This window comes from Amia ocellicauda, chromosome 23 (assembly GCF_036373705.1).
Source record: "Amia ocellicauda isolate fAmiCal2 chromosome 23, fAmiCal2.hap1, whole genome shotgun sequence".
Taxonomy (NCBI): Eukaryota; Metazoa; Chordata; class Actinopteri; order Amiiformes; family Amiidae; genus Amia; species Amia ocellicauda.
Genome location: NC_089872.1, coordinates 6,543,375 through 6,604,322, shown reverse-complemented (window position 1 = coordinate 6,604,322; position 60,948 = coordinate 6,543,375). Strand labels below are relative to the sequence as shown.

The window sequence follows — 60,948 nt, the reverse complement described above, 5'->3', positions numbered from 1 at the left end:
CACTGGGGACCAGGCTCTGTAACCCCGTCTCCACAGGGACCGCGGCTGCAGCCTGGGATCCTGGTGTTTTCATCCCCCCAGGCCATAGCAGTGCTGGCTATACCAAATCTAGTGACTGTTGTATGAAAGGGGAACAAATAAATACAATTAAATCTTAAATAACATATTCCTTAATTTGTGCAACCTTTTCCTTTGGGTGTCCTTCTGAAAATATGTATTTAAGTTGAAATATCCAAAGAACACACTGCACAGTAAGCTTTTGCAAAGTCCTGTTAGGTTACTATGAACCTAGAGAGACGAGATGTAAATGTTTGATGACAGTCGGCAGCTAGAGCCGGCCGTAGTGACCTGTTTGTGTGTCCCTGGAGGGTGACGACGGCATGGCTCTGCAGGACAGGAAGTTCTTTGTGTTTGGCGTTCGAACGGATGGTAAAACTCTCTGTGTACATGCATGTGAAATTCTGTTATTACTGGATCAAAGGCCACGTAGAATGACATGCTCCACACCCACCCTCGCCACTTCTAGGCTAATCTGAAACACACCCTGTACCCGAGACATGAACACAGACACCTGACTCAGCTCATCCAATAAAGTGTTGTTGTTGCTGTTTTTTGTTTTTAATTATGCCAACAGCTCCTGTCATTCAGTCTGTGGGAATGGGCTCTGGAAAGCAGTAGCATCTCTCATAAACTGGATCAGGGACATACAAACACACACAAGTGTGGCCTCACATTACAGCAGAGATCTGAGCACTGCAGTGTTGATGGGGTTGGCTGGGTTAAAGTGCAGGGGGAGAGAGTTGACAGGAGTGTAAATACAGGCATCACTGTGGAGTCTCTTCCACTTGCAGTGCTGGAAACACACAGCTGTTGTGTGAGCCGCAGTACATAACCTGGGACACAGCTACCTCACCAATTCACAGATTCTCAACGCTTTTGTGTGTGTGTGAAAGTGAGTGTGTGGAGTTGCTGTGTAATTACCTTTTAAGACTAACAGACCGTGCAGGTGGAAGTCAGGGTTGTCAGATTGGGGGGAGATCTTTTCCTATTCCTATTCTTACAATTGGACGGGCTTTATCAATTGTATGTAATTTTTTTAAAGCAATCGAAGTTAGCTTTATGCAAGGCTAGTTTGATAGGACAAACAAAACGATGTGACCTTATGCTTAAAATTACATTTTGACGAGTTGAGTTTTGAAAAGCATATTGACCCTCACTGTAAACACTTTATGGAAATTATCTAAGTATAAGTATAAGGCTAATATCATATCCCAAACCAGACCTACTTGTTAATATAGAATGCAAACATGTCAGCCATTGTGCCAAATCATTTCTGACATCAGAAATAAACACTATGCAAACAGATAATACGTTTGAATTGTATACTGTATGACAGATAGCTAGTTTTATAGGTTATAAACCAAAAATAGCCGAATTTAAGTGTTTCTTAAAGCAATTACTATGCACGGTGCGTTGCTCGGTTAATAGAACAATAACTAATGTAAATATAGAAAATAGTTTTTGCAAACTGTAAACCCAAATGGTCAATGTTAACACAGAAATAGTTCACATAGTAATGTATGTGTAAAGTGAGTATGAGCTAAACTTAATACGTTCACGTATATTAACCTGAAGGTTTAATTTGGAATAGAAAATGTACCTATAACCCAGCGAACACAACGTTGCCAATGTAAATTATGTTGCTACAACTTTGTGTGTTAGCACGGAACATATGTAATGAGGTGCATTTACATGATGTATTTCCACTCATCAAAGTAACGTTAACAAGTTAACAAGGTTAGTTACAGATCATCATATGCATCCCGACTTAAGACAGTTAACTTGTTCTGTCTTATCAAAGCTAATGCTATTTAATAATAATAATAATAATAATAATAATAATAATAATAATAATAATGCAAAATAAATTAAAAAAGCGAGTGTCATGTAATGTGCATCTTTATCGTAATCGTATATCATATTACATTATATATTAAACAAATATTGTCAAGTTACGTACATCACTGGCAACTGACATTCAACTCCACAGAGTGTAAACGTCATTTGATGGGATACAAGGAAGATTGTTTATTGAAGATTGTTTATTTATGTCCGCATAGAAAATGACTGACAGGTATCTTCTGCAGGTGATTGTCCGCATAAAAAGTGATTGACAAGCATTTTCTTGCGAAGAGATTGGCTGCATACAAAAAGATGGTCAGTTACTCCTCCCATATTCCAATGTCTCCGGGTCTGCAGCAGTACCCTACTCCAGAAAAGCGCAGCCCAGCGCAGCTCTGCGAAGTTGCGAGCTGTGACTGTGAGACAGAAGAGACGATGCAGTGATCAAGAGGAACTTGATAAGAATGAAAACTACTGCCGCCCTTTGTTTGCGGAGGTGAACGTCAACTGATCATTATCAGTGAAGCCGTGAACAGCATTGTGAACGTCATAGATATAGAATTCTAGATATGCTTTATGAAATAATTATATCAATAATGTTAACACATAATGTAAATCTCACAATGAAGCTGTAACTTAAATGATTGTAAATTACAAATGTAAAAATAAAAAGCAAAATAATATTTAAAATAATAATAATCAAGTCATTCAATTACATCGATTTCTGCGGGGATTGTAAAGAAAGGCGTTATTTGATCAGATGCGTGTGACGTCAGACAGCGCAGCCACAAGCAGTCGGCGCAGCAAGCTGTCGGAAACGCCACCGTTTATTAAATTCGGAAGCAGCAGCTGGAACACACGCACCTTACGTTCGTTGTGGGGAAATTCGGGCAGTTTCTAGAAATTAGCCTATACTACCTCGCCTGCGTACCGCCACACAGTTAGCATGGCTTCAAACATCCCACCTCCATCTCCAATGAGTCTGACTGGCGACTGGAATACAAACTGGGAAATCTTTAAGGCAGAGTTCGAGGATTACGCTTTAGTTACCGGGCTGAAGGACAAAGACACCGCAATCCAAGCAGCAACTCTTAGAAGTCTGATGGGGGGAGAGTGCAGATATATATATCGACAAAACCTTAGCCTTACAGCTGCACAACAGAATGACGTTAATGCTATAATGGCTGCATTGGACACGTATTTCAAACCTGCCAGAAATGAGTTTCTTGAGAGACGTGTATGTTGCAAACAAGAGGAGGGAGAATCCATAGACACGCTCCTGACCAGACTGAGGGAAAAGGCAGCTTCCTGTGAGTATGCACAATCTAATCTGCGCTGAGATGGTTCGTGACAAAATTGTACTGTGGGTTATTACAGATTGTTGAAAGGAGGCAAGATGGCGTTCGTGAAGCGCAGTTCTGCGCAGAAATTCAGAGATGCGCGTTCTTGGGGTGTTTCTGCGTGACGTCACTAAGCCCCACCCGCAGGAACCTGCGCAGAATCGCGCAGCCCAGCGCAGCTCTGAGACGCTGCTGCGGAAGGTGCGCTGTGGCTGTGAGACAGAAGAGACGATGTAAAGATCAAGAGGAACGTGTTAAGTTGAATGAAAACTCCTGCTGCCCCCTAGTTAGTGGAAGTGAACGACTTATATATATGCTATATAAATGGGTGATATACATACATACATACATGCATACATACATATAACTGTCCCAATCAGCTGTAAGTGATAATGTTCTATCCCAGCTGGCACAGTTAGTTGAAATAGCGTTGCATTGATGTCAGAATCCGACATCAGATTTTGGTCTTATGATGGTTGTATATGAAAGTTGGATTGACGTTAGAATAATGTCGTTATTACAACGTCAGAATCTGACGTCATTCCAACTTTCACATACAACCAGTATATGACTACAATCTAACGTCGGATTCTGACTTCTGTATAGCATTATTATATCAGTCATATCAATGTTACAAGTGTGACTTTAAGTTCCTAAATTAAACAATGCTATTAGTACATCACTTGCAGTATATAATTGAAATAATTCAAGGCTTTTGTAGAAATAAACTGAATTCAAGTCATACTTTAATACAATTTTGTATCAACAGTAAAATTAACAATAAAAACATGTCATTAGGCCAGTGGTTCTCAACCCTGATCCTAGAGGACCCCCTACCCATTCTGTTTCTTATTCCAACTGAGCTCTCGATTACTTATTTTAACTAATAATATGCTTAATCTGAGCCTTCCAATAATTTTAAACGGGGTCTCAAGTTAAGCATAATATGTTATACAATACTTTAATTGGAACATTTTATTTGTACATATTACAAATTTCTGTAAATTAAGAGACCACTTAACATTGATTTCTGAACTTGGAGTGGTCTCTTAATTTTTTTCAGAGCTGTATACATTTGTCACAACTATATTTAATTTAACCCAGTGAACCAAATACAGATTTTGCCTCGTGAACGCCCCGTTCTTTCCAGTTTAAATACATCTATCTAACAATCCCGTTTCGGTCTGCATTGGCTGTTTTCGTGTCAATGAATCAGTGAACCGAACTGATCAAATTAATCGGGTCGAACTGCCCGTCACTACTGTATTGTCTAAGACACGTTCTCACTATCTGCTGAGTCTGTCCAATCAGCGCTCTCAAGCTGTTGACCAATGACGCGGATCTATTAGGCGAGAACACGCCCCCAATGTAAACAGGGCGTGGTTTTGGCATAAATACATAAAATAACGGGTCCCAGCAAGCATTGCCAACATGCAGCGCGCTGAACACCAGGGGCTGGTTGCACTAAGAAGGTCTTACTTTAAGTCTTATTATCAATGTATTTGACTTTTATGTTGGTTAGCAGTTTTGCTTTAATCACGTTTGTTTTGTCGTTTTGTGCACTTGTTTATTTAAAGTTAAGTTTTTTTTGTTTATGTTAAATCACAAAGACTTTAAAAATTTTAAGTGATTTTAAGAATTGATTTTAAAAAAGTTTTTAATCATAAGTATTAAAAATTTGAATTGTTTTTATTTGTTAAATGTAAAATACTCCAAACAATAAAACAGTATTTAAGTCTTAGCCTTAGTCTAAGTCCTGTGAAATTGGATTGCGTAAGAGCTCACGATAAGACCGTTGCACGAAACAAAACCCCGCGGGTCTTACGTTAGCCCTGGCTTACCTGATGTTGCTAAGCAGCAAAGTCTGGTCTTATTATTTTTGTTAAGAACTGGAAAAAAAATGGCTGTGTGTAAATTAAAAAATATAAATTTCACCGAAGATGGAAAACGAGCGATAGTTGAGCAACTGATCATAAGAAAACGGGTATATTTGGGGAAAATGCTGACAAAAATAAAAGCCTGGAATGAAATAACACAAAACGCAAATGCCATCAACTGCGCCGTAGTGCGCACTGTAAATGTATTTTTAAATTCGTTTTTAAAAGTACGTTGTTTTACTTCACGGTTTATTGTATGTTTAAATACAGTACAATCAATAATAATGCAGTTTTTATTAATTAAATTAAACATTTCAGTGTCAAATTAGTTGCAACTATTATTAGTTAAACTTCCATTACTTTGTATGTATGCCCTTTCATATAAAAAAAATCTAAATTACCTGGCACGTGTGTTGCCATGTTGGTTTCATGTCAGTTTCTATAGCAAGAGATACTTTTTTCCCATTTAAGCCTGGTGTAGGGTAGGCTTAAAAAATGACTTAAATTTAAGACCAAAATGATTTTAATTTTTTGTGTGCAATAGGCCTATTTATTTTGAGCTTAAATTTAAGTCTAAGACCTACAAATTGGTCTTAAAAGCATTTAAGGCCTTTTGTGCAACCGGCCCCAGGTTACCACCATCCCTCCTCCTCTCACCAACACGCACAAGACAGCTGTGATCCAGCGCACTGTCTGGCTGTCAACATCAGTAACGGTTGTAGCAGCAGCCTTGTTTCCTATCAACAAAAATGTATTAGCTAGCTAGCAACCAATCAGCCAGAAAATGGCAATAAGAAGCATACTTTTTTTTTCTAAAAAAAATAAATGTAAAGCCATAACTGGCCCGCGGATTGGTCTGTTTTTTTTAATATGGCTCCTAAGTTGATTGAGTTTGACACCCCTGTTCTAGTGGGACATATTTCCAGGCAAGAATGGATTTTTAAAGAAATAAACCCTGCCTGGCTAATACACCTCACACTATATCTTAAAAATGGGTTTTGTGTGAGTGGACTTAGGCGGGTACGTGACTGATGACCAATCTCACTGTTTGCGGAAATCAGTGTAAACGGATGTGAAATCACACTGTAAAAAGAAGTATCTCACTGTATGCATTTCAGTATGTAGTGTATGCATTTCAATAGGTATTGTATGCATTTCAGTATATACTGTATACGTCTCAGTATGTAGCGTATACGCATCTTAGTATGTATTTCAGAATAGTGTATGTACCACGGCGTGAATTATGTCCTTAACGGGGCCTCATATTTTTGCATAATGGCTTTGCTTCGGATTGTCCCCGGAAGAATGCACGCTGATAATGTCAGGATATGAGCAGTTTAAAGAAAGGTTAACGGCTAAATCTAACACCGTGGCAGCCAACAAAGCCAGGGATAAGGCTTGTTGGGAGCGTATTGCCAACAGAGTAAATTCGTAATAACAGCGTTCTTGTCATATGTTCTCTATTTTGTCTTATGCACTCTTCTTTTATTTGTAATATGATTGCGAAGTAAGGACACGTAAAATAGTCTAAATATGTGAAAACAATTCGGATAACTTATAGCCTACACATGGGCTACATCTCTGAAATTGACCTGTTATTCACTGTTAATGAATTAAGATCTACTCCCTAAAGCACCTAGGCTGTATGAATTTAATGCTATTATGTTCAGAATAACTTCATTCTAACAATCATTTCAGCTGCAACTCCAGTGGAAAGTGCACCTGGCAACAAGTCAGGATGAAATATAAAAATATATTATCAAGTGGTGTGTATTAATACTTCTCATCATTAATACACAGTACAGATGTGGTGTGTAGCCTACACTTATAATAGACTATTCATGTGTTCACAGCAAACAGAAAAAAGGCAGAGATAGTGAAAACTGGAGGAGGGCCACCTCCTGCTACATTTTCACAGGCAGAGGATTTGGCACTGGCGAACAACAGAGGAAGGCCCATAATGGAGGGGGTCTAGGGGGCAGTCAGTTCTGACCCTGGTGGCAGCTCGATGTCCACCCTTTATGTACAGGGTAATATAATATCAATTGTTTTGATTGCCCAGTTTAAAATAATTGTATGTAGTTCACATGCCTGTCTTATGTTCAGTTGAGGGGGATACTATTGATCTGCTCCAGTTTTTCCTTTGCAATTAAAAGTTTTATTCAAACTGACAATATGTAACACTAATGATGCTGAATCCTGCATCCCATGTTTGTTCTCTCAATGTATTTTGCTGTGCAGGCTGGATGTGCGGTCGCTCTATAAGCATATGCTTGAGCTCAACTGCCAGAAAAAAGGCTACAAATAAAGAAACTTAAATTGGAAATCGAAACACTGACTGACAAAAAGGTATTACTATACACTGACCATCCTTTGATCAATATGTCTCTACCATCTGTAACTTTTTTTTTCCTTTAATTTTTTAGGAAAGGGAGAATGCCAATAAATAAATACACAAATCAAAAAATAATAATTTCATGTATCTTTTCTTATTGGTGGAAAAATTGATTTGTGATGGCCTCTCTGATGGCACTTCCTGTTATCCAACGTCACTGGGTCCACTACATCTGGTGGCATCGGCATCTTTTTTGCTGAGTATATATAAATTGTATAAAGCCTAAAATTAAGTAAAATGTAGGACTTCATTTAACACCTCCCTTTATCTACAGATACCGTGTGAGTAAGTAGATGTGTCTTTGTACATTTTCCCGAATAACAACAAACACATTATAATATGGAAACTTCAGTTTTAACTTCCATTGAAACACGTCGGTCCACCATTGCTCTGCGTTTACATTTCTGAATTCCGACCAGTTTCTATGACAACATTGTAAAAGTGGACAGTATGCATCTTCATGTTAATAATCATGTTCTTCATAATCCTCTTTATAATCATCTTCATGTTCATCTTCATAATCACGTTCATTTTAATTTTGGCACTGATCACCCTCCATACAAATGTGCCAGCATTTTTCCTGACAAGACTGTGGGCGGAGGGGTGGTGCTTATAGACGGTAACATCGAGTTAACCACGAAGATAATCTGCTCGGAGCAGTTTAGAGATGCGCATATATTGCCAACTCCCAAGCAGGACTTAAAATCGACTTCAAAATGACATTTCCCCATCATGCTTTAACTGGAATCTACTTTTGAAGTGAGTAGATTTCAAATCGTGCTTGGGAGTTAAGTATGCAACCGGCTCCTAGCTGGTTATCTTGTTTATAAAAGGGATAAAAATGCATTGAAAAAAAAACAAATCCTTTATTATTATTATTATTATTATTTTCTTGTATTATATTCTTCAGCTTTGGAGAAAAAAAGTGTGCACTTAACAATGTGAAACTGGAGGTTTTCAACACAACAAAAAATCCAATATGCTACAATTTGTATGTCGGTTTGGATTACATATAATTAGCCTATACATGCCGTGAGTATTGTTATTGTGATGAGCCAGACCATCTTTAACTTTGTAGCAATAGCAGGGCGCTGTTATTGTGAAAGGATGGGATAAAAGTAATGCTCAAGAGGTATATGGGGACTGTTTCTGAATGTTATTTGTGCTTGGGGTTGGCTTGAGTGTAGAGGCTGCGGAGCTGCCTGTATTGATCTGAACTGTGCGCCACCTCCGTGAAGTTGGCACCGCATATAATTAATCACCAAAACTATTCCATTCGTTTGTGCTATGTTTGTGCTGATTTGTGCCGCAAAAATGAACATTTGTGCTGGTTTGGTGTTTGAGATATTAAGCATTCTTGTTTGGGCTGTGTGACGTCACTCTCCATCCCATGTTGTCCAAATCGGTCCAAACCGGTGCCATTCGTTTGTGCTCGATTTGTGCCGGTTTGTGCCATTAAAATGAACACTTTATCCATTTCCATTCCTTAGAAATAACAAATAAGATTCTGGACTGTGACGTCACTCTCCACCCCATATTGTCCGAATCGGTCCAAACCGGTGTCATTCGTTTGTGCTGTTGAAAGAAACAATCTAACTAATTCCCTTACATAGAAATAACACAATTATCTCCCGGATCAGTCATGCATTTACCCCATCTCGTCCAATGCACTCATTTTCTGACTCGTTCGTTCGTGCTGTCGGTGCAGGTTTCTTACTGTAGCGGTCTTTTTTTTTTTTTTTAATATTGGCAGTTTGATCATTGGCAATAACTTCAAGCTTCAAATCTAAATCACATATGCCCTGCATTTGTGCCGCAGATTGTCGTTTGTAATGATTGATGTTTAAGATATTCGACATAATACACTGATCTAATTTACCTGTAAAAATGTACTGTAATTACTGTAACTGTACTGATACTGCTGTAGTAGAAGTAACACTTGAACTTTTACAATAAATAATTAAACAATTTCAGTGTGTGGTGTCTTAAGTTATGTGAACACTTAACAGTTTATAGATGTTTGTAGCCTCTGCTCCCTTAAAAACTTTTATTTACCCTACGCACTGCATCGCGGGAAATAACAGGAAATAACGTCTGGCTGTGGGTAAAGGTAAGCATTAACATGTGCTTGAGTTACAAAACTCAAAAATAAATTAATACAAAATAGAATATTTTCAAAAACTCAGAGCATGTGTTTAGGAAAATATATAGCACACTTAAAAAATTACAACTACTTGTTAAGCACATATTTCAGAGAGATTACGTTTTATATTAGTATTTGGCATTCAATAGAAACTCACATGAACATCCTCATGAATATTATCCTGCATTGCTCACACCAATAAGGTTAGGACATCTTTGTTCCATGCCATAAAACACATTAAGATTTGATGTGCACAATGATGCACATTTTGTGAAAGTAAAAAAAAATAGTTCAGACATAAACCCATCCCCCTTTTCCTCATGAGGTTTCAAACTTGAACCACTTTCTTTCTGAGATCACAAAAGGTACATTTTTGAAAAACATCCTGGCCACATATTTCCATAAAGTATTTTACATAATGTAAATGTGGACTAGTGCTGGAAAGCTTCAAAATGACAAAACAATATATAAAAGTACCATAAATGTGGTACATACCACTCGTGCAGTATATTTCAAGTCACATTATAGTTTTGAGGAACAGACTGAAATTTAAAAATTTCAAAAAAATATTTTTTTTGATAATCTTCCCTTCCCTGAAAGCCACCATTTACTTAACATTGATTTGAAAAAGATGCAGTGTAAGTGAACGGTAACTGAGGCTGTTATTCTCAACAAATAATTTCCTTGTGTTCCAAGGAGGAAAGAGTTACATTAAAAAAAAAAAAATGTATATTACCTTTTAAGAATAAGCATGCAACCTCAGCATTTGCTATGTGGGCTGTTAGAAATTAGTTAGTGCCCTTGACCTAGGGATTACATTAAAAATAATTATTGTTTTTATTAGATGCCAAGAAGGCCAGCTTGTGGAAGTGATGACATCAAAGTCAACAGTGCTTCAAGAGATCAGATTATTACAGGGCAGAAAATAGCAGTTCCCTCAGAAAAGGTGTGGGTAGATTTAAGTCAGAAACTCAACAAAAATGTTTCACCAAAAAACCTTTACACTTTTGTCAAGACAAACAGGCACAATATATGGCAAGTACTTGGCCTTTGCAAAAATGACAAATAAAATGAAAGATGAACATCCAAACAGTGACGGCTCAGAAGACAGCTCAGAAGATCATTTATCCATGTCAAACTCAGTCACAAATCAGCAATGTCAATGCTATGACATTCAGTTTGAGATTAGTCTCGTATCAGAGATGGGTAGAAATGTGGCCTGATAAAGTTGTTTACAATTACAAATCACTCAACACAAGAGAATACACCATCTTGAAACGTGCTGCATGGACTCATATTTTGTATGAAGAGATATGGAAAAATATCAAGACCTCATGCACTCTTAGATTTAGGAGAGCAAAAATCTATCCAACTATTACATCTCACTATACAGACATAATTGGGAAATGCACTGAGTGTGATGCAAGATATGCCAGTGGCTAACGAACCAGTAGTGCTTAAGTGTGTTATCCGGAATGTTGATGACAGTCTCCATACTGGGAAAGCAAAACGCAAGTTATCTGGAGATCTCAGAACACAAGTGTCTAAAGAACTCTGGGAAGGACGAAAACCAGCACGTGTATGGCGAGCAGCTGAGGCTTACAAAATGATGGATGTTGGTGACCCAAAGCCTAGCCACCTACCAAATCTGGCAACACTAAGAAAAGCCAAACAGGAGATGGGTGACTAAGAGCTTGGTGACAGGGACCCAATAATGTCATTGCATCTGCTGAAATACAGTGTGCCCCACAATGGAAGCATTCATGACATAGGCCTTGATAAGTTTTTTTGCCATTACTGGATTCCATCTCAGATGCAAGTTTATAAAAAAAAATCCAAGGATTCAGGCTCCATTGTGAGATTTGATGCAACAGGTACAGTCGTTAAAAAAACTGAGAAGACCCTGTGGCAGTTCTGGACATGTGTTTCTGTACCAAGGAGTTTTGTGTTTACAGGGAGATCATGTCCCAGTAGTGCAAATGCTTTCTGAGAACCACACCATCAATTCCATTGCATACTGACTCACAGAATGGCAATGAGCAGGTGCTGTGCCCAAAGAGGCAGTCTGTGATTTCTCTCTGGCTTTGCTTGGAGCATTAGTTAAGGCCTTCACTCCTTACCCAGACTTGAAAACCTACATCAATGAGTGTTTGGATTGTTGATGAGGAATGACTCAAAGCTACCACCTTGCTTCATCAGGGTTGATGTTGCACACTGCATCAAGCTCATTAGCCGGTGGGAATGCTTAAGACAAAGAGGAAACAGAGTTAGAGAATTCTACCTCAGAGCAATGGCACAACTTTTACAATCTGATTCACTGGAAGATGCAAGGGAGCTCATTCACTCAATTACAGTTGTTGCCTTCAGTGAAACAGAAGGCAATGATGAAAATGGCATACCTGTTGTTTCTGAAACATGCAAAGCACAACTGAAGAGACGAATTGCAGAGGGGTTACTGCCATGTGTCACTGAAGGTGACAATTTCACAGAGGTGACGGAGCATGAGGAGACACTCAACACAGATCTGAAAACATGGGTAAAAGAAATCTGTGCAGAGAGTCAGATGACTGCAGCACATAATGGCGACAGAGACAATCTACATTTCCTCCCAGAGCTTGTCCCAAATATCATAAGAATGGCATGCTACCTACCTCTCTGGACAGCTGTGATGGTTCCACACTTCAAACGTGTACACAATACAGCAAGCTCTGCAAATGTTGAGGCTGAATTTAAAAACATAAAACATGGTCTCTTCAAACATGAAAGCCTCCCTATCCGAATTGACTGCTTAGTCATCCGTCACCTTGAATTCCTCGAGGGCAACATGAGGCTTTCTTCTGCTCCAGTGAAGCCATGTGAGCACACCAAGACAAAGACTGAGCCCAAAACTGACTGTATTGAGCAGGATACAGAGATTAAACCACAATCAGTGGAAGAAGATCCTGTTGAAAACTGGAAAGGCCTCAGTGTTCCTCCCAAAAAGCATCTGTCCTACCTGACCCCTTGCACAGAGTGGCTGCATGCGGACACAAACCTGAAAAGAAAATATACCAAAATTAATCTCTTAAAAAATGGAAACTACCAGGCTAAAACGCCTATTAGAGTAGACAAAATGCTTGTAAGTGTCAACAATACTTTTGACTCCTTTTGCCAGTGCCTTTGCTCTGCATTCTGTGATAGTGGATCATTCTGCAATTATCTAAACAAAGAGCACACAAAAACTGAAATGTTTGATTTGGTGAAGACCATTGTCACAAAAGGAGTTGGAAAAGATGCTTATGCAAAGAGGGCAAAAATGCTGTTGGGAATGTTTCAATGTGTTCACCTTAAATCAGGTGTGAGGCAGGTCGATGCTGAGTGCAATGTTGCTACCATAGTAACATCAACAATGAAACAAATACCAAGTGCAACAATTACGACTGAGTGCTCTTCTCCATACTGCAGTCGAAATACAAAATCTTCAAGGACCATCTCTCTCCTACCAGTCAATGTAGTTATTCTCCAAACTGATGGACTCCAAGCAGCAGTGGAAGATGGACTACACCTCAATAGGTCCAAGTGCTTGAAGCCGCTGAAGTCTCCTCAAGAGTGCCCAGATAACTTGAAAATAAAGGATGTTTCATCAATGAAATTCCTCTGCAATGGATCACACAAAGCTGCATCACTGGACAACTACTTTGTGTTGAAACAAGTGCTGATACAAACCATCCACTGTGTGAAATCCCTGTGAACATGGACCTGGACAATAATTTGTTCACATTGCGAAGCGTTGTCGCATTCATTCCAGGACCCACAAGGCATTCTCTCGGACATTATGTGGCTTACTGCAGGAGAACATCTGTTGGCTGGGAGAAATATGATGACCTGTGTGACCGCGTCACAACAGTATCAGCAAAAACCAAAATACAACCCCATGTCATATTGTTCACTAAAGAGGACTAAAACATTGTGTTAATCAATATATTGTTCTGGCCTCTGCAAAAATAAGTTAGTCAATAACAGAAATAGTCCGTAGACCATTTAATTCACATTTGATTTCTATTAGCCTACTGACATACTAATTTAAACAGTTCCATGTTTTTTGAACAGCGATTCTTATCAGTAATTGTTCTGTGCTGTTATTTATACATAGATCTCTTCGTTTTCACAGTTCTGTTCTGTCCTTTGTAAATTTTTTCATCTTTGCATTTGAAAGTACACAAGCATTGGGTGTTGTCTGTTCTTTGTTCCATATTTAAATAGCAATGCTGTAAACTGTTGAAATTAAAACGAATTACTAAATTTGACATTAATGATATTTCAGATGATACTGTGCTGCAAAAAAAAAAAAAAAAAAAGAAACTTACAACAGCATAAGATGTTTTTTTGGTCTTAACTGGTCTACCAGCCTTGTCTTTGGCTGAGTTTAAAGGGGTTTGTGCACTTTTCAAGTGGTCAGACTGGGTTAAACCAGGTGAGACTAGAAAACCAGCATAGGTTGGTTTCATATGGCTGGCGTTTTTTCCTCAAACGAATTATTACTATTACTTTTGGCAGGTAACTAAAACAGGTTCCCAACCAATTGCTTTAAAATATTTTAAACATAATAAAATACACACCTCACCTGTCCTTGCTTCACTGTTTATGTAGCTTTCTCTGAGAACTGCAAGAAGAGACGACCCAAACTATCTCAATTTCTTATGAAACTGTTAATCCTATCCAATCATTCCATCATCGTTGTTGCATAATGCAATAACCATTTTGAACATAAGCTGCACTTGTATCAAGTTACACACTAATTAATCGAGCAAATGGTTATTATAACGCAGTGGCCTTAACGATATATTCACTGAGGTAAAGTTAGTCTACTTTTTACTTTTAATAAACTCCTAAAACATAATGGTAATAAACGAGATGTAATACTTGGTTCAGCGATGAACCAGAACACAAACAACATTATATTAAGTAACAATATACACGAGGTGAATTCAAACATGTGCTACACGAGCACAAATGCAGGGCATATGTGATTTGGATTTGAAGCTTGAAGTTATTGCCAATGATCAAACTGCCAATATTAAAAAAAACAATGACCGCTACAGTAAGAAACCTGCACCGACAGCACGAACGAACGAGTCAGAAAATGAGTGCATTGGACGAGATGGGGTAAATGCATGACTGATCCGGGAGATAATTGTGTTATTTCTATGTAAGGGAATTAGTTAGATTGTTTCTTTCAACAGCACAAAACAGCACAAACGAATGACACCGGTTTGGACCGATTCGGACGATATGGGGTGGAGAGTGACGTCACAGCCCAGAATCTTATTTGTTATTTCTAAGGAATGGAAATGGATAAAGTGTTAATTTAAATGGCACAAACCGGCACAAATCGAGCACAAACGACCAGCACCGGTTTGGAGCGATTTGAGCGAGATGGGGTGGAGTGACGTCACACAGCCCAAATAAAAATGCTTAGTATCTCAAACACCAAACCAGCACAAATGTTCATTTTTGCGGCACAAATCAGCACAAACGAATGGAATAGTTTTGGTGATTATTTAATTATATGGGGTACCAACTTCAAGGAGGTCTGTGCGCCTGCGCTGTGTGTGAGACCCGGGGAAGAGTAAACCTCACTCACCCGTACTAATTCAAGATCACACAGTATGGAACACAAACAGGCAGTACAATCTAAAATCACCGACTTCTAATAGTCAACATTATTAAATGTCACCCGTGTGAACTCTACATTGCTTCTATATTTACTATTTATATGTTGCCGTCTTAATATTTATTGCAATACTTTCCTCCTAATCACACACTTTTCATGTTAATAACAAATTAGATACAACGTAAATGTCAATAATAAAATTCCTGTCACTAATTTGAATATTCCAGTGTTTTATTTTGCACTTTTGTACGTTTCGATCAGGTGTTTACCGACCTTTTCTCTTCTTTGCTTCTGTGACGAGTTCACCGTCACCAGCTTACAGCAGCCGTGGCTCCATCGCCTGAAACCGCCGAGCTCTGATTGGCTAAACTGGCAGTTTATTATTGGACAATTAGCCAATCAAAAACTTGAACAGTCAGCCGTTTCGGGTTAAAGTATTAGCAAATGGTAAATTTTAACACTTCGGGTGTAAAACTGCGAAATAATATGCCAGAATATATTTTATTCCCCTTAAGCCTGTGGCTTACAGCTGTGCTGTCCGACAGTAATGCGCGATGAGTGCGGGGTGTCCTAACACACAGACACCTCCAAGAGTGTGTATGGGTTATTTCATCTAAAGTATCGACTAAAATATAACCAATAAATTACGTCTAACAGACGTTGACTCGGCGTCGTCAATAAGACGTTGTGGGTTGGTTATATTTTGGTTGCCTGACGTCACGAATCAAATACAACCAAAAAACGACGTCATTATAACGTTGTGTGCTCAGTGGATGGCTCTACGTGCACGCTGCCCGCTCGCTCAGTCTCCGGCGCGCTGTGCTGAGCCTGCATTGCGTCACTCTGTCCGCAGCGGGGGCGTGTCTTGCTCATTTATGCCGGCAACAACCAGAAAGTTGAGCGTTTTATTTTAGGTCAACAGTAAAATGACGGCAAACCTAAACGCCCAAATGGGGTGCAGTCCCGCAAAAAATAAAGTCCTGGAGCTATCTTCAGCCCTGGCCCTCTCTCTCCTATACATTGTGCAATAACGTGCAATAATTTGTGCAATAACAGGTAGGGATGTACTGTTCATGGTTATAGTTTCCAATGCTACCTGAAAATATAGGATAAACATCAATCTCCGCAATATAAGTATTTATTATTTGTGTGACTCCACTACTAAAAATATATGAAAAATGTGATCCAAACGATCTCTGAAACATTCTTCCATGCATCCATTTTTAGAATTATATCTCTAACATAAATAATAAGGAAAGCGGACAGCGAGATAAAAAGTTTCTCGTCCATGTTTTCAGCTAGCCAGTAGAAAAGAGAAGGCACTTCCAGATGCAGAGCACATCTGTCTGCCACTGCCGCTCGCTGGACATTAGCACACAGTTGAACATGCTCACCTCTCCACTGTCGCTGCCGCCGGGAGTCGCGGCTCTCATTGGAAATGAATGGGAGCGAGTGGCTCTGTAGCGCCAGCGAGCGGGCAGTGTGCAGCACCCTGATGCACTCTGGGTTTGAAATGTTCTGTGCAGCGCGCATGATGGGCGATGGGCAAAGTTAGTACATCATCGATCCACGTCTTGTCCCGCCCTCCGAGAATGATTGACACTAGGAGGAAATACAAGGTTGAAAAGATTGTGCCAAAACTAAAAATGGAAGTTAAAAACGAAATAGCGATATAAATAAATACAATGCTAAATATATATATATATTTGGATGTATTTCACTTTTTATTAATCTATGTATGTATTTATTTATTTATGTATCTATTTATTAATTTTGCCACGGATTACCCTCCATAGTGAACAGCATTGGCAAAGCTGTATTACACAATTACAGAATTAATTTTAACAGTAATGAAATCCATAATGTTGTAACCTAAATTATTGGCGATGCCAAATCAGTTTAACAAATTATCTGAAAAGCACAATGTTTAATTCAACATAAAATAATAACATGTCATGTCAATGAATTACATCAGTGTGACAGTATAGGTTGATAATCCACATGAATGTAAAATGTGTAAAATTGATTTGAAGTAATAACGTATTTCTCATTAAGTCGCTAAATGATCAATAACAATAATGTAGACGCCCATCAAAGGTGGTTGAGTGTCATTTCAATACAGTATTGTACAACATTACACAGAGACAATGAACACTAAATGAAACATTAGGGAACAAGTTAAGGGTAGATGTTTATTATATAATGCAATCCCCATGTGTGATACATTGTGTAAAAATTAAATGTAATTACATTACATTATATGTATTAAACAGTTCCAATTAGGCAACTAGTGTATAAATAGGTGAGGTTGCTGGTTAGTTTGTTTACCACCATCGAACTGAAATAAAATTCAATGATGCTCCACCACCATTAATTTGTAGTGACTCCAGAGGAGAAACAAAATATAACTTCAGGCAGGCAATGATGTTATAAACCTTGGGTTTGAGGAAATGTAAGTGTATAATGTTTGTAACTATTAACTGTAAACAGATTATAATACTGGACACTATAATGCAACCCATGTAAAAATAATTGTTCCTGGCTTACCATAAGGCCTTTGTCCAAATTAATGTGTATTTGTTTGATTAAATCTGTCTTGGCAAACCTGTACTTCCCACTGATAAGGCATGTAGAAATGTGCAGAACTCATCACCCTAATGCAATAATCATGTCCCCACAACTGTCTGAACCCTTACAGACTGAAGAGGGTTTAATACTTATGGCACCACTGAATGACTGTTTTTAATTTCAGATCCCCTGTATGCCAGCAGTTTGTTTGCTACAACACTCAAGGCATCCCCTGGGGAGGGTAAGTTGATATTTGCTATTAATCAGAGTTCAGACATGAATGCTGTTTATTACAATGGGTGTACATATTACAGGGAGTGAACAGCCTGCTGCAGATGAGGCAGGGTCAAGGGTCCAGGGACCACATGCACAACCTGGTAATATTTGTTTTGCAATATTGTACTTTTTAACTGAATGTTTACAACTTGCCCTATGATTTTTAAGAACTGTCATGAATGGCACGTGTGAATGGTTAATTTTTATATACAGCGTTTGAACAGATCGCCATTGATGTGCAACCTTCTACACCTGCATCCCCACAGTCCCTTAAGAAAACAGGTAAGATGTATTCATGTGTTCACTCGATCCTACAAAAGGCAGCTACAGTACCATCAGAGGTATACATCTCTTAAACCATTTACTCTATTAACACGTGGTAACCTGTACACACATGACATGGACAGTTACAATGTATGTCTGTGGATGCCTCATAGAGAGGTCCTAGTTGTTAAGAAATACGTGCAATTACATTAACACAATTTTGTGACCGTCTTTTTGTTTCCAGATCCTGGGGGTGATAGTTCAGATAAATGTTCAATTTAGTACTGACAACTTGGCTGGATCACAAATCAGAAGACATAGGGATGCTCTAGGACCACAGTTGAAAACCATTGCTTTAAAAATGTCAACTTGTTTCACTGTCCCTCTTACAGGAACCCATGAAACCACTCTGTTACTTTTAGAGTCAGCAAGACGTCACTGGGACCTTTACAATCATCAACGCACCCAAATGTTTATAAACATCCTGCAGGACTTCCAGCTGTGTGGACATGACACCACAGTGGAGAAGCTAAAGAAGAAATGGAACAATCTCCTTGTGACATACAAGAGGGCAAAGGACAGAATCAGGGAGTCTGGACAGACCCAGATTACATGGGTGTTCTTTGAGGTAAGTACTGTTTATCTTGGCATGGGTTAAGGAAGAGAAGCAATTGAATGTTATGATGGCTATATTATAATTGATTAGAAGTACAAAGTTATAACACTAAAATACAACGGTTTACATTACTAGCAGATCATGCAACTGCTCTCTACCATATTTGTCACTGTAGAGTGATACTGTTATTTTACTGATGCATTGTATAGTGTGTGTGTGTATAGATTATATTAACATTTGTATAACCCTGCAATTCAGGGTTGGATAAGAGGGTCAAATACCTGCCAATTATAACAATTGCCCAAATGACAATTTCAATTGTGTCACCTATTCTCCTTCCAGGCAATGGATAGTCTGCTCAGCAAGGCACAGGGGGCTTTACCCGCAAAAGACACCATTATGACAACAAACCTGTTCCCTGATGCGTCTGTGCCACAATGTGCCCCTTCAACGGTCTCTTCCCAACCACTGCCATCAATGTCAGGACTGACTGTGTCTACTGCCATTGAGACGCCAGCCTCCCTCCCACAACACATCCCAGAAAAAAGAAAAGCAAAGACACCTGGTGTAAATACAGCTGGGGAGTTTCTGACTGAAGAGGCAGATCAGTCTGCAAAAAGAACCAAGATGCTGGAAACCTTCATAGAAACCAATGAATGGCTACAGCAAAAGAGGGAAGAAAGCTGCCGGAAAGCCGGGCAGAGGGACAGGAGGAGAGAACGTAGGGAAATTGAACTGTTAAAAGAAATTAAAGCCGTCTCTGCAAAACAGAACAAAATTATTGAACTGTTAGAAATTTTTTTGGAAAAGCAGTGATATTTATTTTTATTGGCTATGGAGGATTGTTATTTTTCTTTCTAACTCAATGTTTCATTTTGCATGCATTGTTCCATGAATAAAACAATAATATTACAATGTCTGTCAGTTTAATTTATGGTCACAGAAGGCAGTGAGGGTAATTGAATAGAACTGTTTCCTGTAGTGTATCTGTGAATTGTCTACAGACTGGAATGTGACATCAATCAACAAAGTGTGTTGGGGAAGCCAGCTCTTCGAAAGCCAACTTCATTGTCATAAATGGCTTCATCTGTTGGCCAGTGTATCTTGTATGAGAGGTGATGAGATACTAATGTACATAATTCATGTAGATGGGGCAAATTATGGATTTGCTGGTATCAAACCTGTCTGCAATGCCTCTGTATGTCTCAGGAGTCCATAGACTGGCCAGCACAACATTTTGGAAAGGCCATTTTGTCCCATGTGGATTGTCATACTATGGTAGCAATTCCAAATTGAGTTACTGAAACAGACAATTAAATGTTAATTTAAACATTACATTCAAAGCACAACAGTTCAAACACTTGGCCTGATTATGTAACATGGAATGCATTAAGGTAAAATATACCATCCTCTACTTGTCCTTGACGTAGTCGGAAGTGACTTTGGAAATCACTATATAGTGGCACCACTTCTTGTACATATTCAGATATTTTTGGTACATATCTGTAATTCAAACCATACATAAGGACTACAGATACAGGTACTTGTCAGGAGGACATGGACATTGGACAAATTGGACATGGTCCTCCTACCTTTTTTTGAGTTGGTTGTTTCACAATGTTCTTATCACACTTTTTTAATGGTATATATCTGTACCTTCCTTTAATGTGAAATTTAGCACTATCACACACTGGGACCCATGAGTACTTTCCTCTGTTTAGGGCATCGGCTATTTATGGCTGTTCAATATCGTTGATCTCCTCCGCAACGGCAATTGCAATGATAAATTCCATGTTGTTTCACATGTCACGGTGCGTCATTGTGCAGCAGGGTTTGTGGAAGGCGTTCTCCAATCAGATCCGTATGACATCAGACATCCAGGGCAGCAAGCTATGGGATACTCGAACACGACCTAACTTTGATTGATGCTGTTGAAATGTGCAGCGCTGCTGAGCAGACTGATATGCCAATGAGAACAATGGAAATTAAAAGCCCATGCACTGACGTTGATGCAATTACTAAGCAATCATTCAGACCAAACCAAACGAGATACAGACGGCCTTGTCATATGCAGGTACTGTGGCAATACACAGGTGAGGGGGAGGGACCACTGCCCTGTGTATAGCAAAGCATGCAAGGCTTGTGGAACTAGTAATCACTTTGCAAAAGTGCGTCTCAAAAGCAAGAGAAGGCCAAGTGAAAACAAGCTTGACTGTGTGGAAAACTCAACAGAGCAACAGCAAGGCAGTGACAGCTTCATCTACATGCATGAGTCTATAGGAGCAAGGAGGAAGCCTACAAGAACTGGCGTATACAAGATCTGGGGGAGCTCAGGATCCCATGATGGGACCCACCTCCGGGGACGGTCAGTTCCCCCTGCTGGAGCCCGAGTCCAAGATCTTTTAAAGATTTTACGGCTGATTGTTTTTAAAAAGATTTAAAAAAAAAAACGAATCTTAAGTGTTTTTAAAGATTTAGTTGTTTTTAATTCACATTGTTCAGGGTTTTTTTGATATAGTTTTGTTATATTTTGTTGTCAAATACATTGACCGTTTTGGGTTTAATTTAAAATGCATTGGACTTTTTTTGTTTGTTTTTTATTTTTTCCTTTTTAATTGTTTTTTTAATTTGTTCAATGCATTTTCAGTTATTTTCAATGTATTTGACCCTTTTGTTGGTGTGCAATTTTTGCTTTTATCACGTTTGTTTTGTTGATTTGAGCACGTTTATTTTAAAGTTAATTGTTTTAGTTTGTGTTAAAATCACAAAGATTTTAAAATTTTTTAAGTGATTTTAATGACTGATATTTTAAATGATTTTAATCATAAGTATTAAAAATTGAATTGTTTTTATTCATGCAATGTAAAATACTCAACCCAATAAACAGTATTTTACTTTTATCAAAGCACTGTCACATGATATCCAAGCAAACACTACCTCTAATATATATATATATATGACTTGTTTGTCCAGCACATCCCACAGATGCTTGATTGGATTGAGATCTGGGGAATTTGGAGGCCAAGTCAACACCTTGAACTTGTGATTCATCAGACCAGGCCACCTTCTTCCATTGCTCTGTCGTCCAGTTCTGATGCTCATCGTGCCCATTGTAACTGCTTTCGGCAGTGGACAGGGGTCAGCATGGGCACCCTGACTGGTCTGCGGCTACGCAGCCCCATACGCAACAAACTGCGACGCACTGTGTGTTCTGACACCTTTCTATCAGAACCAGCATTAACTTTTTCAGCAATTTGACCTACAGTAGCTTGTCTGTTGGATCGGACCACAAGGGCCAGCCTTTGCTCCCCACGTGCATCAATGAGCCTTGGCCGCCCATGACCCTGTCACCTGCAATTTTGTAGATGCTCTGACCCAGTCATCTAGCCATCACAATTTGGCCCTTGTCAAAGTCGCTCAGATCCTTACGCTTGCCCTTTTTCCTGCATTGTCATTGGTAGGCATTTTTCCAGGTGTGCAAAATTACCTGGATGACATTATCATTTATGGCATGGATGTTACTGAACATGACCACAATCTAAAATCAGTCCTCCACCACCTAAAAGAGGCAGGTCTACTCCTGAATGAGGTGCTGCTTCAATTGTTCAAGTTGCCGCTTTCTCTGTCATGTTTCTGCAAATGGAATCCTGCCAGATAAAGAGCACATTAGGGGTTTGCTCAATGCCCCAGCACCTACAGATGCTGCTGCACTATGTTCGTTTTTGGGCTTACTCTCCTGGTACTCGAAATTCATCCCTAACTTTGCAACCGAGTCAGAGCCAATGCGAGTATGCATTAGACAAGAAAGGACTTTAAACGGACATTTGAGGCACAGCAAAGCTTTGCAAAAGTCAAAACACTACTTGTCAGTAGTGCTGCCCTTACTCCCTTTGATCAAGCCCTACCTTCACTTGTGTCTACAGACAATTCTGATCATGGATTAGGTGCTGTGCTTACCCAGCTTCACCCTGATGGCACAGAACACATGATGGCATTTGCATCCAGAACACTCAATGCTGTGGAATGCAAATACACTACAGTGTAAAAAGAGGCACTAAGTTGTGTATGGGCAGTACTAAGGTGCCGTACATACTTGTGGGGCCGTCGTTTCACCTTGCGTATGGATCACCAGGCTCTCACAATGGAAAAGGTAGGACAAATTTAAAGAGTTAGGAACAAAACTAAAGAGCAGAACCTCTACAGAAGTTTTCTCTGAAATACTTCCGGTACCACGTGCATGGCCAGGGAGACAGGCTGAGATTAGAAGGTTTAACACGTGGTTAAAATCCTGGTGTAGGGAAGAGGGGTTTATGTTTATGGAGCATTGGTCTTTCTTCTGGAATAGATGGGACCTGTACAAAATGGACGGTCTACATCTAAACAGAAGGGGGGCTAATGCATTGGGAGAGCGTATGTGCAGAGTAATTGAGAATCATTTAAACTAGGGACCAGGGGGGCAGGGAGCTCTGACAATGGCAGATGTTCCTCTAAGGAAAGAAAACAAAGGGAACCAGCTAGCAGGAAAGTCCTGAAATGTTTGTACCTCAATGCCAGGAGTATAAGGAACAAGATGTTGGAAGCCACAGTGCTGGCATGTGACTATGATGTTGTAGCAGTGACAGAAACATGGCTTACAGAAAATGATTGGAATGAATACAAGTTGGAAGGATACACACAGTTTAGGAGAGTCAGGCAAAATCGAAAAAGGGGGTGGGGTGAAAAATGACTTTGAGGCAGACAAACTCATATTAGATCCCAGTAACGGAACAGAATCTTTGTGGGTGAAACTTTTGAACAAGAGATCTGAAGGATTAGTGGTAGGAGTGTGTTACAGACCACGCAACTCAGATATTCAGCAAGATGTTGCATTGTACAGTGTAATCAGGAGTGCATGTAGCAAGGATGTGGCTGTTATCATGGGGGATTTCAATTTCCCAAACATAGACTGGGAAACCCCGGTTGGGACTACAGAAGCAGAAATAGAAATGGTTGAGATGGTAAATTACTGCTTTCTAACTCAATTTGTCAGGGAACCAACCAAGGAGAGAGCATGCTATGACTTGATCTTTTCAAATGACCAAGACAGAGTCAGAGAGACACTAGTTAGAGAACCAATGGCAAATTGTGATCACAAAATGGTTAGCTTTGAGGCATTCTTTCAAAAAACAAGGACCAAGTAAAAACAATGGTCTACAATTTAAGAAAAGCAAACCTTGATGGTGTGAGGTCGGCACTTAGAAGAGGTAGATGGGAGCACACTGGATACAGATTCAGTTGAAAATGGATGGTTATATTCTAAGCATATACTACTTGAGGCTCAGGAGCAATTTGTAACAAAACTTAGCAAATTGAGGACAGTAGTGAAGATGGCGGCATCACTTATTTTGACAGCCGGAAGTCCCGCCCTCCTTATGACTTTTGAACCGGACCGTTGAACCAGAACTCCTCTCTCCTTCCCAGCACCCCCTGAGTTACCCGTTAACCCCCCCTTGTCAGCCATCTGATAACGGCCATTTTGAATGTCAGCCATCTTGGATGATATCGGCCATTTGTAAGGTCATAAGTCATCTGGTAAGATGGTAGCCATTTTGTTAGGGTGACATCCATCAAGGGCACCTCACCCTGCTGGTGTGGAGGTGTAATGTTTAATAGCATAAACTGTGTTTTTAAGGTTATATTGTTTTATGATACTGTGTTGGTAAATAAAAAAATAAGAAAAAAAAGATTTATATATTTTAGGTTATAATGTTTTATGATACTGTTTAAGTAAATAAAAAGAGAATAAGAAGTTTTATATATATATATATATATATATATATATACACACATTTCTTATTCTCTTTATAAAACAAAACAAAGTTTTAGTATCATAAAATATATAAAATGTGTATATGTGTATATATATATATATATATGTATATGTGTATATATATATGTATATATATATATATATATGTATATATATATGTATATATATATGTATATATATATGTATATATATATGTATATATATATATATATATATATGTATATATGAGAATAAGAAAAGTTTTAAATATATATTATATTTTAGATTATAATGTTTTATGATTCGTTTTAGTAAATTAAAAAATAAGAAAAATGAATATTTACCCAGCGTGGGATTTGAACCCAAATGCTTTTAGTTTTTATGTTTTATGATTTGGCTTAGGATGATACTGTGTTGGCAAAATAAAAAACGTAAGAAAAAAATAAATTAAGAAATGTATAGACTTACATATATTGCATGTTGAAGAAACCCTCTTAAATTGACGAAAACGGCAGTGCAGGAGTTGTGTTGCAAATGGTAAAGAAGTCTTTTAATCAGGCCGGCCCAGAAGAAAACCAGAGTGGACTCGTGTTCAAACAGCTTTATTACAGATCTCTTCCGCGTTTGCATTTTTATACAGTTCTAAACAAAAGGTGAATAATGTCCAATCAGCAGAGGGCAGTGTGCCGGATGTGCATGTGGATTGGTTCAGCCCTCTGCTTCTCTACTTCCTCTTCCTCCTTTGGAGTGTAGGGTTACCAAAAACCGGGGGTGACGTCGCCGTTTCGTCCGCAAAGCATTCTGGAATGCGCAAAGGACTGTGGGGCAGAGAGTGGTTCCACGTGTAATCAGAAAAGTGGGGGTGCAGGGGGAGAGAAACAGACAGACAGAATTATACAAAAACATTTTATATATTCCATTCAAGGAAATATATATACATATTCATATACATTTGAATATTTATGTAGAGCTGATATGTCATTTATTTTATTTAAATTTGACAAGACCTCAGGTCTTTCACATGTCATTACATATATATATATATATATATATATATATATATATACACTCACCTAAAGGATTATTAGGAACACCTGTTCAATTTCTCATTAATGCAATTATCTAACCAACCAATCACATGGCAGTTGCTTCAATGCATTTAGGGGTGTAGTCCTGGTCAAGACAATCTCCTGAACTCCAAACTGAATGTCTGAATGGGAAAGAAAGGTGATTTAAGCAATTTTGAGCATGGCATGGTTGTTGGTGCCAGACGGGCCGGTCTGAGTCTTTCACAATCTGCTCAGTTACTGGGATTTTCACGCACAACCATTTCTGGGGTTTACAAAGAATGGTGTGAAAAGGGAAAAACATCCAGTATGCGGCAGTCCTGTGGGCGAAAATGCCTTGTTGATGCTAGAGGTCAGAGGAGAATGGGCCGACTGATTCAAGCTGATAGAAGAGCAACTTTGACTGAAATAACCACTTGTTACAACCGAGGTATGCAGCAAAGCATTTGTGAAGCCACAACACGTACAACCTTGAGGCGGATGGGCTACAACAGCAGAAGACCCCACCGGGTACCACTCATCTCCACTACAAATAGGAAAAAGAGGCTACAATTTGCACAAGCTCACCAAAATTGGACAGTTGAAGACTGGAAAAATGTTGCCTGGTCTGATGAGTCTCGATTTCTGTTGAGACATTCAGATGGTAGAGTCAGAATTTGGCGTAAACAGAATGAGAACATGGATCCATCATGCCTTGTTACCACTGTGCAGGCTGGTGGTGGTGGTGTAATGGTGTGGGGGATGTTTTCTTGGCACACTTTAGGCCCCTTAGTGCCAATTGGGCATCGTTTAAATGCCACGGCCTACCTGAGCATTGTTTCTGACCATGTCCATCCCTTTATGACCACCATGTACCCATCCTCTGATGGCTACTTCCAGCAGGATAATGCACCATGTCACAAAGGTCGAATCATTTCAAATTGGTTTCTTGAACATGACAATGAGTTCACTGTACTAAACTGGCCCCCATAGTCACCAGATCTCAACCCAATAGAGCATCTTTTTGATGTGGTGGAACGGGAGCTTCGTGCCCTGGATGTGCATCCCACAAATCTCCATCAACTGCAAGATGCTATCCTATCAATATGGGCCAACATTTCTAAAGAATGCTTTCAGCACCTTGTTGAATCAATGCCATGTAGAATTAAGGCAGTTCTGAAGGCGAAAGGGGGTCAAACACAGTATTAGTATGGTGTTCCTAATAATCCTTTAGGTGAGTGTATATATATATATATAAGCAAACACAGATAAACACACATACATATATCTCTTTAGTTTATATTTATCAATAGACACTAAAGACAAATACAGCACTTTTCTTAGAGAACAACAGTGAAATGTATATAATTATATCTGTACATTTTGACCAGCCCTGTACTTATTATATCTGTTACATTAGTGAATGCTCTAGCCTTAGAGCCTTAACATGCATCATATTTAAGAATATACTGCATTTAATTTCATTACACACACACACACACACACACACATATATATATATATATATATATATATATATATATATATACTAGCAAACACACACAACCACACAAATATATATATCTTGTTATGTTTTATTTATCAATTGACACTAAAGACATGTACCACTTTTCTTAGAGAGACACAGTGAAGCACTATTTGTGAATACTCATATGTATAAAATAATATATAATATATGTATATATAATATCATTTGTTTGTGCTCAAATGTATAGAATTAATAAAATACACACACACAATGGTGACTTTTATTGTGACAAACAAGTATTTTACAACATGGAACATAGTCAGAAGTAGAAAAAGATACGCCAAAAAATGTTGTCCAGATACTTGTAATCATTAATTTCTGGTTCACAACACCAATATTGGACAGAAAGAAACACTGACCTGTACGGAGTAATGTCATTTCCATAACATTTCCAGCATATTCCATATATATTCTATTAAGTCTTTCACTGTTGGCTTCTTTATCAAAGTTATACCCGATTCTGGCAACAAAGTACATCAGGTATCTATTGTAAATAAAGTGAGAAACACTTTTCACAAACAAAGATTCTATTCCTTTGGAAATACCTTATTTTTCAAACCTACAAATACATGGTGACAACTGCAAGCATGAAACACGTACAAAACACAGAAATAGGGACCACATTGCAAGGATATAATAAGCACAAATGGTATTTTACTGCAATTTTAAGTTTTGTAAAATTATTTATATAACTTCTAGGAGTAATCTATAAACTACATAGTGAAAATGCAATCAGTCTTCAGGAAACACACACAGTAGACATAAATATGACGTTGTGCTTATTTCAATGACCCAAAACTGCATTCTACTAAACCCCGACACTCTGAAAAATCACTACAAACTCTATGTTTTGTAAAATGGCTTATTTCACAGACACAGAACCAAATAGGCTCACCCTCAACATAGTCCAACACTTACACAAAGTATGATGTAAACTTAAAGGTTTACCAGTAGCACAGGGGTATTATTAATCTATTCATGCAACTTTTAGACACTTGTCTAATACAGAGCCAACAACTGCATTGACAGCAGGTAGCAGGGCTTAGACAATGCGGTGCGCTGGGGTTTAAAATGATTCTGTAGGCCAGGGCTTTAAAACCTTACCCCATTTTAACATTGTCAAATTAGCCTACAACCCCTAAAATGCTAAGACATGTTTTCTGTATCATATGTATCATGTTGTATTACTATGTACATTAATGTTGTTTATATTTTTGATTTAATTTGACATAATGTTATCAATTTTTTTATTACAAATTAATATATACAAATAACAAATACTATATAATAATAATAATAATAATAATAATAATAATAATAATAATAATAATAATAATAATGCAAAAACATTAAACATATTTGTAATTACAAAATAATATATAAAATAACAATATAATAATTTAATAATAATAATAATAATAATAATAATAATAATAATAATAATAATAATAATAATTTAAAAACATATTAAACAAAACTCACCCTGACTTTGTCACAACCTCAGGATGGGGAACCTCTGCTGTAGACCCTCATCCACTCTTTCAACAGTTTGTAGGTGACTTGTAACACAACGGCAGAAACATGAAAACTCAGTCTTGGTGGGGTGGTTCTGTCCAGTGGTCTGATCTGATGCAACTTTCTACTACATTTCATATTCTATTAAAATAGAACACATGAGTAGTTCATAAAAAAAAGTGTTAAATCTGCTACTCTTATGAGTGTCTCTTCAGCCCCTCATTGCTCCCTTGCATTACAGAGCATGACACGTGCTATTCACATTGAAATTCACATTCATGTTGATGTAGGACTCGTCAACACAAAACTGTACAAAAATACATGAAATACATAAACAATACAAACATTAAGAACAGAAACCAATTTCAATCTGACATTTCACAGTATAGAAATTAAATAAGTTTGAATTACCTCTTGGCTTTCCTCAGGCTCGGAGCCAGGCCCCGTCTTGCCATCTGCGTCAGAAGCTGGGCGCTCTGTGTAAGATTCAGAATATAATTCATCTGTGTGCGGTGGAGAGGGGAAATGGAGATGCAGAGCAGGCAGAGTGTCTGTGAGACTGGTCTCTGTCCTGCTTGTCCTGCAGAGCCTCTCTTATCTGAAATGGCACTGGACACACCCAAAGCAGCAACGCCCCACAGGCAACAGGTCCTTAAGAGAGAACACTGTCAAATTTAACATTCAATAAAAGTCCTCAGTTTTGACCATTTTCAGTTGAATTAATCCTCAGCATCAAATGCATTGAGACTGTACACAGCTTTCAGATGCCTTGTACTTTAAGATATGTTGTATATTTAGGCTACCCTGTTATTGCTTGAATAAAATGTTATTTTATGAGAGCAGTAAGAAAAAGGGGGTACAAAGATATATCATTGAATTAATAATTTTAAGCACTGTTGCTATTAGAAATAACTAAGATGAAGGCCTAAACTGGCTATCCAGTAACTGTTTAAAAATAAATGGTTTTCTGTGAGTGTGCTAAAGAAATTAACTTCTCATTTCTGTCATTACAGTGAACTAACTGGAATACGTAGTATACACCTAACAATTGCTTTAGAATGAAATGCTTTTCTTTATGAAATGTAAGATTAGTGCTCAAAATAATTAGACATCTATATTTCTACCCAGGCTTGATTATGTTGACAGTTTATGGCTGTGCTTTGCCATTAATCCAGATTTCACCTTGTTCTTTATGGGTTGGTTTCAGAGCTTGATTAGCACTAGTTTAAGTACATTACTCAGAATATGGCACTCACCATTGTTTGGTATACAAAATGATTTAGCCTGAAGGACAATAAACCATTGGTATATAGTACTATACTAGGCTAGCAAAAGTAATTTACCCATGTACACAAACAACTTACAGTCTGAATTAAACCTTCTTGGCTCTGTCTCACATGTACCAACTTTTAAAATCTCAATTTGACTTACTAGTAAAAGTAAAAGTAAAACTGAGAGGGATTTAACCAAAGACAAAGAACTGTCTATTTTTTTAATTAAACCTTAATCATTTTTGCCATTATCAATATGTTGAATACCTAAAATGTGCACATAACAGAAAAATTTTCACAGAAATGTGTTTCCTTATGAGACTAGTGAAGTAAAGGCTTAAAAGTGATAATAATAAAAATAAATAAACGTGTCAATATTGGTCTCTTAAAGGGAACTGTATAGAAACAACTCATTTGTGCTATTAAAATAAGTAAAATGAATATGGCACACAAAGACTGTGTGGCAATAATTAAACTGCTCTGTAGTAAAAGCCATGAAACCCGGTCTGATTACATATTCCTTCTTTTATTGTTATTCTTAGTTTTCTCTCTGGGTTAGTGTCCTGGAGAAGGACAGCACATACTTATGAGATTGGGTGGGAAACAGCAGAGCCCTGAATGCGGTTATCAGTAGCAAGCGATGGCGTTCTAGATAAGGCCCTACAACCAGGCATTGGCCATAACATCCCAACGCCAGAGCCACAGAGATCTAGTTTATGTAGCAGGCCTACGAACCCAGTACTCAGAGTGTTTTTTTTAATTATTTAAAACAGTCCTATACTTTCTCACTGTATATTGATACATGTACATTAAGTAAAAAAAATAAACACACTTTGATGTTGAGGTATTGCATGAGCATTTCACTTATTTTCTACGGATTATATATGCTTAGAAATGTTCAGTCCTGATCATTTACACAATCTCATTCTTAAACATGAACTATTTATCTAAATTGTGTATATATGGATTACCTTTAAATATATGTATATCTCACTGTCTGTCTGCCTAAATGGAATGGAATGAGTATTTTGTACTTTATTATTTTACCATGCTACACTTACTATGCTCTCTTGTAATCTTAATCTGTATTGCAGTTTGGGGTGTATTTCACCCTATTCAAACAAAACAGTTATTCAGTTATGAAATCTTCAGATGACCATTTTTTTGTTTTAAAACAATGTAAACAAGTTGAAATATTTTTTAAAGAACATGTCAAGGTAAAAATCTTTAGCACATGTACACCAAACAAAGAACCATAACATGGCATGATGATAAAACATGATATACATAGAACGTTAAGTGATATAACACCATGGTTTTGTGTAAAAACAATGAATGGTCATGTTAGCACCGAAGGCTTTTGAAGTAGGAGGGGAGGCCTTTGTGTGATAATTGTAGTAAAGAAACTGAAACTTTGAAGGCAATTATTTCTGTCTCTGTGAAGAGTAATATGTCCAGGCTAGCCTTATCCCTCTGTATGTCTGGCTTCCTGTAGGAGATTTCAGACCAAAGCTGGTACACTGTCCTCTCACTCTTGAGCTGGAAACTGCTGCTCTGGCTGCTTCTCAAAGCTTTTCCAAATGCACTAAATCATTGTGGGTCTAAACTTCATCGGGTGTCTACAAGCTAGAGATGCTCTTGATTCCTTCATGTGAATGGAGACTATTCACTCCATTAAAGAACAAATAACATATCAAAGGTAATATTTGGTCATAAAGTCATTGCCTTACGAGGTAAACCATGACATATTGTACTAACTAATGGAAAAAACAGTATTGTGGGTTTCTTAAATTCATGAAAATATACTATATATTAAACAAAGTGACAATTGGGAACTATTAAAAAATGTCAGTAGCTTTAATGTAATTATAAATATTGTCTACAAGTAGTTATGATACACACATTTTGTTTAAATGTCATACATGAGCTGATTTCCTTAATAATAATAATAATAATAATAATAATAATAATAATAATAATAATAATAATAGAGAAAGTCAAGAAACAACATAATGAATGAAAGAACCCAACACACAAAATGAAAGAAAATATATCCCATTCTATGGAGTGTACCTATTTTCACTTGACTGAGATAGTTTAGTAGATAGTCTAAGTAGAATGGGGGGCGCCATAGGCGTTTCCAGATATTTTATGGTATGTTACGTCACTTGTTTATTATACCTACGTCATATCCGGACGGAAGTGTACACCCATAGCGCCCTAACCCCCACGACGACCCCCACTCCTTCTCTCCTGCTCTCACCCCCCTAGCCATCCCATTCCCTCCACATACACTGATTAGTTCTGTAGGTCTTTGTTCTTGCGGGAGAGTGTGAATGGTCAGAGTGTGAAGGTGTCAGGTCGGGTAGCTTCTGACCCCCTTCACCCATCATCCCGGAAGTGTACACCCATTTCGCCCTCTACCCCCACGACCCCCCTCTCCTTCTCTCCCCCATCCCTATCCCCAGTGAATGGTCAGAGTGTGAAGGTGTCAGGTTGGGTAGCTTCTGACCCCCCTCACCCATTTCGCCCTCAACCCCCACGACCCCTCTCACCCCCCTCTCCTTCTCTCCCCCTCCCTCTCCCCAAGCTGTTTAGGTCTGCAGTTATTTGTTCGTCCTGGGGAGTGTGAATTGTCCAGAGAGTTCAGAGCCTACTGAAGTGTTGGGTAGCTTCTGACCCTCCTCAACCATCGTCCCGGAAGTGTACACCCATTTCGCCTTCTACCCCCACGACCCCCCTCTCCTTCTCTCACCGCTCCCTATCCCCAGTGATTGGTCAGAGTGTGAAGGAGTTAGATTGGGTAGCTTCTGACCCTCCTCACCCATCGTCACGGAAGTGTACACCCATTTCGCCTTCTACCCCCACGACCCCCCTCTCCTTCTCTCCCCCATCCCTATCCCCAGTGAATGGTCAGAGTGTGAAGGTGTCAGGTTGGGTAGCTTCTGACCCCCCTCACCCATTTCGCCCTCAACCCCCACGACCCCTCTCACCCCCCTCTCCTTCTCTCCCCCTCCCTCTCCCAAAGCTGTTTAGGTCTGCAGTTATTTGTTCCTGCCGGAGAGTGTGAATTGTCCAGAGAGTTCAGAGCCTACTGTAGTGTTGGGTGGAATCAGATTTGATGTAACCACGCCCGACCAATACAAGTTTCAGACCCCCCTCCTCACAGTGTGATTATCCTAGCTATACTGTCACTGTCTCTCTCTCTCTCTCTCTCTCTCTCTCTCTGTCAATGCATAATGATAAGTCAGAGTTTAAAAATAAAAGCATTGAGTCGCACAATGTTAAATAGATCCCACCATGGAGGGCAGACCGCAGTCTGCATGAGCGGTGACATCAAACATTTCTAAACACTTTTAACCTATATAATTTATAAGACTTGTAACAAAAAGCCCAAAGACTTCTTTTGTGGGGATAAACGCTGTTCTGAGTAGTTTCTGACTTTTTGTTTTGTTTTTTGTTTGATACCAAACAAACCTTGCTATATAAAAAAAAAAAGAAACACGTGTTCTGGATCCAGAAGTAATTTTAAAGGCCCGGCAAATGTTTTATTTACAACATCTCTCTCTCTTTCTCTCATAATGTGTTCATTCATTTTTACTTAAATACATTCTAGTAATTGTTTTTTAACAGTCTTAAAAGCACGTAAGAGTTAAACTTAAGATGATAATATGTTTTTAATTTATTTTGTCTCTCTCTCTCTCTCAATGCATAATGATAAGTCGGAGTTTAAAAAGAATCAGTATAAAAAAGCTTGGGTCATTCTTTATCTTGACAATTTGTAGTAAACGTTTAAATAGTAATGCTCATTAAAAAATAAAAAAAGCTTGTGGTAATTCTGTATACTTAAATTTTTTTGTAAAAGTTCTGACATGTTTAAAGAGTTAAACTTTAGGGGTTAATATATTTAATGTACTTATTTAATCTCTCTCTCTATATATATATATACATACACACACAGCAACATAGATGTAAGTTAAATGAAACTCTGTTAAAAAAATTGAGTTACAAGCTTACAAAGATTGTCTGTGTTGCCCTGTCCTTAATTAGCAGTATTCTTGCTGGCTATCTGGGGTGTGTGAATGGGGCAGAGCACAAACATCACCCTATCCATGGCCCCCTTTAAGTAAGGAAAGTACGGGTTTGAATGTGTTAACGCTGCAGGGCCTGGGGTCCTGACTGCTGGGGGCTCTCACTCTGCAGGGCCCACTTAAGGTTAGGTTGTTTTTACAGCTTTTAAACCAAGGTTCATGAAAGATTAAAGTTAGTGGTGCTCCTTTTTTGTTTTCTTAAGATACTATATTAATGTGTGTATATGTATACACTATACATCTGGGGCTATCTAAGAAAGACCGACTATGATGAGGAAAGCGGTCTCCCAGTAACTGCATCTGCATGGCAGCCATTCTCATTCATGATGACAATATACGTATTTTACTTTTATTTCTCCCATGTACAAAAAGACACAAAGGTAATTCAGGCCATAAAGGGATGTATGGCAGTTGAAAATAAAGCCATCTGAGCCTCAAAGAAGGGCTAAAGACCACATAGAAAGTTGAAGATTCACTTTCTGAAGTAAAAAAGACTCATAGTCTTAATAAAACTACATCTATTACTACATTTCTTAGCAGACACCCTTATTACAATTATTATAGGATATCACATTATTGTTTACATTTACCCATTTATACAACTGGGCATTTACTGGAGCAATCTAGGCAAAGTACCTTGCGCAAGGGTACAACAGCAGTGCGCCCCCCACCAGGGATTGAGCCCACCACCCTGTGTGCTTAGAGCCCTAACCACTACTCCACACTACTCTAAACCACTACATCTCATAGTAAGGCCTGTTTACGGAGCTCTCGGTGGGTTATGACGCTCAGACAAATACAGGCTCCGGTAACAGTCTGGACTATAGCTTTGATAACCCAGCTTGGAGGGCCACAGAGCCAGGCCGGTTCTCACTATTCACCGACAAGGTCTCCATAGTCCATCATGAAATATAGTAGGGGGGGTAGGGGGTTGGCTAGAGCAGTTATTTGGGAAAGTTTTTCTTTTGAGGTTGCCGCAGCAGCAGGGGTCCTGGAGGTCAGGGCTTATCATACGGAAGTAACAGATTTAAGTTACATGTTTTTCAACTTAGATTTATGTGTAAATGTAAGGAACTTAACTTCAGCCTATTATTATGTATTTATTTTCAGCTAAATAAGAAATGGTTATTAAAAGAAAAGTTAAATGTAAAGATTAAGTAAATAGAATTGTCAAGTTTTAAGCACATGTTTGCAACACTCTGTTAAGTAAATTAAATGTAGTAAGCTAGCTTAAGAAATCATAGAATATATATGTTTACACAGGTAAATCGACATAAAACTCAATAAAAAACAACATTTGTAATATTAGGGAAAAAAATATATATATATATGTTCAAAAGAATAAGTAAATCTAAACAATTAATGCAATAAGATTAAGTAAAGATCATTCATAATCTTAAACATAGGTCTCTGTGTGTGTATGTATATTTATATATGGTACACATTAGAATGGGGTGGGGGTTATTCTGAAGATCTTAATGTCCCAGAGTGTATTGATAATAAAATGTTTGGACAGCTTTCAGCACCGCTAACTAGTATAATTCTTACCATTATAAAGAATTAAATCAAGCACCAGAGTCGTTAGTAAGATAACTTACACACTGCTTTGTTGTTGTTGCTTTTCCCAGCAAAACAAACAGCTGCAGAAAATAGAGGCAGAGATAGAAATAGAAAATAAACAGAGGGAATGAGGTAGGCAAAGATACATGTGGGTTTTACAGTAGGTTAATACAAAAATAAAATACTAGGAGGAAAAGGATATTATAAATACAAAACTGACATGGGCAAATATTTGAAGGTTTTATTACTATTTATTACTACTTTTATTTTAGTTTTGCACTTACAAAGTTTATGTATTTCACACAAAGGGCTTACACAGTCATTTAAAAAAGTCATGAGCCTCAAGGCCTGTGGCACCAATCACACTGTCAGGAGAAGGGGCTTCGGAGTAGGTCATCCGGGCGCCCACCGCCCCAATTATTGAGCACAAACCCTGTACAATACTGGTGCCCCTCTCATGTACACTGACAGGGGTCATTCTGATCTACATTAGAGTAACATAAGACCATAACATTTCTAAAATGTTTCAATGATCTGAGGTTTTCACTGTTTGGATCACTTTAGCTCATTCTTTTTCATTTTTTTTGCAAAGGATCTCATGCATTATAATTGCGAGAAACACTTCTACTTTTCCAATTCTTCATTAAAAAAAAAAAAGTGAAAATGTGATTAAAGTCTTAATTAAACAGAGAGAAGGCCTATATTGGGCAGATAGGCTAGACACAAACTGTATTTCACTTCAATTGTCTAGTTCTGTAGTTATTGTCTATATCTAAGTAGTGTCCAGTTGTAATGAAACATGTACAGCAAACGGAAAGGTTCTTCAATGTATCGATTTGTTATTGTCAAAAATTGTATCTCGCAACAGATGTATAGTTCTTTTAAAAGTTTTATAAAACATCTTTTCTACAGCTCAATCATTATCAGTAACAAAAAATATGCAGCAAACAGAAATAGGTAATACGATGTATTAAAATGTCACAGCATGTGAGCAGTTTTGTAGTGGGCTATGGGTGCTTGTGGTCATTTAAAATATTTACTCAGAGGTTACCTGAAGAGGAGCTTAAGTGTCAGTGCAGGGGCTAGGGTCTGAACTAAGACCTCTTCACAAGTCTCTATTTCCTTCTCTGTTTCAAGAGCAAACTTTAGCCATTTGCTCTCTCTTTTTAACAGTCTGCAATATGTTGTAAATAAGGTTGAGGCAATTATATTCAGACAAGTTAATGGCTGATGGATTTTCTATACAGGTGTAGCACAACATCCTATCACATTTGTTTTGTAGGCTATTAAAAATTATAAAGGATACATCTCAAACTAAAATATGTCCCTTTCATCTTATGTCTCTGCAACATCCTCATAGCACACAGGCCATCTCAGTGCACGGACCCGTCTCTCCACTTTGATCAGGGTCTGCCGCTTAAGCTGGGTACACTTAACTGTTCAAAATAAATAAACAGGGTAGAATCCGATAACTCTTTGTAGAAAGCAGAATGAAGTCCATCTTAGATAGGGTGACCAAAATGTAAATAGAGAGACAGAGCAGAGCAGAGAAAAGGGGTCCGACTCTGGAGAGCTGAGAAAAGTGGGAGGCCTCTGCTCACACCAGGCTGTTGAGACCAAAAGGTTACAACCTGCTAGGAAGCTGACCCCCATAGGTAGACCACTGCCTCCTCTCTATGCTGAGCTTTTTTGCTGTTATCCGTTTCACCATGCAACGTTTGCTTAACAGAAGACAGAAAAGTAAAATGTAACATAAAACTGTATAAACGCACAGGATCTGGCTATTTATTTATTTGTTTATTTATTTATTTTAGTTGTATGACGCTGAAGCATTAAGGTGTTTAAGGATGTTCAGAAACACTGGAAAGTGGTAAAATGCCTTTTAATTGATTTATTTTATAATGATTATTATCATCATTGTAGTTGTTTTTTTAGTTCTTTCTATGGTTTTGTTTTGTAAATAGTATAATTACTTCACAAGATTAGTAAACAAGAGGTATGGATACAAGAAAAAGTGTAGTTTAAAAGATGAATTCCACTATTATTTATTTCAAACCAAGGGTATGGGGTGCATACATTGACCAACTAACGACCTATTTAGAAATAAATGTTTGGGGGGGTTAAAGACAAATTAAGCTTTCTAAATGTTGATACTAAAAATAACTAATTTGAAAGTGTAAAGCTTACACCTTAAAACTGTTAAAAATTAAATGACTAAGATATTGAACAAATTAGTAATTTTAAGAATAAGTAGCATCTAAATGGTTACCCTGAAAGATTTTGACACAGTTAAGGACCTTGATTTGCTATTAAGTCTAGTTGAACCCGATTCTCTAGAGTTTAGACCATACAGCACTGAAGTGCATTATTCAAAATATGACACTCGCCATTAGAACATAAGAAGAACATAAGAAAGTTTACAAACGAGAGGGGGCCATTCGACCCATCATGCTCGTTTGATGTTCATTAATATCTAAGTGATCCAAGGATCCTATCCAGACTATTTTTAAATGTTCCCAAACTTTCAGCTTCAACCACATCGCTGGGTAGTTTATTCCAGATTGTGACTACTCTCTGTGTAAAGAAGTGTCTCCTGTTTTCCGTTTTGAATGCCTTTAAGCCCAATTTCCCTTTGTGTCCCCGGGTGCGTGTGTCCCTGCTGATCTGGAAAAGCTCCTCTGGTTTGATGTGGTCGATGCCTTTCATGATTTTGAAGACTTGGATCAAGTCCCCACGTAGTCTCCTCTGTTCCAGGGTGAAAAGGTTCAGTTCCCTCAGTCTCTCCGAGTAGGACTTTCCCTTCAGACCTGGAATAAGTCTGGTTGCTCTCCTCTGAACTGCCTCTAAAGCAGCAATATCCTTCTTGAAGTGTGGTGCCCAGAACTGCACACAGTATTCCAGATGAGGTCTAATTAGCGCATTGTACAGTCTTAACATTACTTCCCTTGTTTTAAATTCGACACTTTTGACAATATACCCTAGCATTCTGTTTGCCTTTTTTATTGCTTCCCCACATTGCTTGGATGGAGAAAGTGAGGAGTCCACATAGACCCCGAGGTCTTTCTCATGCATTACTTCATCTAGATCTGTACCTCCCATAGTGTATCTGCCTCGTCTAAACTATCTTGACTATCTCCAAGAATATGGTTTTCATTGAGATGCTCCTCTATTTTCTGTCTAATCATTTTTTCCAACATTTTACAGGTGATGCAGGTGAGACTGATTGGTCTGTAATTTCCTGGCTCAATTTTGTCCCCTTTCTTGTGGATTGGTATGACATTTGCTGTCTTCCAGTCAGTTGGCACATCCCCTGTTCTAAGTGTCATTTGGAATAATCGAGTTAGCGGCCTATAAATAATTTCCCTCATTTCTTTAAGTACTGTTGGAAATATCCCATCTGGCCCAGGTGATTTGTTTGTTTTTAATTCTGCTAGTCCCTTTAGTACATCCTCCTCATTTATCCTGATCTCTCTTAGGGTTTGACTGGACTGATTGTCAACCTGTGGCATGTCATCTGTTTTTTCTTTTGTAAAAACCTCTGTGAAATACTCATTTAGAATATTTGCCACATCTTGTTCGTTTTCCAAGATACCTCCATTTTTGCCCTTTATCTGTTTCACCTTCTCCTTTATTGACCGCTTGCTGTTGTAATATTGAAAAAAGCTCTTTGCATTGGTTTTAGCTCCAAGAGCTACAGTGAGGGAAAAAAGTATTTGATCCCCTGCTGATTTTGTATGTTTGCCCACTGACAAAGAAATTATCAATTATCAATTATCATTATCAATTTTAATGGTAGGTGTATTTTAACAATGAGAGACAGAATAACAACAAAAATATCCAGCAAAACGCATTTCAAAAAAGTTATAAATTGATTTGCATGTTAATGAGGGAAATAAGTATTTGATCCCCTATCAATCAGCAAGATTTCTGGCTCCCAGGTGTCTTTTATACAGGTAACGAGCTGAGATTAGGAGCACTCTCTTAAAGGGAGTGCTCCTAATCTCAGCTCGTTACCTGTATAAAAGACACCTGTCCATGGAAGCAATCAATCAATCAGATTCCAAACTCTCCACCATGGCCAAGACCAAAGAGCTGTCCAAGGATGTCAGGGACAAGATTGTAGACCTACACAAGGCTGGAATGGGCTACAAGACCATCGCCAAGCAGCTTGGTGAGAAGGTGACAACAGTTGGTGCGATTATTCGCAAATGGAAGAAACACAAAATAACTGTCAGTCTCCCTCGGTCTGGGGCTCCATGCAAGATCTCACCTCGTGGAGTTTCAATGATCATGAGAACGGTGAGGAATCAGCCCAGAACTACACGGGAGGATCTTGTTAATGATCTCAAGGCAGCTGGGACCATAGTCACTAAGAAAACAATTGGTAACACACTACACCGTGAAGGACTGAAATCCTGCAGCGCCAGCAAGGTCCCCCTGCTCAAAAAAGCACATGTACAGGCCCGTCTGAAGTTTGCCAATGAACATCTGAATGATTCAGAGGAGAACTGGGTGAAAGTGTTGTGGTCAGAATCGAGCTCTTTGGCATCAACTCAACTCGCCGTGTTTGGAGGAGGAGGAATGACCCTAAGAACACCATCCCCACCATCAAACATGGAGGTGGAAACATTATGCTTTGGGGGTGTTTTTCTGCTAAGGGGACAGGACAACTGCACCGCATCAAAGGGACGATGGACAGGGCCATGTACCGTCAAATCTTGGGTGAGAACCTCCTTCCCTCAGCCAGGGCATTGAAAATGGGTCGTGGATGGGTATTCCAGCATGACAATGACCCAAAACACACAGCCAAGGCAACAAAGGAGTGGCTCAAGAAGAAGCACATTAAGGTCCTGGAGTGGCCTAGCCAGTCTCCAGACCTTAATCCCATAGAAAATCTGTGGAGGGAGCTGAAGGTTCAAGTTGCCAAAAGTCAGCCTCGAAACCTTAATGACTTGGAGAGCTCTTGGGGTGTCTCTAGGGGTTGTGCACGCCCTTTTCTGCGTTTACGACCTACTGTATCCCAGCAGTTCTCTACGCTGTCCTGCTCTAATGTCTCAACTCTCCTAGGTTTCGGCATGCACATCATCTCTCTCATGGGCTGATTGACCAATTCTTCTATATCCCTAATACAGCGCAGATCGACAAGCTGAGCCTCAAGATCACAAACCTTGATCTCTAGGATTTCAACCTGCCGACAACGTTCACAAATGAAGCCTTCTTGGATGAGTTCATCCAGGAAGGCAATCATTCTGCAAACCTGCTTCTAAATGTTACTTTTTTGTTTGTTTCTTTATACTTCTCTTGGTTCCTGCTGCTAGTCAACTGCCTAACTTTTGTCAGCGAGAAACAGCACAGCTGTTTCTCCCCACCTGGCTCCTCCTGCAACAGAATTCCTGCTAGTCCTAGACAGAAACTCCCTTCTACAACCTGTTTACTTTCACCAACTCAGCAGCTGAACTGAACTGACTTCAATTTAGGCAAACTACAGACAATGCTTACGTCAATTTAAGGCAAACTTAAAACAAAATGAGCAATGCTAAGACTATTCTGAAACTAGTGAACAACAAGATGGCTACCTCTCACCTGTACTCTCCGGTCTCTCTCTGTGGCAACTTGTAAATACTTCTGTTTTGAAATACTTCCTTGATGAACCCATCCTCGTATAGAACTCACATTTGGTGGCGGTGTACACTTTTTTTTGCAGTTTATCAATGTCATGTATTGCATTACCTGTCAGTTCAACTGTCTTTGATCCATTTCCCAATACAGACCTATTCAGGTGATCTCCAGTTTCACATGAATTCAATTGCAATGATTTCAACTCACAAGCATTTATTTCAAATATGTGCCTTTCGGCGAATTTATTTGCATAGTTTATTTGTTCATATTTATCAGCATTATCAACAGCCATAGGCAAATTGTCCTTGCAGGGTGGCACGTTGGCCTCAGTGGGCGGCACGTTGGCCTGAGGGGGCGGCACATTGGCCTGAAGGGGCGGCATGTTGGCCTCAGGGGGCGGCACATTGGCCTGAGCGGGCGGCACGTTGGCCTGAGCGGGTGGCACGTTGGCCTCGTTCGACAGGTCTGTAGGGGCATCATAAAAATGTCCCTTCTTTACCACAGATTTTCTCCAATTTTTCTTCCTTGGCATCTGAAACACAAACACAAAAAAACAAGACAAAGTTATGAACATTATTATTCTCACCCATCACTGTCACATAACCTCGTCTCATTATTAGTAACCTACCATGTCATTCCGTTTCAACTATAAAAGCACCTACCAACAGTGCTCATTAGGCTCTATCGTTGGTATAATGTGTATGTCCACAATATCCCAAGTTGCAAATACAACCTGTAATCTGTTTTACAAATAATTTAATATTTATATAGATACAAATGTAATTCACTTGTCCAATAATACTGCAAATGTGCTACAGTTCAGCCATAGCACTTACATTTATATTTGATCTCTCCCCTTCTTAAATAACTCATGCCTACATGGATGTTTAATGTACACCTATAATGAAGATGTCATTTGATACAAACCCAGCAATATGAGGTTGACAGATTTTGCATTTGATGCTTGCAATTTTGAAATAATGTTAATTTTAACATGAGTGCTACTAGGCTAAACCAAGAACTAGGGATGCACGATATTGGATTTTTGCCGATATTCCATATGCCGATATTTTCAAACTCATTTTGGCTGATTGACGATACCAATATATACACATTTTTTTTTTTTTTTGCTTTGTCAAATGACTGAATTAGAGGCTGCTGACAGATTTTCGCCAGCGGCTTTTTTTCTTGCCTACGTTTCAGAAACTCTTTGTGGTGTTCAGGATGATGGCTCTTAAGATGCATAATTTAATTGGTAGTGTTAAAGGAGTGTGATTTTAACCCTCCTTGCATCACTGGTGCTTTACAAACATTGCAAATACCATTTTCTTAAATCTGTTTCAGATTATCTGACGATAATTAACTTTTTTAAGTTTTTATCGGCAGATACCGATGTCGTGCCGATATCATTGTGCATGCCTACCAAGAACCTTAAGTGTGCCACTGATATGATAGGTGTCTGTAACTGTCTACTTTCAATAGTTATGCACAACTTATAATTGGTGTCTGTAACATTTAACCACTGAAATACAAAATGTGCCTTACATGGTTAGAGAAGTATTTTTTTCAAACACCAACTGCAATTTTCACTTTATTTTGGCATGTGCTGCAACAAATATCATTCAATTTTAGAAGGTGCAATGTCCATAGACTAATATATATATATATATATATATATATATATATATATATGTAAAAAATATATAAAATATATTTAAAAAAGAAAAATTAAAAAAGCGAGGTGCAATTGCCCAGATTGCTTGTCACAGACTGCTGTTCTAAGACTGTAAAGGCAAACCTGGGGATTCCAACTTCTCATTCTTCATCTCTCTCTCTCTCTCTCTCTCTCTCTCTCTCTCCTTGTCAACTTGTTAACAGTTAAATGTTCATAGTTGACATATATATATATATATGTCTCGTTCTACACCATTTTGAATACCTGTACAATCACAGTAGAAGTTCAAATATTACCAAATGTGTTAACAACATGAAACCAGCTGGTAATGTAGACTGTATAATTACATTATATATTATTTATATACGTTTATATATATATATATATATATATATATATATATATATATATATATATATATATATATGCTAATTTATATACAGCTCTGGAAACAATTAAGAGACCACTTAACATTGATTTCTGAACTTGGAGCAGCCTCTTAATTTTTTCCAGAGCTGTATATGTAAGACCACTTCATATAGCCCTACTAATACCACAGGCAACTGATACGATTATTATAAGAAATTATTAATTAATATCAATGGATAATAACAACAGATGGCAATTTTAAAGTAAAGATTTAATACAGATCAAAGAGGACAATAATTCCATGTGGCTTACCTTCGTAACAGGAAAAAAACATTAACCTATGACCTCTGGACGCTCACAAATAGAGGGTAAACTAATATCTTCCCCATAGGACTATAAATTAAAACAGCTCCCCCTGGTGGTAATACCAACTGTACTCCAGACTACATCTACACATAAATTAAACTAAACAGCAGCTGCATTATTTTTGCTGTATACTGTATACGTTAATATATATATATACAAATTAAATAATAGTTTTATGAGGGGGGCATAATTAGTGCTCTTCTCTCCCAATGAAACTGTAACATATGGTAACATGTTATATATTCATCTGTGCAGAATCGCTGGCTCTAATCAATAGCGTTTAAATTGTGAAGATAATACATTTCCTGTGTGAGCTACACCCGAAACAATGGACAACGGTCAGGTGCAATAGTTAAAAACGAATTGCCGCTATTTGCCCCTTAGTGATATACTTTGCTTTTCCAGGTGTAAGTATAAATAACGCACACATTATTAATCAATGTGACAACCAAAAGAAACATCAAATAAACATCTAAATAAGGTTTAAAAGGTAACTACGAATGTAGCAATGCAAGATATTTAAATACACACAGGAAAATTAACAGTGGTACAACAGTAATGACTTTGCCGAATCTGTAGCGGTGGATTATTGCTTTCCATTGAAAGTCATTTCAAACTGAGATCGGCTGGATCCTGCATCAGTTCCTGATTAAATAAATAACGATGGGGGGGGGGGGGGGGGGTTGGGGACTTTGGGGACTTTGTCCTCTTCTCTCTCAGTGAAATCGCTGACATGTTATATACTCAACTATGCACAATTTCAGGCTCTACACAGTAGAATTGAAAGGGTGAACATAAGACATTTACTGTGCGAGCTACACTCGAAAAAACTGACCTACTCACTGAGGCGTTTAATAATAATAATTGGAGATATTTGCCCCTTAATGAAAAACATTGCTTTTACAATCCGTAATTATATGTAAAGTGCACATCAGTAATCAATGTTACAACAAAATGAAACACAGTAAGCAACTAAATGAGTTTTGGAAGTTAACTGTGAGCTGCAGCTGTTCTAAGCTATACAAGATTTATATTGATGTACACAAACGAGACTTGTAGATTAAAGTGTTTACTCATTTATTATGATAACAGAGCTATTCATATTATAACTAATTTAATTCAAAATGATATATTTAAATCAAATCAGGGTAGTTGATTTTTTGAGATTAATATTGGCTTGTACTTTAACATATTTGACCACAATGGGGGGTACTTGACCATGAAAACCGATTTTGTCAAAATGTGCCGTCATCTGATATGATTAGGAGTCTGAAACCATACATTTCTTGACTGGAATCACCTGCAAGCCTCAATAGTATTATTATTGTAATTGATCTGCCGTTATTTTCAAAAGCTTATACAAACAATACACTTGATACAGTGATACACAGCTGTGTATAGTGTTGCCATATGCAATATAGAATCCATATGTGAGATGGGCTGGTGGCCAGTTTGCTTTAAGTGACACATTTTGAACAATTTCTAAACGTCTTCTTCTCTGAAACCACAGGTATGATTGATGTGGAATTTTGTACACATGACTTTGGCTACATCCTCCATCAGATTTGTTAAAGGCAATATGATTGATGAAACGAAATGGTTGCCATGAGCCAATCAAATTTGAGGAATGTTTAAATTGTATAAGGTGTATTAAATTAATAAATGGTACTGTGTACATGTGTACTTGGCCCCCTGCATTGCTGCTTGCAGCTATATTTATTATTATTATTATTTTATTTTATTATTATACATGCATTAAAACTCACGAAACTCGCAAGTGTTGTAGACACAACTTATACCTACAAATGCAGTGAAATCTACACGTGTCGGTCACATGGTGCCACTGCCATGGTGCCACTGCCATGTTGCGATTAGAGGCGAAATTGTGAAATGCTACAAAAATCTTCTTCTCCAAAACCAACGGACACATGCATATGCCACTTCATACACATGTATACCTTATGGCCTACTGTTACGCTTGTTCATCAGAAGTTGCTCTGTCTCACGCTTTGTCCGCCAGGCTGCGTTATCTGATACAAGCTTTGGTGCCTTCTACTCCATGCCACTTATACCCACAAATTGGTATACATGACACTAGTACAGAGTACTACCAAAGTTGATAAAGGCGAGTTGCCCCAGTGAAAAACATGGGTGCTGTGGGCCAATGAAAAAAATAGTATGCGCCGCTTCAGACAAGTTACACATTTCCTGGACACTGGAATGCAGTACACACATGAAACTCTGCACATGTGTGTATGCCTCTGCCTTGAAGAGAAAACCAGAAAATGAAGTTTGTGGGGTACTCGGTTTAGCCGTAATGTTGGATTTAACATGAATCCCTGTGCGAATATGAAAACGGTTACTACTCCAGAACGATAAAGCCCAGTGCCCTGAAACTGTGCATGAATTACATAGATACTGTAATCTATCAAATGTACAAAAAGCAAGTGACTGCGTGCAAGAACATGGCAGCCACAAGCAAATGACTGAGCACATATGCAAAATACGCGTATTTATAAAAGCATGAACTTTGACCCCCAAAAAAACCCATGAGCAATATTCAAAAACTCACCAACCTTGGCACAATAATAAATGACAATGTTATGCTTGATTGTGGTGAGTTTTGTCACCAACGGTGAAACGGTGCACTGGTACCGATGCTGAAGGCCATGTCACATGCAGCAGTGAATATCTACAGAACAGTGAATCCTAAGGTGCTTACATTTTCAGTGATTAATACTAGTACAAACATCTGTCAACGCTGAAAAAGCCAAGTTGATTGGACAAAAAACATGGCTGCTATACACCAATGAAAATGACAGCCTCAACCAAATACTGACATTCGTTATGTAGCCCTCTACCTCTATCATGAGGACAAACTTGGAAATTGCATTCTGTATCTTCAATGCAGAAAACTTGAAACATTCAAATGTCCATAAAATGCTTATACATGCATGAAAACTCACGAAACTCACAAGTGTTGTAGAAACCACTTATACCTACAAATGCAGTGAAAACTTCACATGCTGGTGTCATGGTGTTGCTAAATATTGTGATAGGAATCTAAATTGTGAAATGCTACAAAAATCTTCTTCTCCAAAACCAACGGACACATGCATATGCCACTTCATACACATGTAAACCTTATGGCCTACTGTTACGCTTGTTCATCAGAAGTTGCTCTGTCTCACGCTTTGTCCGCCAGGCTGCGTTTTCTGATACAAGCTTTGGTGCCTTCTACTCCAAGACACTTATACCCACTGTGCCACAAATTGGTATGCATGACAGTACTACAGAGTACTAACAAGGTTGTTAAAGGCGAGTTGCCCCAGTGAAAAACATGGGTGCTGTGGGCCAATGAAAAAAAACTTACGCGCCGCTTCAGACAAGTTACACATTTCACAGTACACACATGAAACTCTGCACATGTGTGTATGCCTCTGCCTTGAAGAGAAAACCATTATTATTATTATTATTATTATTATTATTATTATTATTATTATTATTATTATTATTATTATTATCAGTCAGTAATAGTAGTTATTTATAGTCTTATGTCTTTATATATTCAAAAACAGAATATATATGTATAAATTGTATAGATAGATAGATATACCATGGGCTATATTAAAAAATAAATTGCTTGCCCTTCATTTGTTTCCACAATTTGCATTTCCTTACTTATCCAACATAATCAAAATACTAACAACCACTTCTGAATATTTCAAAGGGTTCAGCTTTCTTTTTATTCAATAGTGCCACCTACTGTCAACCTATTTGATGATATAATTGTTTGCCAATTACGAATTAATTTCTGCTATGAGTGTATTTGCATATAAGTAATTTACAATTTACCTGAAGGAGACCTATATGAGAGACTATCTAATATATAGTAAGTGGTAGAATTCTTCACTTCCCTCCTGAATGTTCAGAGAATTCAGAGATCATGCAGAAGAGCATGCTGGAGAGCTGCTGCACCAACAGGATGTCCCAAGAACAAGAAGAGAGCCTGAAGGAAGGAGATCAAGGATGCTGCTTAGCTGCCGGAACTAAAGCAACACAGGATTCTATGGTGAGGTAGAATTGGAACTAATGTATAGGTACCAACAGTTTTTATATTTGTTTTTGTCAAAAAGCAAACAAACAAACAAGCAAAACATGAATATAAAATATCATTAAGGCAAAATAAGTAAATGGACCATATATAATGACAACATTTGATACCTGATTGCAAGTTTTAGATTCATTAAGTAATTAAGTAATATATCTGTTTTTCAAAATCTAACATAAATACTTGCCAACACTCAACACTCATCCCCTTGTAACTCTTTTGGACCCCGTGGATGTTGACTTGGCAGAATATAATATATGGACAATGGAACCCAGACAAAGGTCCATTATTCAGTATATTAAGATCACATTATTGTGTGGGTTTCATTCAGTGTTAATTAGATCCTTCTGGAGTTACTTTTTTTTTAATCATCAGCTACAGTATATCATGGATGAGTTTCTTCAACTTTTGTGACTGTCTATTTTTATCAAGAATTTGGTAGACAAATTACAGGGAATGTTTTTATAATATTATAAAAATATATATAGAAAAACATTTATTAAACCTCATTCAAGAGAAACACTTAACAATTACAACAGTACAATTAACAAAATATAGAGAATTACAAGTTTATGTTTATAAATGAACACAATCTATTGTCCAGTCGTGATTAAATAAAGGCATGAATTACCTTCTCAGTTTCACATAAAGACAAATACAACTTAGTTCTAGATATATTTCTCAGCTGGTATTAGCATGTTTGAACAGTTATTTAGTGTGTAACTCAAAATTCAAACTATTAAAAAATTTGACCCAGGATCCTGGAAAAATATGTTATATTGTAGGTAAAAGCACCCAAATTAGCATAGACTTGCTCAGTTAACTGTTTGGGACTGATAATGAAATATTCAGATTTATCCCTAATTAGCTGTAGAAAGTTTTGGGCCATTCAACAATGTACACCGATCAGCCAAAACATTATGACCACTGACAGGTGGACATGGCACCTGTCAGTGGGTGGGATATATTAGGCAGCAAGTGAACATTTTGTCCTCAAAGTTGATGTGTTAGATGCAAGAAAAATGGGCAAGCATAAGGATCTGCTGCTAACGTCTTGGTGCCAGATACCACAGCACACCTTCAGAGGTCTAGTGGAGTCCATGCCTTGACGGGTCAGGGCTGTTTTGGCGGCAAAAGGGGGACCTACACAGTATTAGGCAGGTGGTCATAATGTTATGGTTGATCGATGTCAATACAATACAACCAACCTAAACTTTTCACAACTTTTCCAGAAAAATGTGTTAACTGGGAATGTATATTACACCAATATAATATATAATATGATAATAAGTAAAAAATTAAATTTAAAATGGGAAAAGAAATTCATCCCTGTCAACTCCACATTGGTCCACAACATTTAAATTTAAAATTAAGAAAAAAACATATATATTATATTGTTTTTCTTAATTAGTATTTAAGTATTCTGTTACCGAATACTGATTACCTTGATTTGAAAATAATCTGTAACATAATCCAATACATTACTCCAAGTCAGTAACGTAATCAGAATACTTTTTTCCCTTTGTTGAAAAACAAAAGCAGTTGAATTCAAGAAGTGAAACAAAATGTACTACACATTCTAATATGAATTACTGATTGAAACTGTTTATTTCTATCCACAGTAGAAACAATTAAAATGGTAATTAAGATTTGACATTTAAAATTTTGTGGGATAAATTGTTCAGAGATTTTATATAAAAACGTTTTCTCACTGAAATGAGGTTGTCATTCCAAAGAAGTTAGAACCATTACAAACTGTTAAATGTCTTCAGATAAATCAGAGAGCTAAATTAAACAATTGTTCTTCCTAAAATGAAGTTGTCCTTTTCAAATACATTAGAACTATACTGTATTTTTTTACAAGCTACTTTAACTGAATTACATTCACAAAGAACCAAATTAAACAGATAACTGTTCTTCCAAATATACTAAACTAAACATTACATCTTCACCTATGCAAAACCATTAAAACAAATTTAAAAATCCTTATTCACTGTCTAACAACACATTATTTTACCTATCACAGCTTCCAACCTAATATTTTATTTCAAACCAGGTGTATCAATCCCAGTTCCTGCCAGGCCGTTTGCATGCCGGTCCTCGACCCACCCAAATCTTTAATGACCCAATTTGTTTTAGTTTTGAAGCCAATCATCACCTATTGACAAAGGACAGACATCACGATTGTACCTCAACAGAAGGACTCGCTCAAAGTGTTAATCAGTCATGTGATTGCGATGTGGTGTGAGAAGATATCCACCATGACTATATAGCCATTCTACAGGACCACTTGATGTCAAAGTGGTATTGCATTTCATGAATAGGTGTTTCACTATTGCATAGTTTTTCAGAGAAGCAAAATTCTTGTCTTTGTCAAGTAGGTACTTTCTCACTTCTTCTGCATTGGAGGTGACTTCATTTTGGGTGTTTGTAATGGTGAAGAAGTTATCTTCCAACTCTTCGGAATCACTTCTCTGGGCTTCAGAAAGCACTTCACTAGGTCGCCCCCCTTCCTCGTCCACCAACATTCTCTTCATCTCTTCTTTCTGCTCCGTGGAAAGCCACAACAGACGGAATTTAGGAATAGTGACAGTTGCCATTTTAGCTGCTTGACTGCACAGTAGCTTTTCAAAATGACTGTCAATTGACTTGAGGATTACATCAATAAGGTGTGCTGAGAAACTCATGTGAGGCTTCTTTTTAGACAGCTTAGTCTTCACATTGAGAAGTGTTGGTATTACATAGCCAAGAAAACATTACTTTTCTCCCTGAAACAGGTCAAGAGAGTATGCCAGTGGCTGAAGCACTTCTGCGTACTCTTGCAGGAATGTCAGGGCCTACAATCTTGCTACACCCAGGTGTTCACAAACTTCCAGCAACTGCGATTCTGTTATGGATATGATCTTCGGAAAGTGCGATATTCATAATTCCACCTTGTTATACATGGAACATTGAGTTTCATGTTAGCAATGTCTTCTACAGATTCTGCAGCCAATGGGGATCTGTGAGCTTTATTCCATATAGCAAAGCATTTTGCCATTGCATTTCTGTACAATGTGCGTGTTAATCCACAAGACATTGCTTGGTCAATATCCTTGGAAGTAATACTAATACCAAAGAGCCACTCTTTCAACTTTGCTTATACTACTATTTCATTGGGCTATATGCAGGGGCAGAATTGACCGGCTACATTAAAAAGTTAGAGCATATATATTTAGGTAGAGAGATAATAAAATAAACAATATGTATTTATGTAGGCTATTAATAATAATAATAATAATAATAATAATAATAATAATAATAATAATAATAATAATAATAATAATAGTCTCTCTACCAAAATTATTTAAGCCTATTGCATTTTTGCTACATTGGAGAAACATTAAATACTTTTTTTCCTGTAGTCCTCACATAGATACCTGATCCTATTTTAAATAATAGCCTACTGTATGAGTAAAAAAGTTGTAAAATATGCATTGGAATACCAAAAGCACAATGGAAATGCAATACGTACCATTGTTTCATCCAAGTTTCTAGTAGTAGAACATTTTACGCAATCGTAGCGAGGGGGGGCTGCGCCTGTATATGCATTGAGCCTTCACGATACCCCCATTGTAGTGTATGAATAACTACCGCAGCGCCCCACAAGTCCCAGGTGACATACAAACACTGCTTTAACCTATGCTTTCCCGCCCCCCCCCCCAGAAAGCGCCATTCACTTGCTTCAGCCCGACTTCTCGCAGCACCCAAGCGACGCACACGTCATATTTTATCCCACGGGCTCCGCGTCTGACAGGAGTAACTGTAACCAAATACAGTGATCAAAATTCTGTGATCTGACTACGTAACGCCTCTACTTGTATTCCGTAATTCCCCAACCCTGTATATATATATATATATATATATATATATATACAGATTGGTGACAAAAAGTAAAAACCTGGACAAAAAATTCTTTCAATAGATTTGCTTCCTGAAAAAAGTTAGGTGATTATGAACCCTTCAAAGTGATCACAAATATGAGCTGCAAAAGTTCAACAGGGCTAAAAGTGTTTTGCTCCTGATTTTTGTTTGTACTCAGTGTCCGGTCCATCTTGTTGCAGTGTCCAACAATAGTCAGCCAGCATTGATTGATTCCAGTTGCCCTGATACCGTTTTTCCATTGTGGCATTGTCCTGGTGAAACCTTTCACCATATTCGTCACTGACTGCACCAAGATTTGTGGGGATGAAGTCCAAGTATGAATGCAGGAAATTAATCTTCAGTGACATGTTGCACTTCATGGTTTTGTATGCTGTAAGAAATTTGTCAATCAGCTTAATGTAGTTTGGTGCTCTGTAGTTGCCAAGAAAATTCTCAACAACATCCTTGAATGCTTTCCAAGCGATTTTCTTTGGACCCAATAACAGATCTTCGTACCGCTTGTCATTGATGAGGTGTCTGATCTGTGGATCAAAGAAAATGCCTTCTTTAATCTTGGCATCAGTTATTCTTGGAAATATCTGTCTCAAATAATGAAAACCTTGTTCATCGCTTTCACAAAATTGGTAAATTGTCCCAGTTTTATGTGAAGAGGAGGCATAAATATCTTTGTCGGGTCAACAAGTGGTTCATGTGCCACATTTTTCTGTCCTGGAACCAAATTCATACAAAGTGGCCAGTTTTTTTAATGTAATGTGATGTGTCCCATTCGCAAATGTAACAACAGTACTTGGTATATCCGAGCTGCATTCCAAGTAGCAGAGCCACTACTACTAGATCTCCACAGATGTTCCAGTTGTACTTGGTGTACTGGATGTGCTTCAACAACCATGTTCCATGTTTTAGTATGTTTCTTTCATGTTTGCATCATAGCCAACAGTTATTGAAGGGTGGACATTGCCATTTTGTAACAAGACAGCCTTGAGGCTTAACACTGATGAATCAATAAAGACATGCAATTCTTGTGGGTCATACAATCCAAAGATGTAAACAACCCATCAATGTTACAACAGAAAACGAGGTTTTCAACCTGTACGAAACTATTTGTTAAACCATCTTGGCGGCTTCTAAATACATACCTGTTGACAGCAAACACCATCATTGCAGTCTCGAGTTCTGCTTTTGCTTTTGACAATCCTAAGTCCCTGACCAGGTCATTTAATTCTGACTGTGTTATTAGATGAGATTCACCAGACATGCATGGTTCAAAATCTGGATCAATGTCACTGTCCGTGCCCAGCTGGTGCATTGCAGCATCTTCATCTGTTTCGTTTAAGCTCCATTTCTCTGGTGGCTCTGGTACTGGAAGATGGTCATCATGTGGCACTGGTCTCATGGCTGAAGGCAGAATTGGGTATTCAATTGATTTCTTATTTTTAGCAGAGACGCCAGAGACATTAGTCTGACAGTCTGTCATGTGATCCTTCTGTTCTAAATATTAATAGACTTCAAATATGACAAGAAATCGCAAAAACAGATTTAAATAAAATGGTACGTGAGAGGTTAATTTAAAGGTGATTTTCATGATCAACAGCCAGAAACCTATAAGATACACCCAAAGGTGTCCAAGAGGCAAAATCTTTGTTGTCCAGTGGTTGAGGAACATAACAAATGCAGATGCCTCCAAACAGGTGTACTGCATGATACAATTAAGCAATTAAAATCCTATCATGCTCTGTGGCATGTATAAAAATGCTGAGCAGACCCAGTTGACCTTGATTTTGTATCAAGATGGCAAGAGGAAAGGATCTAAGTGACTTTGAAAGAGGGGTCATTTTTGGGGCATGAATGGCAGGAGCTCCTGTCATAAAAGACTACTCACTCAGCTGGCTAGCTTTCATTAGGAACAGTGACTAAATTTACATTTGCATTTAGATCTATGGGAAAGACATCAGTAAATAGGGTTGGAAATTGTTGTCGAAAATGCACATTCGATGGCCGTGATGCTTGTGCATTACTGCGATATGTAAGACAAAATCAGAAGAGCAACTCTTTCCCAGGTGACTGAGAAAGTCAATGCAGGACGTGATCAGACTGTGTCAGCAAAAAAAAAAGTGATGGTCAGATGAGTCATCCTTCACCATATTCTCGACTGTGGGCGAGTGCATGTGTGGCGACACCAAGAGAACAGTACATGCCTGACTACTTGACCCCTACAGTGAGGCGGTCCGGAGACTCTGTAATGCTGTGGGTGGCATTTTTCTGGCATGGTTTGGGTCCACTTGTCCCCTTAGAGGGAAGGGTCACTGCAAATCATTTCAAAGTTATTCTGAGTGATCACCTTTATCCAATTGTAGAACATTTCTATCCTGATGGGAGTGGTCTCTTCCAGGATGACAATGCCCCCATCCACAGGGCACGAGGGGTCACTGCTGAATGGTTTGATGAGTATGAAAATGATGTGAATCAAATGCTCTGGCCTTCGCAGTCACCAGATCTCAACCCAATTGAACACCTATGGGAGATTTTGGACCACCATCATCAAAACACCAAATGAGGGAATAACTTATGGAAGAATGGTGTTTCATCCAGTGTATGAATTGTGTCAGAGGTCTTGGGGGGTCCCCAAGGATGATGGTGGGGGCGGGGGATAGGGTGGATAACACTATGAAGTAAGGTGTAGCAATTAATTAACTAATAAATATATATTAGATTACCAAACAAACCGTCCCATAAACGTATGGATACATATTTCCTTTTTATATTCTTATTTATGAGGATAAATATTTCTATGAAGTATTTCCCTGAGTTATTTCACAAGTATTAATTGGTAGGCCCTGCATTAACCTTAATGTACACACTCTGTATGAGCAAAAATAACTTTCAGCACAATGAAGGTGAAGTGGAATGATGAATTAATGGTGGGGCTTCTGGGGGTTATCCCCCATAAAATTTAGAAAATTGTAGAACTGAAATGCGTAATTCTGACTCATTGTGGAGTCGAGAAACTTAGCTCAAAATCTCCCTGAAATCAGGCAGATTTTGACTCAAACACATCTTTGCTTCCTAACCACGTATCACAATGGGACACATCAGGCAAAAATCACATATCACTTGACATTATGCAGGGAAACTAGACATGGTTTCTGGTGCTTGTAAATGAAGGGGCTCTATTTCAACGGAGCTCTGTAATTGAAACGTGTGAGGATGCACAACTTTTGATTCGTGCGCTGCTAGAAATATGCTTCTTCATTGGAAATAAGCTGGCCCCCGCTACTGATATAGGAGTTTCTATGTGAATGAAAGTCTCCTGTTGTGATGCCTGAATTCATCAATATCATCTCCATTAATTATTTATGTACAGGTGCACTAGTCTTTCTTCTGCCATGGTGATCTGTCATTCATTTTGACATTTTTTTTTATTGTATTCAATGAAAAAGCATGGGATCCCCCAAGTTCAAAATGTTCTCTCTTATGGCCAGTCCCTTAACTCTTATAGGGGTCCGGGACCCACCCAGACCTCCCTCAATTCAAACACTGGTTCCATCCCTCCAGTAGAGTTCCAGAGACTTGTAAAATGCCAAGGTGCATTGAAGCTGTTATGGTGACTCGTGGTGGCCCAAAACCTTACTGAGACACAGTAAGTAACATCACCCGTCTGTATATACATATATATATATATATATATATATATATATATATATATATATATAATAATTTCCTGGAGTTAAACTGTATCAGAGTAAAACAAACAATTATAAGGCAATTACTAAGTCTTTTACAGAGACTTTATTGGATTTATTATTATATTATAATATTATTTTAATATTTATTATAATATATATATTTTTTAATAATAGGGAATCTAAACATGCACTGAATTTAACACTTAAGTAAAAAACAAAAAACAAAACACCCATTAGCTTTGTCAAAAAACTAAAATTAAATTAGTGAGGAGCTGTTTTAAATATATGTTACTTAGTGTTTTTGGATTGTGTCTATCATTACCTATTCCCCTTCCCTTCTGTTTATGAACTGTTATGAACTTTATATATATACGATTATTTCTGTATCATGGTGTGCAATTTTGATATTATTTTGATTTTATAGCTTATATCGCCAAGGATGTAGTGGAAAGGCTAAATTATCGATATTATTATTATTATTATTATTATTATTATTATTATTATTATTATTAGTAGTAGTAGTAGTAGTAGTAGTAGTAGTAGTAGTAGTAATAGTAGTAGTAGAAGTAGTAGCCACAAACCTGTTAATTAAGATAAGCTGTGAAATAGCTTTATTAATCAGCTATTTTTTCAATTCTACTCTGATACTGTTTAACTCTTGGAACAATGACCTGCTTTCAAACGTGTTCCTTAACCACTATGCCAGCGGAGATATAAGCTTTAATGTGAAACATGTTTTAAGTCGCAGCCACTGTTCTAATTGGTTGTATATAACTGGCCTGAGTTAGTCTCAAATACATTTATGAATTAAGAATAGAATTGAATAAATAAATAAATACATAATTTGGCCAGAACCCCCAGGTCATTACAATATTAATATAGTTACATATAATATGTTATCTGGCTCTAGAATGCACTCATGGTTACAAATGCTCATGTGGAGAATGAACGATGGGGTGAATTGTCATGGTCGTGAATTGTCACTGGACCAATTGTTGTGGGTGCGAATTGTCTCAGGGACCAATTGTCACAAGGCAAATTGACAGGGACGAATTGTTATGAACCCAACACAGGCCCTTATTTTATTAGAATTATGAGTTTACTTGAATGTGTGTTTTCACAGCTGTCGAATGAGGCAGAGACAAAGAAGATTATGCACTCTTCTTCAGACAGGTAAGCCTGGCTTTGAAACTGTGGTCAACAATTGTCTCTGTGACTGCATTGGGGTCTTTTAGAAATGCAAAAATGTTTCAGAGCACTGATAGTTAATTCCCTTCTTCATCAGGATTAATGGTTGTTAGCAGTTAGTGTTTGATATTATGCTAAATTTGTCTCCCTCTGCTGACCAGGTTGGGGTCTAATGGGGACACTGGGATTGAGATTCCCTCAGAGAGTTCAACCAACATCATGAAGTGTACCCAATTGTTGTGGATTATTTTATTTTTCTTGTCATTCTGTCTGCTTTTAAATTAATTAACTGACACCGACAATCTAACAGACACACAGACAAGTTGTAGGCAATTCCTTTTGAATGTCAATGTGCTAGTTGGTTGATTAGTGAGTACACAAGTCAGTCACTATGTGAGAGTCAGTTTGTCCTTCAGTTAATCAGTCAGCAAAATTTAAACACAGAATGGTGGAAGAGAACAGAGGAGGTTACTACCCAGAAACAAGAGCAGAGAAAAAATAGCTGAGAGAAAGAGCATAGAAGAGGCTATGGTGTTGTGTGAAGACAACTGAAAGAGAGAAAAGCAGTTGAGACAGAAACTTGAAAATTATAGAAAGAGTTAAAAGGAGGCTATGAGGATGACAGAGGAGAACAGACAGAGAGGAGGCAGAGCTGTAGAAGAGATATGAAGACCAGGGAAAAGAAGAGGAAAATACTCATTGAAACACATTGTAAACCAGATAAAAATAAAAATAATTAAAAATAAAAATAAAAATAAGGATTACATCAACAAGAAAGGGATTATGTAAATGTTAATTTTGTCAGTTCTATGTAGATGTGATTATATGTTTTATTTTTGTGATCCTGCCACGGAAATGCAATCAGGGTATTTAATACCCAGAGTTATTTACATTTTAAAAGTTTTAAGAGGATTTCGTTATGCTTGGTTTTTCAGCCAATTTAATAAAGAGTTGGACTCATAGGCCAATTTATACCTCAATAAAATTATTTGTGGATGGAAGATGCGGTAAATCACAGGTGTGCAATAATAATTTATTTATGACAAACATAGAAAACTAATATCATTCAATTATATTACTGGAAACAAGTAATAGTAAGCTTCTGTTGGATTGCAGAAGGAAACAGATAATGCCTGATTTCTCCTCTTCTCCTTACAAGGCAGTTTAAGTCAGTCTGGTCAGGCAGGCAGTGGGTGTGTCTCTCTCTCTCTCTCTTCCTCCTGCTCTTCTTCTTGTGTTGTTCATTCTTCTTCTATTCCAACTATTCTCCCCTTCTCTTTGTCTGTCCCCCCTTTTATAAGGTTTTCCTTTAACCAATCACATCTTGCCACCACCATGAGTTTGGTGCGTGATACAAATATATCAATATGGCAATAGGAAAACCTAACTTCTGGGCCTCTTTGGGGTATTTGGCTAGGAGCCAATCAGAGGACAGGTATCTTTTAGACTCTGGACACATAGTTAAGCTAGGGTCTAGCAGGGCCCCTGGGAATGTGGGGAGCTAGGTCAAAAAGGAGAAGGAGAAAAAATTTCAATCTCTTTTACCAAAGGTAAAAATGTACAGGGCATATTAGACTGCCGTGTTGTAAAGTATAGATATGGGGGTTAAAGTGATGTAAAAGCAAAAGCACAACAAACAATTATACTTTAACAGTCCAAGCAAACTGACTAAAAATCAACAGTAATGAACAGTAATTCTAAAATACTACATCTCCTTACTAGTTATATGATTATGTAGTATTTGTTGAATTAATTCTAATAATTCTGAAGATCTGTGATTAATGATTAATGCATAACTAATAATCTGCTCTGCTGAAACACCAATGAAAACTCTTACAATGTTTGAATGAATGTAATTCATGTCATTTTCAACAAGTGTGAAAAAGTGAGGTCATGAGGTTCCTAATGGTATTTTAGTTTAATATAAAATGTAAGCTTTGTAGGCTAATATTAAATGTATGAAATAGATGTTTCCATTATGTTTCTTATTTACTTATATTCTTACTAACTAGCATTGACAAGACTGACACATGAATTGTGCTTCTGTCAAATAGTTTTCTATGAACAGCAAATGTACTACTTTTGTGGATTTCGTTTTTTTGCGTTGTTTTAAAAACAAGTGTATAATATTAATGTCAATAATACATTTATTGTTATGCCTTCAGTGTAACATTACACCCTTTGTAATGGTCACAGAAAAGTACAGAAAACCTGTTTATTGTTCACTGGCAATTTATATTTATAAATCAATTTCGGGAGTAAGACAACTCCGATGTCATCACTCTCACGTCCGGTCAAAGAGTATAAATACCCTGTCATCAACACACCCCATTAGCTTTCGTTGTTTTGCATTGTGTAGCATCAACTTGTTGCCCTGCTTCGTCCAGTGCTATGCCCCCCCCGACTCAGTGATCACCACATACCTGTGCTCCACCTCGACTCATCTCCGACCAATTGCTTTGCAATGGATCCTCATCACCTTCTGCTGCTGACTCCTGGAACTCGGTGCTCCTGCTGCTTCTCCAGCTAGCCACACTGCAGCTCCTGCTCTTCCTCCACTGCGGCCACCTGTCCCCACTCTCCCCACCTCCCCACTGCATGGCTCTGCTTCCAGATCCGGTTGGCGATTCTAGCCCGTCTCCTGCTCCTTGCCACTGCCACTCAGTTCCGGTCTCCTTCAAAACTTCTTGTTCTCCATCCTCAGCAACTTTTTCTCGATCTCTCGAAGCTTTGTCTGCGACAATCCATCTGCGCTTGGCAGTCCCCGCGGCTGCTGGGACGCCCTGCTATTGCGTATCCATGATACGTACCCCCCTCCTGTGGTCCGTCTTCCACCCTGCTGGTTTCCCTTCCTCCCTCTTCCGCCATTCCCCCTTTCCTCACTCCTGTCCTCCCCCCGCCCCCTGCCACCGCTTTTTCCATGCTTTCTTTGTTCCTGTCCTCCCTCCTTGACTCTTGCTTCCACCTGCCTTCCACCCCACATGTCCCCCTGGGCCCAGTGCCTTCTCCCATGGCTATGTTCTTTTCCTCTGTCCCCCCTCCTGTCTCCATACTGTCTGCTGTCCCGACTGGAGCGCCGCTCAGCATGGGCTGCATCCCACCCCAGGCCCCAGTTTCCTTTTCCATGGCCCCCGCTACCCCTGACACTTGCCTTGCTCTGCGTGACCCCAGCTCATGCCCCACAGTGCTGGTGGCGTGCCCCACCCTCCCAAACCCCTCTTTTGCAGGCGCCCTTCCTGCAGCCCCATGTGGCTCTTTCCCTGCCCTACCCCTAGCCTCATTTGGTTGCCCCCTGGCCACCCCTGCAGCCCCATGCGTCTCTTTCCCTGCCCTACTAGTAGCCTCATTTGGTTGCCCCTTGGTTCCCCCCCAAGCCCTGCACGGCTTTTTCCCACCCCTCCCCTGCTGAACTGTATGGTTACCTCCCGGTTCCCCCCACAGCAAACCACGCAGCCCTGTGCCACTCTTTCCTGCCCTGCCCTACTGCACCGTATGGTCATCTCCCTGTTCACCCGGCGGCAAACCTTGCAGCCCCCATGCGGCTTTCCCCCAGTTTCTGATCCAAACCCCCTGGTCGCCACTGATCCTCATGATTATTTGAAGTCGATAGTTATGTGATTAAGTCGAGTCGACGTTGACTAATCGCTGATGACGTAATTAATAAAAACACAAGACATGGGAATGCTTGCAACATGCCACAATTTGCAATAACATGTTGCAACAATAACACTAACTCCCATTTTAGCGGAAAAGAAAAATGATTGATGCATGTCGGCACAACATAATAATGACACTCACGCAAGATCTAGGCTGTAAGCCTACTGTCACAGTCCTGCTCAGTCACAATTTTTGCTTTTCGATCCTGGTTTGCGTGTAAGATGAGGGCATCGATGTGGGCTGGATGGAGGCTCGCCCGCTGTCGGGTGATGATATTCCCAGTCAGTGAAAAAATTATCTCGATTGGGGTGGTGGTAGCTGGTACAGCCAAGTAGCTTTTGCAAAGTTTGGCCAAATAGGGAAATTTGTCCTGGTTGCGGGCCCACCACTGCAGGGGGTTCTCCATGGTGGGAATATGTGTTATTGTTAATAAATATTCACAGACTTCTTCCGCTGCTGTGGAGTGGTGTCCCATTTTAATCCCACTGTGATAGTGTGGCCC

The 60,948-nt window shown here is 38.4% G+C and overlaps 1 protein-coding gene and 1 long non-coding RNA gene across 2 annotated transcripts; one reads left to right on the top strand and one right to left on the bottom strand.

Moving 5' to 3' along the window:
* The first annotated feature begins 2,490 nt into the window (after positions 1 to 2,490).
* LOC136718890 (uncharacterized) lies at positions 2,491 to 19,953 on the top strand. The gene is made up of 6 exons (XM_066696679.1): positions 2,491 to 3,212; positions 18,063 to 18,119; positions 18,193 to 18,255; positions 18,368 to 18,436; positions 18,811 to 19,046; positions 19,377 to 19,953. The coding sequence occupies exons 1-6, from the start codon at positions 2,849 to 2,851 to the stop codon at positions 19,848 to 19,850; spliced, it is 1,263 nt and encodes a 420-aa protein (XP_066552776.1). The 5' UTR covers positions 2,491 to 2,848; the 3' UTR covers positions 19,851 to 19,953.
* Positions 19,954 to 25,408: 5,455 nt separating this feature from the next.
* On the bottom strand, positions 25,409 to 29,479 carry LOC136719099 (uncharacterized). Its single transcript, XR_010805357.1, has 4 exons — positions 29,344 to 29,479; positions 28,900 to 28,976; positions 27,777 to 27,901; positions 25,409 to 25,640 (listed from the first exon to the last, which is right to left on the bottom strand). It is a non-coding gene; the product is annotated as an uncharacterized LOC136719099 (long non-coding RNA).
* Positions 29,480 to 60,948: the final 31,469 nt, after the last annotated feature.

What these genes read in the sequence shown, in the direction of transcription:
- LOC136718890 (XM_066696679.1), top strand. Translation starts at nt 2,849, where the DNA reads ATGGCTTCAAACATCCCACCTCCATCTCCAATGAGTCTGACTGGCGAC. An exon ending in ACAGTCCCTTAAGAAAACAG is followed by an intron (nt 18,437 to 18,810) that starts GTAAGATGTATT and finishes TCCCTCTTACAG; the next exon opens with GAACCCATGAAACCACTCTG. An exon ending in TTACATGGGTGTTCTTTGAG is followed by an intron (nt 19,047 to 19,376) that starts GTAAGTACTGTT and finishes TTCTCCTTCCAG; the next exon opens with GCAATGGATAGTCTGCTCAG.